General features: G+C 39.1%; 2 protein-coding genes and 1 non-coding gene across 3 annotated transcripts in view; 1 reads left to right on the top strand and 2 right to left on the bottom strand.

Moving 5' to 3' along the window:
- The window catches only part of LOC133791237 (cell division control protein 6 homolog B-like), a 5,460-nt gene extending 3,935 nt beyond the window's left edge, over nt 1–1,525 (bottom strand). Inside the window, exons 1-6 of the mRNA XM_062229166.1 lie at nt 1,189–1,525; nt 1,005–1,107; nt 690–910; nt 504–578; nt 317–429; nt 73–179 (exon numbers count right to left, since the gene is read on the bottom strand). Of these exons, the coding sequence (XP_062085150.1) occupies nt 73–179; nt 317–429; nt 504–578; nt 690–910; nt 1,005–1,107; nt 1,189–1,401 (832 nt within the window). The 5' untranslated portion in view covers nt 1,402–1,525. The remainder of the gene's footprint in view (nt 1–72; nt 180–316; nt 430–503; nt 579–689; nt 911–1,004; nt 1,108–1,188) is intronic.
- A 42,057-nt stretch (nt 1,526–43,582) lies between these two features.
- On the bottom strand, nt 43,583–44,935 carry LOC133791631 (uncharacterized). The gene has a single exon (XM_062229550.1). The coding sequence runs from the start codon at nt 44,933–44,935 to the stop codon at nt 43,583–43,585; it is 1,353 nt and encodes a 450-aa protein (XP_062085534.1).
- Nucleotides 44,936–45,245: 310 nt separating this feature from the next.
- On the top strand, nt 45,246–45,352 carry LOC133792948 (small nucleolar RNA R71). The gene has a single exon (XR_009874408.1). It is a non-coding gene; the product is annotated as a small nucleolar RNA R71 (small nucleolar RNA).
- Nucleotides 45,353–72,089: the final 26,737 nt, after the last annotated feature.

Here is a 72,089-nt window from a genome sequence, read left to right as displayed (position 1 = left end):
CAGAGAAGTCTACAACTTTTTATAATAAACATTCATTTAAAGAATTACCACCCGGATTCATATATTTAGTACCTATAAGTACACATCTCGAGAATGGTAACGTGGTAAGCATGAAAAGATCATGAAGTACCACCCTGTCTTTAGTAATTAGATAGTCTAATTCATCAGCAATTATCAACCTGACAAAACAAAAAACAATTTTAATTGAAGCACTCTCATGGCAATTCAAATTATTGAGACAAAAAAAAGGAACAAAACTGAATACGCCATATACATTTTAATCCCAATTTTTAGCAGACTTGGAAGAAAAATTTACATCATTTTCTTGCCAGTTGAATTTGGTTTCTGAGAGTACGAATTTTGGAGAAGTTGCAATGCTGATGTAGAATTGCTACTTCGCTTTCGTGGTTGATGGTCTTTACCGAGTATCTGCCAAGCAAAAGAACAACTAAGTACATGCTTTGGTTGGATAAACAATGAAAATTTTCTTTAACCATTAGTACCTTAGTGAAAACATCGCCAGTATTTGTAAGAGAGGTACAGTTTATGGCTAATACATCCGGTTCTTCTAGTCCTGTCTGTTAGCGAGAAACAATAATTAGGGAGCTATTACTTGAATTGATCAGTAAATAATCAGAATCGCACTATAAAGAAATGATGATTTAACTACAACAGAGCAAAAATCGCACCTCTTGTGCCCATTCAACTAATTGCTTCTTTACTTTCTCCATCGACAACGATTTTCCAGTCCCTGGACATCCACATACATATAAACTACCAGCCCTTTCTTCTTCCACGCATGATTTACAGAACTTCAAAACCCTCTTTTGCTCATCTTCTCGGCACACAACAACAGACGGCGCAGTTGAAACGTGCAATGCCTCCTTTACCGCCCTAGATTGCTCAGGATCTAAAATTTTCCAATCAAAGACATCTGTTAGATCTAACCAAAAAATTGCTGCACAAGACAATACAATTCATACTTAAACACAAGCTCAATTTACCTTTCGGATTCCAATTAGGTTTCACCATAAGACTATTCAACAAATTCTTCACCGGAGGTTTCTCCAACTTCGAACGGCGTTCACTCAATGTGCTCTCAATCTCCTGAAAAATAAAAATAAAGGAATAAGAAAAATAAAACAGTAATCAATCGGTTAATCTGAGGTTAGATGAATCGAAACACACAATCGATGGACTATTGGGACTGGCATTGGCGGATCGGCGAGGCGAGGTCCATTTCATGGGAGTTGAGATCGGAATGGCACGCATCGGCGACGAATCAGATCTGAGCTTCCGCTTCTGTGGAGTGGAGTCGCCGCGGGCCATCTCCGACGGGAAGTTCATGAACTCGGTCTTAGTAGAAGTGGGAGAAGGCTTCCGTTTGGCAATGGCGGGCATGGTTGAGAACGGGTAGGTGAGCTGAGCCAAGGCCTTGGGTTTGGTAGTGTTGTGGGGGTTGTAAGAAAGAAAAAAACTGTAAAAGAGCTTATAGGAGAGTTGGATATCTTATAGCATAGGGTGGGGTGGGGTTTTAGCGGGAAAAGTATTAACGTGAAAATTCATTTGGCGCGATTTAAACTAGTGGAGCTTTATTGTTTGGGCGGGATATGTTAAAAGAGTGTTGTTGACTGGAGCTGGAGCTGGAGCTGAACTCTGGTCTGGACAGAGGGACTGTGGACCCCACTTTGTATTGTTAATTTGGTTTACAACAAGTGTCTGCACGGGCTGGCTCCGACACGTCATCACTAACACTAGCTGACATGGATGGACAATGTGTGAATGTGTTAACATTATAATTTTATTATGCTTGGGAAATTTGACTTGAAATGCATAGAAGGGAAAATATCTTATCATTATACGGTCTCATTTTGGTCTTATTATTTATCTTAATTCCCAAAATATTCATATCATTTGTTCCCACTCTCTGTCGATCTCTCTATACTCCATTTCACTCTCGGTCTCAAACCAAAAAAATTCTCAAATCCCACATTTGAATCTGTCGCAGCCCAACGAAATCAGATAAGAGAAGCATTGTCAGAGAAGGTCTTTAGTCGTTCAGTCAGAACCAGCACTTGACCATCGGACCGGAAGCACCCAAAGGCAACGAAACAACTCTGAAGTAGGCGAAACAACTCCCAAGTACGCGAAGGTGAGGGTTTTCTTTTTAATATGCAATGTCTGGTTTTTTGTTGATGTTTTGTTCATAAGATAGATCGGGGCTGGGTAATTGAGAAATCTGTGTTTTTTTTCAAAAAATTTGACCCACCCCGATAAGCCTCAATAGACATCGATAGAACTCAATAGTATATGTTAGGCTCTGTTTTTTAATGTGCCTCGATAGGCCTCGATGCTATTAGATATATTCAGTTTTAGTGTGTCTCGATAGGCCTCGATAGAATAAGACAAATGGTTGATTTAGCACCTGCCTCGATAGACCTCGATAGGTCTCGATGATATTAGATATCTTCAATTTTAGTGTGCCTCGATAGGCCTCGATAGAATAAGACATATGGCTGATTTAGCACCTACCTCGAGGCCTCGATAGAATAAGACTTATGGCTTATGCCTCGATAGAGGTAGATATATTATAATTTTGCATTGCCTCAATAGGTCTCGATAGAACTATGCATTTTCTGATTTTACATGGGCCTCGATAGTTACCAGATTGTTTAAAATTGTATTTTTAACATTTTTTTTTGTTTTTTCAGATGCCTAAATTGATTGTGTCATTGGAGAAACACTTTCCTAGTTGTGTCACCTATAGGGGTAGTGCTTACTTGGAAACCCTTATAGAGCAGTTTAAGAGGCATGGGCTAATTGAACGGGCACAGGCATGCCTGTTGGGACAATTCTTCAAGGCTAAGCCGTTTAGTTTTTCTGGGGTTCGGCTGCTTCACCTTATGTTGCGGAAGGTGGAAAGCAAGAAGGCTGAAGAGGGCCAATTCTACTTTAGCAACATTCTTTGCAAATTTGGGATTGTAGAGTTTGCCCTAGTCACCGGGCTAAATTTTGGGAACACCCCGTCCCCAGACGAGTTGAGAGAGCATCTTTCAAGTGATCGAATCATCTAGGAATACTTTAATGGTGATTCAAAGGTTAGTTTCAACCAGTTGGAAGATGCCTTGAGGGGCTCGAAAAACCCAGAAGATGCATTTAAGTTGGGTTTGTGCTATTTGATAGAGGGGGTACTGAATGCCCCAGAGAAGACAATTATGATATGGGATGATTCCCTGAAGATGGTTGAGGATCTTGACTACTTTTTCAAGTATCCGTGGGGGAAGTTGTCCTTCAATAAGGTTATTAGAGGAGTTCACAAGGACATGCAGAAGCAATTGAAGCATTACGAGGAGAAGAAGAAAGAGGGTTCGAACAAAAAATAGAAGGAGTCGAAGTATAGTTTCTATGATATGCCCCCGCACTTATGTACTGGGCTTTTGAGGCCATGCCAGCTATTGAGAGTAAGTTTGGTGAGAATAGTGGGAACCAGATTCCCAGGATGCTTAGTTGGGCTACGAAGACCGATATCACTATTTCGACAACTGAGTTGGTTCCTATATTCGCCAAGCGTCGAGTAAGTTCCACTTTATCTTGTTAAATGTAACAAATTAATTGATTAACGATTTATTTTATTAAGTTTTCTGACACATGTTATTCAACCATGCAGTTAGTGGTATTTTCCATGCTGAAGCCACGTTCCGGTGAGGTAGTCTACTACAATAGCCTTCCAGACGTTGATTCCAGGTTATTCCCTGAGTTGGAATCAACTGTAGTGGAGGCTGGGACTGCAGCAGAGGAAGTAGTGCCTGAGAGAAGTTGGCAGAGGTTGCAAAGGAAGCTTCCATTTTTTATGAGGATGTCCAGAGGGTTGAGGAGGGCACTTCACAGGCATGTGCACCTTCCTCTAGTCAGGTTGCCCAGCCTGATTATGAGCAGTTGATGCAGAGGCTCAAGAGGGTTGAGGAGGGCCAGACAACCTTACTTCAGAATCAAACTACGATCATGGCTCAGTTTGCACAACTGCTTTCAGTGGTCTTAGGTCGATCCACCAACTTAAAATCAGATACAGAGTCTGATATCTTGCATGAGGACTACGAGCCCGGTGATCCACCCTCCACTCCATAGGCCCAGACATCTGTAGTTGTCAGTGATGCCGATAGTCCCAGCCTAAGGATGCAACTGGCCTTAAAGTTGTCAGGAAGAAACGCAGGCCCAAGCATTTTGATGACTTCACCGACCCAACGAAGAGGATGAGAGTAGATAAACATGGGCTAGTTACTGAACCTTTGAGGAAGTGTGATCCGCAGCAGGAGAAGAGCTTCCATAAGTGGATCATCGGGAGGATTGACAACAACAGAGATCGGAACGTCCATACTGGGACGCACGGTGTGGCATGGTTCTTGCAGTTGCACACAATTCAGACTTGGCTTTGGGATTCGGTATGTAAATTGCATTTATGTTTTCAATTCAATCTTAAAATATATTGATGGTGCTAATGAATTTTCATGTTTTTTCAGCATATTGATGCCGCTCTGCACATGCTACGCCGTCGACGCCACTTTTATCATGCTGCATTTTGGTAGGATGCTGCGATCATGAACACCACCTTCCCCCAAGTGTTCCTAGGTCGTTGGAATCATTTCAGAGAGACCGACACTATGTATACATGGGATGACGATGTGCTGAAAATGCTGAAGGACGATGATAATAAATTCCTCGTATCCTGGCAAAATGTGAGTGAAGTATATTTTTCCTTGCACATCGAGAAAGTCGCACATTGGATCGCCATTGAAGTCTCCATTCAAACATGGTGCATCTACATTTATGATTCCAACCATAGCATGCTTAGTCTGACTCTGTTGGAGGAAGTGATCAAGCCTTGGTGCTTATTGTTGCCTTCGTTGTTCTGATGTTCTGGCATGTTTAACGACCATGACGACCTTCAGACATATCCTGAGCAGAACGCAAAGCCTTTTTCGTATTGTCGTATTTCTCCTGAGGAGTGTCCTCAGACTAAGACAAGGTATTCCCCTATTTAATTAGTGTATTTTGAAATCTGAATATTAAATTTATTTTTATCTTGTATTGACACAAATCAATTATATGCAGTGGGGATTGTGGTCTATTTGCCATCAAACATATCGAGCATTTGGTTTCTAGGCTACCACTCGATACCGTTATCGATGAGAACATCCAGCATTTCAGGACCAAGTGGTGTGTGAACCTATTCTATAAGAATTTGTCACCGTGATGCTCTGTACATTTTCTTGATACACCTCTTGTATAGTATAGTATATAGTTAGTTTTGTATATTGTTTTTTATCAAACATTATTTTTTGAAAAAGTTATTAAATAAAAAACTACTAAATTCACATAATGTGTATACCTCGACAAAACTCTATGGGTCAAATGAAATGCCTCGATAAGCCTCAATAGGTAACACTACAACAATTATGCCCATATATTACATTAAAATATAGCATATTTTTAAAAGTGTTATTGTCCCGTGCTAATAGACTTAGGCACTAAAAAGACAGCTAAAATGAAATATATTAGGCGGCAAATATAATAGACTTAGGCGCCAAATGAAAGAAAAAACCCTTACCCTAATCTCTAAGGTTGAATCCCTAATAACCCTTTACGCCTCCTCTCTCACACTCAGTAACTCTCTCTCGTTCTATCTTTCTCTCTTAGCTACTCTCCCATTCAATCCTTCTTTCATTCTCTTTGTTTGTTGCAGGTGTGTAACAAGGTGATGGGGGCCCGCGGCTTGGGTCGTATGACAGGGAGGCTCGACTCGTGGGTCTATGGCGTGGCTCGCTCGTGGGTGCGACGGTGCTTGTGGCGGTGGGTCTACGACATGGCTCGACTGGTCTATCTTCCATCAGGTCTCAATCTTCCATCTCTGTATTTCCCTTTGTTTCTCAAGAAAATTCTTGGGGAAGTTGGTTGTTTTGCAAGTTTGTACATTATTTTTTAATTATTTACAGGGTGTTACAATACTTTAGTAGTCTAATCCAAATTCTACATCCCAAAATCAAATACGATTTGGGGTTTGTAGATTCAAGTTGTTTCCGTGTCTATGTGAAAGTCAGATGTGAAGGTATATATCTGCTTTCTGAGTTTTCTGAGCTTATTATTTTTATGTCTGCTTTGTATATGTCTGATTTCTAAGCTTAATACTACTTGTTATATTCTGTAAATTGTAGAGATGGTGGAGACAACTGACTTAACATTAATGTAGTTGCAGGTACTTATTTCTAAAGCTTAAGATCTTTGACTAGTATTTCTGGATTCAATGCTAGATTTGCATAAACTGTGTTATTTCCATTTTTTTCTTCATTTTTCTTGTTTATATTTTTATCTTGTAAGAAGATGAAATATCTTAGGGCTAGAATCATTTATGTGAAATTGGTGAAAGTTCTGGTCTGTTTTATATTGATTATCTTAAGATCATGCCTTTTTAGCGAATTTGACTGCTTATATTGTTGATTATATGGGTTCTATATCCATGGTTTGAATGTTGAAATATTAAAGTTGAGAAATGTTGATCTTAGGGTTATTATTGGAAATTTTTATTCTTTTATTTATTTTACTATTGTTACGAGGTTTTTGATTTTGAGATTGGGAGTTGTAGGATTTTGTATCTATAATTTTTCATTGATTCGATGTTTGAGAGGATCTAGGGATATAGGGCTAGTCGATGAAAATAAGATAAAAAAGATTTGAACTCCTCTCATTAAGTAGTTACGGTATAATAGTTCTCCATTTGAAAATAGATTGAGTTCATTTAAATAATTTTTTCCATTTATTGTTCTGTGCCACAACTTAATGTGTTCTTTATAGTAATATTTGTGTACCTTTTTATTTGTTTGCCATTGATTCATTTAAATATTAACAGAGCTTTTACTACTTTACTTTTGTAGGACTAATGAGAATAATTGCTAGGATACATATGCTTGGGGCTCTAAACGTTGTGAAGATGGACTTGGCAAATGTTGTTTCCCCTTTGCTTATTGGTATAAGCAATTTTTTACATTCTTGTATATATTATGGAGCTCTATTATTTGATCTTGATTTAAGTTATGTCCAATTTGGTTTTTTTATGTGCTTAAGGTTTTATGTGAGATTGTATATATTTGAAGCTATTGTGATAATACATCCTTCTCTTGTAGCTTTTGTACTTTTGATAGTATATTTGTAGTTTTATATTTTATTGCCTAAGTTTATTATTGTAAATTTATTATACATTTGGAAGTTGTATTGTATTAATTGCACAAATGTATTTGGTCAGGAAATATTCAAGGTGATTCTCAATGCATGACCTAGATGATGTGCTTCTTAATATTGATTCTGGTTTTGATATGTATTTACTTGTATGAACAATGATCATTAATTTTTGTTGGATAGTGACAATATAGATAGTAGTATACATTGGCTTAAGAAACACTAGACATGTTTCAATATAGATAGTAGTATACATTGGCATCTGCTGATTTTTATATTTCTTGCTTACTCTTTAGGTTTGACTAATCTGGAGAATATGAATCTGTCATTCACATTAGTAACTAATGGTGGTTTGAAAAAGTTGTCTAAATTAACATCACTTAAATCACTTAACTTGGATGCATGCCAAATTACTGACGAAGGACTTGAAAATCTTACGAGTAAGTATTTTAATGCAAGTTTAGTGTCTCTACACTCAATTTCTGACTAGTGTTTCTCTGTACTTAAAATTAGGCCAAACTTTGAATCTCCTAATTTACTATTTTCTTCATTATTATCCTTTAATTTCAAATATTGAGTTTATTCCCTGTGCTCATGTAAGCAGGGCCTCTGATGTTAATAATAATGTCAGTCAATTGTGAATTCAGATCTTACTGAATTGACACACCTGGATCTTTTTGGAGCTCATATCACAGATTCTGGAATGAATTATTTATGATGTATGTTAATGAATTGCAGTCATGACCCCTTTATATTTAATCAGTGCATTATAATCACGGCTATGGTTTTGTGTCAATTACTATCGATTGCAATAACATGCATGAGAAATTAAGTACTTTACATTCATTTTTACATATTATATGTTCGTGCTTGAATTTTTTATGCACGTTAGTTACTCCCCGCATATTTGAAGCTTTTCAATTCATGTTCCTTGCAGATTGTGAATTTCAAACTTGACTGTAATCCAACTGCAAGGAGTACAGTGTTCATTTCTTAATTTAAAAGTCCTATGCTAGGATCTCACTATGTTTCTAGCAACAACAGTCTATTGGTTTAAGGTCTATAGGGAGCAGCTAGCGAAGAATAACTCCAGCTTAGCTTATCATATTGTTTTTCATAGGTCTAATGAGTAGATAGGAAAAACACTCATAGTTATGCTATAATTTCTTACTGTATTGTATATGCTCTGTTTTCACTTTATTGTTTTTCCTGATTATATTGTATCATATATGCTTGATTGATCTATACTTCTGCTTTTTCATTTTGATGGTTTCTAGAGCTTATTGACTAATAACTCATAGCTTCAATTGTTTCAATTTTGTTTTTCTTTTCTATAATAAATTGTTGCTTAGATTTTGTGAGTCAGTTAGAGAGTGAGATGGCTGATGTGTTGTAAATCATTAAGTACTATCTTTGCTTAGACTTGTCCCTCCTTAGTGACTATCATTGGTCTATTTTGCCATTTCTGTCCTGTCTTCTCTGTGGAGCCTATTTTTAAGTTTTCTTAGTTCTGTTTCTGCTCTGATGTTGTTCTATTTGTTGTCAGCTTTATTATCTCTTATGTTTTATAGGGGTGTTGTTATGGGAAGTTTATGGTCTGTTACTTGTCATTTTTTTGTAGTTTTCACCATGTTTCCTTGTTTTATGTTTCCCCTGGTTTTGTTTGTCTTGAAGTTGTTCCTCTGTCTCTATAGTTTCTAGTTTTTCCTAGTGATTTTGTTGTCTCTGTAGCTTTATAATGGGTTGTATAAATTATATATATAAAGGACTTCTTTTTAGGAATTTTGTTGCAGCAAGTAAAATTTAATCAAAAGAAAAAGAAGGGAAGATTTCAAGTGCTAATAGAATAATTAGTTTCTCTTTGAAGCTTGTGTTGTTGTTCAGTAATTTTCCCTCTTTATTTGTTTATTTATTATTTAGAATTTTGCTATTATTTGTTCTAAAGTGCATTTTAGTTTTTATGTGTTATTATAAAAGAAGAAGAGAAAACTTACTGTACCACTAATTTGAATCTACATCTTTGTTTCTTTTTACCCTATGCTTGCTTTTTTCTCTATGCCCTTAAATCATGAAGCTTTCTTGCCATGGAAACATCCACCCTCGCTGCCTTAGTGGATATTGTTTGCACATGTTTAGAAACTCTATTATGTGGTCAGGGAATTTTTGAGCCTTTTTCTCCTTATTTAATGTTGAAGTCAAACTAATTGCTCATTGTTTTATGGTACTTTTAAGTTCCCCTTTTTATCTATTTCTCCTTTTCTATTTTTCTGCTGAAAGTGTGATATGTTGGATAACATAAAAAAATCAGATTTCTTCAGGTATTTTTGTGCTGAAACAATCATTTGTTGTTGTTGCTATAACTCTAGTGAAACATTATACTATATTTATATATATACACACAATTCATACTTTCATGTATATTAATCTCTCTCGAAATGGTTTGAGTTTGAAATTCAAAGGTGTAGCTATGTGTGTTTTATTATGCATTCAAATTTGGAGCATTTGAGTATGAGCTATCTAATAAAGAGGCATTTAAGTCAAAGTAACTTCCCCACCGCTGCTGGATTAGCTTGTTTTGGTAATATAAAAATTTTAAGTCTTTCTTCTTTTCATACAGATGTAGTGTTGTTTTAACCGTTTTTCTTCTAAAGTATAGTTAAAAGAACCATAGTTTTGATTGTGTTTTCTAAAGTGCTAAAGTTCCATTAACTTGATTTAAAATGTATGTTAAAGTGATCTTTGATTTATTTTACTGAAAGTCCATTTTTCCATATCTCTTTTGTTTTTGTATTTCTCTCTTCCCTTCTCTATGTTGGTCTTTTTCCCATTTTTTCTTTCTTTTTAATAAAATGGCCAAATAAGTTATATGTATTTCTGATGGTTTGTTTTGGATTTAGACAGAGTTAGAAGTTTTACAATAAGTTTTCTTCCATTTGTAAATCCGGTGTTCTTGATTTTCTTAGTTGTTCGAAGCTTTCTTTTCTGGTTTTGTTGCTTGTTAATTAGGAATATATATTTTGATTTGTTTTTTGAAATTGATTTGATAATCTGATATGGGAAATTTTGGGGAATTTTAGTTGGCACTTCAGATTTGATTGGCTTACAATATTCTTGTACAGTTAAAGAGTACACAAAATTTGAACTCAAGGGCTTAACTTTCTCTTGGTACTTTAGCTTTAATATGCAAAATTTGAAACCATAGACTTCAATTTGAGTCCAATATGGGCTCCTTTTTGACCACAGGGATCTCAGCCAGCATATTTTTGGTTCATTTTATAGTAGTTAGAATCTACCTCACACAAAAATATGTTGAATAACTTGCAGCATAGCTAGAGAGCTTGATTTGGAGGAATGGACTTCCAGGACTGAAACTGCTAATGTACTGCATGAGCCAGTATGTCTCTTTTCATCTCATCTCATCTCATCTTGCAAGTCATTTATAATTTAAGTAGTTTCTTTTTCTCTAGAGTTAATTATGAGAAATTCATAAACATTGTTTGGTAAATGAAAATTGTATTGTTCTGCTTTACTAACTCTGTTAGATCATTCCTTTTATTCTGTTAACTTTCAATTTTATACATATTTGTAAAATTTGGGCTCCTTAATCTATTTCTAAAATTTAAAATGTATTTGAATGAATTAGTTTAGTGATCTAAAATTTAAAATGTATTTGAATGAATTAGTTTAGTGATAGTGCTAGTTCTCTCAATATCCTATCTTTCCATATCAAGTTTGAAATTCATGTCTAGATCATTTCATTGGTAGTCTTGTGCATATTTTGTAGATGCATTCATACTGATATTGATTGGCATTGTGGCTGTTAAGTTGTCATTTGCAATTTGGTACAAAAGAATAATGCAATTTGGTACTCGTTGGTAAATTTACTCGTTGCAATTTGGTAGAAAAGAATAATGCAATTTGGTAAAGAATAATGCTATAGTAGTATAAACCATGCACGAATATAATATTTATGTCCTTTAATATTAATAGTGCTTTAATATTGTTGTTGTTTAATTTGGTGATGTCATATTGCTAATATATGTATCTATCTCTATATTTTTTTCTCTCTTTGTAATTTAGTTAAAGCTTTTTTGGTTGGCTGCCTCCGAGAGAAAAGACAAGATACTTAGTGTATCTGATGGGTCAATCAAATGTTTAATGCCTTTTTGCCATTAACAAAAAAGAATCCACACATGAAGCTATTTGAGTCACTACTCTATACAATCACTTTTCAATCTAAATGATTGAAGACAACATTTCTTTATTTCACTTTCCAATAAAAGCTTCAGAGAGTTTTATTGAGTTAACTCTAATCTAAGTATAAAATTAGTTTTATACTTCTTGAAGGGTCCTTAGCTAAGTCCTACAATGTTGGCCACTGTAACATATTCAAAAAATTTCATACAAGCTAACCATGGACCTGACCACTGGACTTACTTCTCATTAGTTGAAATGATGGGAGAAAACTTATTTTAGTATCATGTAAAGAATTTCAACTTCAAAGGTCTAGTCTTAGATGATTTTCTTACAATCTATCAGCTTTTGATTCTACTTAACTTCAAAATGATGATACAACTTTCATTTTGAACTCACAGGACAAGAAGTCATCAACAGGATGATGTCGAAAACTACAAGGCTAAAGTACCTGAAGAGAATGTAGACATACATTATATAAATTATGATCTTGTCCTTGGAGACTTGAAAGATGCTAGCACTGATTTTGATTTTTCATTTCTGGCTAAAATAGCCATTGCACTGGGCATAGCTGCAATCGTCACAATCGTCTCTATTGGGGTGGAGCGGCCCGCTATTGGTTCATCTCTTGGATTTCAGTTTCTTTTAGATAGTTCATCTCCTTCAGTAATGGCCATAGCACCTGTTGGCTTCACCTTTAAAGCTTTTGGTTACAGAATAGCTCTGCCAGAATATGCTCCAGGGTATGTATCCCCAAAGGAAATATTGGGTCAAGTCTTGTGCTTTTGAAATATGGGGTTAATCTCACTTTAATCTCATTGTAGGTGGATTTACTTTTGGCTGCTTATGGCTGTTGCTTGTGGTCTTTTCATCAGTGAAGAAGCTTTAAATATATGGGTTTGTCTTCTGTTCTAGTACTTCTGTTTCACAAGCTCAAGAAATTTTCTTGCTCCTTTTAGTAAAATTTGTGTGTTTCATGGTTCCATTGTATGCCTGAATTCTTATTTATAGTAAATGATTTAGGTTGGGGTGCCATGGGTTCCATTTTGTTGTTGTTTTTTTATTTTATTTTTCTGTTGTTTAGTTGTTTAATGGTGGCTTCACCAAACCCTGGTTATGCTATCTATCAAACTAGAATAATTAATTCACAGTTTGATGTTGGGACAGCCTAACACTCTGTTTTTTAATTTTATTTTTAATCTTTATTGCAGGTATATATCATAGACTATGGTCTTGCAAAAAAGTATAGCGATCTTCAGACGCACAAGCACATTACACGTTGGGTATGTATGTTCCCTTTGATTACTATTATCTACATTACTGATTTATCATGTAAAATATAGATCTTAAATGGACCAATGTGCTTATGCTCCCAATTAGTAAATCAGAAAAATTTGTTGTAAGTTTCATTTCAAATTAGTAAACGGTATTGCTGTCAATTATTATAAATTAGAAAAATCTGTTGTTGCATTGAATATTGTCCGAGCCAATCAATTTTTGTCAAGACACATTACAAATTTCAATTGAGTGTGTGTTTGAACTTGATTTATTAATAGAAATGGACACACTTATAAAATCTAGAGCTCACCATGATGAAGTGAATCTTCTCTGTACATATAACCTTGATCTAAAATCCTTTTGATATCTAATGCAAACATTATTTGATTTTTGCAAATGATCTAGCAGTAAGAGTTTATTTGTTTTGTCTTCTTGTTTAGTTAAAATAACTTACACAATGATCTAGCAGTCTAAGTTTATCTGATTTATTGGTTTTTACATGCACATACACAACTTTCCTAGGCTCAATTATTTTCTTTCATGTATTTTTTTAAGTTTTGCTTGTTAATTCTGAATTGATGATTCTTATTTTTTGTGAAATTGATTGTTGTTTGTTTGCCATGAAATTAAGATTTCAAAATTCCTAATTTTATTTTTTCATTTCTCATATTGATGTTGTGCTGTGATGAATTCCTTAATTATGTCTAGGCAACTCAATTATGAATCAAAAAGTAATATTTTTTGGTTGTCTTTCCAAATATAAATCATTTTCACTTGCTTATACTCTTTATGTCTGGCATAATTTTTCTTTTATCATTTCATCTCTTTAGGTACAATGTAGCAATTAAGTGTGCAACTATTACTCTTGATGGGCACTCCTAACCAAAGTAGAATTATGAATATGGACTACTTGGTTTAAAAAATGTTTGGAATCCTTGTCTAGTGGTACTTAGGCATTGTGATATGACTGAGAAAGGACATGTGAAGGAGTTTAACTTGAAACAAATAACTAGAAAAAATTGCATAGAACAATATATATTCATATATAGAAATTTGCATATATATTTTAGAATGGATATGATCTTATTCTTAATAGTGCCTACCCCTAAAGTGAGAAGCTTTTTCACTAACCTCTATTAAATACTTGACCTGCCTTTGCTCATTGCCTTTTTTTTGTAATGTTATAACTCCTTTTTTTTTTCTTTCTTTCTTTCTCCTTTTTTTTGGCTAAGCTTACTTTTCTGTTGTATTAATACCAAAAAATTAAAATTTGAGTTAGCACCTATAATCAATTGCTATCTTCACTGTAGGGATCTGATTTCCTCTTCTTTCATGTAGTTAGAAAATATTTCTAGCTTTTTTTTTTTTTAACTTTCTTTGGTTTTGATGAGTCTTTGAACCGAGTGGTGTGTACATATTAAAGATCATAATAAGGATGCTGAAATGTAAAACATTTTCAACCATATCATCAAACTAAAGGCTTATGTCTGCTTTAGATTTTGAAATATCTGAAAGGGTATGTACCAACTATGTCCTGAACCTTTATATTGGTGTTCATTTATTTTTCAGAGAGTTTGAACAAGTTCCCTCGAAGGACTAGTATGCCATCTGGGGTTCATAGTCAAGCACAACAATCTGAAGAACAGCTACAACAACAGCAACAACAGCATCAGCAGCAGCAACAACATCATCCAAACTATAGTTTGAAGTAAAAAATGTTCAAGATTATAAAGCTTTATTATGTTATGCTTTCAAACTTAAGTTAGAACTAATATCTCGTGAATTAGACACATTCATGGTTTGAATTAGTTATTGTTTAATGTAATACTTATGGTTTATCAATCTATTGAGAATTACATTTTATGATTAATTTTGTTTTTTTTTTATCAAAATACAATAATGAAAATCTTTTAATTAAAAAAAACCATATAAGTATACTTATCAAAATAAAATTTAAAATATATTATCCACACTAAAATAACAAAATTTTATTACTATATGTTACAATTTAAAAACATATTATAAGCGTAACAAATTGTTATGATTTATATAATATAACAAACTAAAAATGCTATCAAAATAATCAAATGTAACAGTTGAAAAGTGTTATGCAAAAAGTATAAGATTAAACTTCAAATTTATAACTAAATACTCTAATTAAATGTTATTATTTGAATATTATAGCAACTAAAAATGTGTTATTGAATAGTTTAAGATAACATCGAACATAACATTCGAATACTGTTATAGAAAAGACAGGACTTTTAATAACAGGGGCTATGTTAGCATTTTCTGAAGTGTTATCAATACTCCCGGTTAGCAGTTTTTAAGTGTTATGAATACTGTTTTTTCTTGTAGTATAAAAAACAATACTAACCAAATCTGCCTCGATAGACATCGATAAGACTCGATTGGCCTCGATAGGTAAAATAACGCTTAAATAAATCTGCCTCGATAAGACTTGATATGCCTCGATAGGGTCATAAAAATACATAACGATATCTGCCTTGATAGGCCTCGATAGAGCTCGATGGATCCGGATGAAAAACATATCGAGGCAGATAGGAAATTTTTTGTGAAGAGCTATTTATTTAGATCAAAACCATCAAAGTATTAGAAGAGGTACTGAATATAATAAATGCAGCAAAATCAATTGAATGATTACAGAACACAAATTTTTAAAGCCTAGCCTTACATGACTTCCTATTGTGCCCACTACCACCACATCTGCTATACTTGCGTGGCTTGACGATCTTTTCCCCGTGTGAAGCATAGCAGTTTGTCTTTCACCTACCCATTTTCTGCTTCCTAGGTCTTCCTACAGGGGTTTTCTCAACAAGGACGCCGACAACCATAACTCTGATGTGATCCACCATTACCCATTCATCCTCGTTCCCAACAGGGTAAATAGTTTCTTTATAAGTGTCCCTCAATGCCTCGATTCTATAGTAAGGAGAACACAATGAGTAAATGTTTATGCTTCTTTTTCTGGCTGCAGCAAAAGCATGTACACAGGGTATCCCAATGGTTTGGAACATGCAACAAGAGCATGATTTTGTGGCCAAGTTCACCTCACCATCACCATTACCATCGACCATAAGAAATTCATGATGACCAAGGACTTGGACGGGAAAATTGATTTCTCACCTATTTGCTTCAAATCCTTTTCCATCTCAGGTGATAACACAGTTGTTGCATTTGCAGCTCTTTCACGTCTATCTGCAAACCAAGATTGAAGAGTGAATCTTATGAATTCAAGAAAAGTGGCGACTGGAAAGCTCCTTGCCTCCTTGGTTTTATTGTTAAAGCTTTATGCGTAGTTACTCGTCATGATATTGTATCGGTTACCAGGAAAATAAGCGCTATTCCACCTTTCAAAACCAATTCCCTCAAGATATTGAGCAATGGGCGGATCAATTACCTTAATCTTGTCAAAGAACTTGTGAAATTTCGTTCTTTGAAGCGCGTATGCTGCACACCCCATGATGTCTTGACAACGGTCAATTTTGAATTTTGCCACCACATTCATACAGATGTGATGGTAACATGCACCGTGATAGGCATCTGGGACACACAAGCTCCAAAGCATGATTAATGCTTTTATGCCTGTCCGATACAAAAGCTAGGTTCTCAACGTCCCCTATGGCTTCCTTCAATTTTCTCATGAAATAAGTCCAAGAGTTATGGTTCTCACTGTTCACCAATGCAAACGCAATTGGAAACAACTGGTTGTTTGCATCCAACGCAATAGCACAGAGCATGTGGCCACCATACTTATTATTCAAGAATGTGCCGTCCACACAAATTACAGGACGACAGCACTGAAAACCACGCCTAGAAACACCGAGGGAAAAGAAGCAATACAAGAAACGACCATCTTCTGCTACAAAATCAATAATTGTACCTGGGTTCTTATGCTCCAACTAACACAGGTATCCAGGTAATTTGGAGTATGATTCCTCAGGTGTCCCTCTGACATACATAAGAGCCTTTTCTCTACATCTCCACGCCTTCTCATAGCTCATTTTGACCCCAAAATGGTGCTTCATGTCCTCCCTTATGTTGTTTGCCAAGTACCAAGCACCATCAGTAGCAAATTTCCTCTTGATTAGGTGCCTAACAACCCATGGTGATGCTTGATGGTGGTCCTTATCTCGAATTTCTTGTGAGCAAGTGTGTACTTCGTTGTATACAATAATCTCAAACAATTCAGATCACATTTTTTTCTTACCCTTCAATCTCCAACAACAATCAGGATCCTTGTAGGTAATGTACCACACATTAGTCCCAGATTTCTCCACCATAAACTCAAAATTATTCTTCATCGCAAATATGGATGCTTTGGTTTACAATTCAAGCTTGTTCTGAAAGAACTTGCCAAGGTGCAATTCTCCTGAAGCTTTGCTGGTTGAGGAATGATGTTGATGTGAGGCCTCTATATCCTCTTTGGTGAACATTGGAGCACTCCATATTCTATGATCTTCACCTAAGTCCAACGGAGAATTCCATCTAAAACTATCATCGGTTATACTTGGACCTGAACGAATACTGTTGGTCCCAGGTGTTTGCCGATCTTCTATTATGAGCTTCTTAGTTACCATAACATCTGAACTCTATGTTGGCAAATCTGCCCTAATATCTGGCCCACCAAGATCTGTTGCATCAGCAACAGGATCGTCGTTGACATAAGGATCGTACTCCGCTGTGTCATGCAAATATGGCAGATCTCTAACAGGGATATCATCATGGACTATAATGTCTGGATTTGTCTCGGGAACAAATGTCCTAACCTCACTTTGAGTTCCTTTGAAACCATGACATGGGGGAGAAATGTTCTCTTCAAATCGAACTTCTTTATTAACGCTGGGAGAGGCCGATGCATTTCTTATATCTCTCTTCTTAACCAATGTCACTCATAGAGGAATCAACTATTCTACAGATTTCGATGCTAACCCAATGAATTCATGCTTTTTACCCAAAAAATGGTTGTTGATGACATGGCGATACTTTCTCACATGTGGTTGACACGTGGCGAAAGTACTGCTCGACTATCGACCAAAAGTGCACCGCATCGTCGGGGTTAATTTTTGATACGACCAGGCTAGTCGTATAACCTAAGTTATTTCCTTTTTAAGCTGTAATCTGTATAATAACTGCGTTGAATATTTCTTCATTATTATCTTGATACGCGATTATTAAGGAAAGATAGGACACGTTAGCATGTGTAACCCTCCTTGAGCCTATAAATATGCATGAAATAGCTCAAGGGAGGGACTTTTGAACTTTTCATTTCCTGAATCTTGTTGCAAAATATTGAGAGAAAAAAGAGCTAAAGTGAGTTGTTCATCGTCTTATTGTAATACATCTAAGGTTTGCAAAACTCAAGAACCCTAGTTCTTTGATCACAACTTTAAGATTCAATAATAACGATATCACTAAGTGGACGTAGGCCATTACCATTCTTTGGGGCCGAACCACTATAATTCCTTAGTGTTTTCTTCCTTTCCGTTAGATCATTTTTCTCATTCTTGCTTTATACTTTGTCGTACATTTGACTCTGTGTCGTTGGCCAAATCGAGGGTTAACGTTCTGGTGCTTTCATTGAGAGATTGGGAAAGAACTATGAATGAATCTAATGGCAAAAATATCCAAGAAGACTGGACAGGCTGCTGGCGCTGCACCATCCCAACCTCCTCCCCCAAATATGGCCGAGAATGAACCACATTTGGAGTTTGATGAGGAGGAACTAGATTCCAAAACGCTGAGGGCAACGCTAGGAGTGTTGCAAGATGAGTTGGCCAATATGAGGGCCAATCAGGAGAATTCTACAGAGACGATGGCGCTGCAGCAAAGAGAAATAGAACGCCAGCGTCAGGAGCTAAGTGAGCGGCAGGCTGAGATGGATCGTCGGCAGAGGGATGCCATGGTCGCCCTTGAAGCAGCCATTCAACTGGCTAGGGGTCAAGTTGTACCAGCCTCCCAGCCAGAGTAGCCACCAAGCGCACCACCTCAAATAGGTCCTAATCCAAGCCCTCAAAGGTCGGAGCAGCCGCCTATGGCCCAGGACGATGTCCCACCTAGGGATCCTGAGCAGCAGCCTCTTTCCCAGGCTGGTCGAGGCAATCCCCAGCGGCCGAGGCAGAATAGGGCCAGGCAACTGCCCCATAGCCCTAGACGCCCAGGGGATGAAGAGCCGAATCTACCGAGCAGGGGACAGCGTCCTTTTGCCAACAGAAGGAACACAGAGTCAGGCTCTGCGGTTAAGGGCCCCCCACGGCATAACAATGCACGGGGACCCAACGACCAGCGCAGGCCTCCTCCTGATGCTCGGGAGATGCCACCCCGAGGAGGAAATTGCGCGAACAGCCGACCGCGCCATAGTCAGCCACAATTCAGGGATGGCCATGGCTATAATGAAGCTGACTCCAGCAGAGGGAATGTTGGGCGGAGAAATGAAGAAAGAGGTGGAGGTAGGAGCCCCCCACCTAGAGAAAATAGGCCAGCTAGCCACAACACTGGGGGGTAGCCCAGGCAGCCGAACATCTTTAGCCGGCTAGGAGCTAGTGAGCAGAGATGAAGAGACGACGATCTTAGGGACGTACTTAACGACTGCCGTGAGAGGCACGATGAGTACGCTCCCCCGGCACCTGCGGCTCTAGCAGTCTCGGAGGCAGTTCAGGCTCAAATTGATGCTCTAAACCAGGCAGTACAGCAACTGGTCGGGGGACGAACATCCCATATTGAGTACGATAGGAGGAGGGGCACCCCCTTCATATAAAGGATTGCTGCGGTCGAAACCCTCAGTAAGTTTAAGATGCCTACATTACCAAATTTCGACGGGTACGGAGACCCCGTATCTCACCTTAATAAGTTCGAGATACAAATGGACATACAAAAAGTGTCGGAAGATGTCCGCTATCGGATCTTCCCTGCGACACTATCTGATACCACTCAGGAGTGGTTCTTCAAGTTCCCTCCTGCTAATATAGTATCTTGGGAAATGTTCGTGAATGAATTCTACGGACAGTTCTACGCGGGTCTGTACACCCCACAGAGGCCAACCAGCTAGTCGAGATACGACAGAAGGAGGGAGAGCCCTTGAAAGAGTATGTCCAACGCTTCATGCGAGCTGCAGCTGGAGCCAAGACAGTGGGCAATGAAGGTAAGATGATGGCTCTAACTGCTGGAGTTAGGCGCCATTCACCCCTCTGGAGTAGCCTAAGAAAGCATGGGGTTAGAAGTACCCAAGAGTTCTTGGATCGGGCTGATCGGTATATCAAGCTCGAAGATGTGATTGCCAACGAAGGGAAATCGCCAAATAAATACAAGGAAACCAAAGAACCCGCCAAAGCTGCCAATGGGTCGGAAAAACCCAATGGCAACGGCAAAGGCAACGGGAATGGCAATGGTAGAAATGGTGGAAAGTGGGTGAACAATGAACCCTCGACCTCCGAGAGTAAGCGCCCCAAAGGCAATCGGTATGAACCGAGATTCACCAACTACACTGCCCTTGTCGAAAGCCAAGCTGAGGTCTACCAGACGACCAGCTCAAGCGTGCCTTACAAACGACCCGCACCTATAAGGAAAGATATCTCCAAGAGAGATACAACGAAGTTCTGTCGTTTTCACAACGACTACGGGCACAACACCAATGAATGTAACTAGTTGAAGGACAAGATTGAGTTCCTAATAAGGCAGGGACATTTAAGAAGATATGTGCGAGTCGTAGGAGGTTCTCAGCGAGAGGCTCAAGGTGGCAACAAGCAGGCGCCTGCACACCAATGCTCACCACCTTTACAGCCAGCTCCTGTGGTAGGCACTTTACTCACCATCTACGGAGGCCCACATCTTGTAGGAGACAGTGGGAAGGCAAGGGAACGATATGCTCGAACCCTACGCCACGAACAGGACATCGAGATGATGAGTATGGAAGATCGAGCACCAAAAAAGGCTCGTACAGAGGTTGAATTAATAACCTTCTCTGATGACGATGCCCAGCACATATGATTCCCACACTCCGACCCGCTGGTCGTGGACGTACAAATTGCCAATATGATGGTGAAAAGGGTGTTGGTCGACACAGGAAGTTCGGCTAACATCCTATACAAGTCCTCGTTGAAAAGAATGAAGCTGTCCGTCAAAGACCTGGAGCCATGCAACCAAACCATTTATGGTTTTTCTGGTGAAGGGCTCGCCCCAACAGGGTCGATTAGGCTTCCAGTTATGGCAGGTACTGCGCCTGCTAATAGGACATTACTCACTACTTTTATAGTAGTTAATTGTCCTTCGGCATACAATATTGTAATTGGGAGACCAATTTTGGTCGACCTACGAGCCGTCACCTTGATATGGCACCTCGCCATGAAATTCCCAACAGATGCAGGGATAGGTTGCGTACTGGGAAACCAGAGGGAAGCGAGGGAGTGCTACAACGCCTCGATCACCAAGGTGAAGAAGGGTGTATCTAGAGATGTTCACGGGAAAGAGTTGCAAATGGTGACTGTGATGTTCAGGCCCACTCGGGTGATAATGTCACCAAATTGGGTGTTGCCCAAAGTGAAGATAGGGACTTAGATCCTCGCTTTGGGGATTTTGAAGAAGAAATGGGACCCGTCGAGGACCTTGTAGAGGTCCAACTTGATGAAGAAAATCCGACCAGAGTTGTGAAAGTTGGTAAAAACTTAGAGACAACGACAAAACAAGCACTGGTGGAGATTTTAAGGAGGAACCAGGAGGTCTTTGCCTGGTCGCACAAAGACATGGTCGGGATAGATCCTGCAGTCATCAGCCATGTCCTAAACATCGACAAGAGTTTTCCACCAGTGCAACAAAAAAGAAGGCTGCTCGAGAAAGATAGATCAAGGGCCTTAAAAGAGGAAGTCGAGAAGCTAAAGGAGAATGGGTTCATCAGGGTGGATTTTTATCCATCGTGGGTCTCTAATCCCGTACTAGTTCCCAAGTCAAATGGCAAGTGGCGTATGTGTGTGGATTTTACAGACCTAAATAAAGCTTGCCCCAAAGATTATTTCCCACTCCCAAGGATCGACTAGCTGGTTGATGCCACTGCAGGACATGAGATCCTCTCATTCATGGATGCGTACTCCGGGTATAATCAAATTAGTATGCATCCCCCTGATGAGGATCACACTCTCTTTCGGACTGATACAGGGCTCTACTGTTAAAAAGTGATGCCCTTCAGTTTGAAAAACGTTGGTGCGACTTATCAACGACTCGTCAACCACATGTTTAAGGAGCTGATCGGCACAAACATGGAGGTCTACATCGACGACATGCTGGTCAAGTCGAAGAAAGCAGAAGGGCATGTAAGGGATTTGCAGGAGTGCTTCAACGTCTTGAACAAATATCAGATGAAGCTAAATCCCCTTAAATGCTCTTTCGGAGTAGGATCAGGGAAGTTCTTGGGATTCATAGTTAACTCGAGAGGAATTGAAGCCAATCTCGGGAAAATTAAAGCCCTGATCGACATGAAATCGCCAGCAAAGATTAAGGATGTTCAAAGCTTAACCAGAAGAATTGTCGCTCTTAGTAGATTCATTTCAAAGTCAACAGATAAGTGCGTCCCATTCTTTAATCTACTTAGGGGCAAGAAAAAGTTTGAATGGAAGGAGGAGTGCGAACAGGCTTTTCAAGCACTAAAAACACATATAGCGCAACCACCCATCCTGTCAAAGCCGGTTGATAAAGAAACTTTGTTCATCTACCTGGCAATCACAGAATACGCTACTAGTGCCGTTTTAGTAAGGGAAGAAGAAGGCGTGCAGAAGGTTGTTTACTATGTAAGCAAAAGGCTGATTGGAGCAGAGCAGCGGTACCCGCCCATCGAGAATCTAGCCTATTGCCTAGTTTTGGCCTCCAGGAAGCTCATCCAATTACGGTCTTGACCGACCAGCCTCTTCGACAAGTCCTGCAAAAGCCAGAGGCTGCAACTAGATTGTTAAAATGGGCAGTCGAACTTGGGCAGTTCGACACATCTTACTTGCCGCGAGTAGCGATAAAAGGACAAGCCCTGGCTGACTTCATTACAGAATTCATTGAACTTATGAATGGCGAGCAGATTGAAGAGCCTAATGAGCCTGAATGTAAAAACCAAGCTCCCGCGTGGAAGTTATTTACAGATGGTTCTTCTAACGAGTACCACGCTGGGGCAGGAGTGATATTGATAACGTTGGAGGGGCATTGATTTCACTGCGCAATTAGGTTTGACTTCACTGCTTCTAACAATGAGGCTGAGTATGAAGCACTACTCGCTGGATTGAGGTTAGCCAGAGACATGAATATAAAAGTGATTGACATCTACAGTGATTCTCAGCTGGTGGTGAATCAAGTAATGGGAGAATACCAGGTGCGAGGTTTAAAGATGGTCGCCTATCTGAACAAAACAAAAGTTCTATTGACTCAGTTCGACAAATACAGTCTCTAGCAAGTACCTCGCGAGCAGAATTCCAATGCGGACGCTTTGGCCAAATTAGCAAGTGCGAAGGATGCTGATACTCTGAATATAGTGCCGGTTGAGCAGCTAACAATGCCAAGCATCCAAGCAGAGGAGACCGCTATGGTGATCTAGATGACGGATGCATGGATGACACCATATATAGAGTATCTAACGCAAGGCATATTACCAACAGACAGAAACAAATCCAGGACCCTTCAACGACGGGCTGCTAGGTACATCCTGGTCGATGGAATCTTGTACCGCAGGGGATATTCAATGCCACTCCTCAGGTGTATTTCGAAAGAGAAGGCCAAAGAGTTGATGAAAGAGGTACACGAAGGCTTTTGTGGAGACCACGCTGGGGGGCAAAGCTTGTCAAAAAAGATACTGAGGCAAGGATACTTTTGGCTCACAATGAATGAAGATTCGATGGAGTTTGTACGGAGGTGCGACAAGTGCCAGATGTTCTCCAAAATCCCACGAGCACCCCTTAATGAGCTTAAACAGATGCAAAGTCCGTGGCCATTTGCAGTTTGGGGCATAGATTTGATCGGATCTTTGTCCACGGGGAAGGGTGGCGTCAAGTATGCCGTGGTTGCCATTGACTATTTCACTAAATGGGCCGAAGCCGAGCCATTCGCAACCATAACGACCAAAAAGGTCCTAGATTTTGTGATCAAGAACATCATTTGTCACTATGGATTGCCAAGGAAGATCATCTCGGATAACGACACCCATTTTGATAGTGATTTATTCACGAATTTTTTGCGAACGACATGACATTATCAAGAGCTTTTCTTCAGTTGCTCATCCCCAATCAAATGGACAAGTTGAAGTAGTCAATAAAACACTGAAGGATACACTAAAAAAAGACTAGAAGAAGCTAAGGGGGCGTGGCCAGAATAATTGCATGAAGTGCTTTGGTCGTACAGAACTTCCCACCAAACAGCAACGGGTCATACTCCATTCTCTTTGGATTATGGATATGAAGCTATGTTGCCTGTTGAGTTAGATCCACCTTCGCATTGCAGAATAACGTACGACCAAGGCTCAAATAGCCAGCTATTGATGGAATCCCTCGATTTGATCGATGAGAAATGCGAGCAAGCCCAACTCTGAGTAGCTACGTACCAGCAAAAGGTCGCACAATATTTCAACTCTAAAGTGCGAGAAAGAAAGTTCAACGTTGGAGATCTTGTACTCCGAAGAGTTTTTCTAAACACTTGCGACCAAGATGCTGGAGTACTCGAACCTAATTGGGAAGGGCCATACCAGATTGAAGAAGTCCTTCACCCAGGCACCTATAAACTTGCTCGCTTAAATGGAGATCTCATTCCTCGCTATTGGAATGGAGAACACCTGCGCAAGTACTATCAATAAACAATTCTTCTTAAAGAACTGGCTTGTATTAATTTTACTTTTTACAAGTTTTGAAAAAGGGTTGGTCATTTTATGTGACCGATCGCTTATAAGTGTAAGATCTTATTGATCACTCGTACAGACATGTTTCGTCCATTTATTACAAGAAATATAAGGGTCTGTGCGCAGCCAGTCATTTCTTGCTAATTATTGTATTTATTACAAGTATTTGCTCATTACGTGTGTTGTCTTGCTGTATTACAATTTCAATTATTTTGCTCCAAGCAACATTGTTCAAATAGGTTTTGGTCAAGGCAAGTGACCAAGGACCTAAAGCTCCTCGATCACTTGGGGGGGCATATAAGGTACAAGTAAGCAAAGCATATCTTTAAAAGGTATGTAAACACATGAGCAAAATAAGTGAAAGCGTGCTAGGGTACTTAGAGTATTTTTTCAAAATTTTGTATTTTGTTAAATCAAACCAAAGTGCTATGCTAAGTTCAGTCAAGCGAACAGATATTATAATAAAATAAAAATGTGTTATAATATCAAAAACGAATTACTTTACATGTAATGACCCAACTACTCTAGACTTTGGACCATGAATGACTATTATACATAGACACTAATCTTTAATAAAACTCACAAGTGAAATAATCATAACTTCATTAAAACTTGTAAAACAAATGTTAAACTACATAAAATTTAAAGTAGGATATGGGATCCCATTGTTTTTAAAATAAAAACATAACATAACTTTAAATAAATGGGTTACAAAATAAAGTGCGGAAAATACATATAAAGCATAATTTTTAAAAGACTAGGAAGCAACTTCATCCTCGAATCGAACGCTCAATCCACCGACTCCATCCTGCCTCAATACACAACCCCCAAGCTGCCAAGAACCTTTCCGCCACCATAGCTATTTTCCTGCACATATAAACATAAAGGAATGAGCCTAATGCCCAGCAAGGAAAATCTAACAACATAAATCATATTCATAAAATTCATATTATATGCTAAAAATATACCATAAACATATACCATAAGTGTATCATAATCATATGTTATATATACTTATAATGGCCATTACTACTTGGGGCTTGTAAACTAAACAAGTCATATGCCCATTAGATTTGTGGGGCTTGCTAGCTAAGCAAGTCATATGCCCATAAATTTATTGGGGCTTGTTAGCTATACAATTCATATGCCCAAGCCTACAAACATACATAATATAACATTTCATAACACATAAATCATAAGATAACATATAACATATAACATATAGAATCCTATCCTATTTTCCTTACCAATATACCGGGATATGAGAACAGTATCGGGACTTTGGAACACTCCTAAAAACCATCATAGAAAGGTGAGTATACTAAAGAAAAAGGGATGAAAAGAATGAAAGAACTATACCATCGAAAAGATACTTACCAAGAATTTTACGTTCAAGATCTTAGATTTCCTAACCAAGAATAAAGAATAGCGTTAGGATTTTGAGTAGAAAACTATAAGAACTTAAGGAAACAATACAGAAATGAACTAGAATTTGGAATACCTTTAATGCTTCTATAACCGAACTACACCTCGAACCGAAATATACTATGAACTTTACTTCCCGAGTGTTTATTAAGCATATAAGGATAAAGCTTATAACCCCAAGCCAAGTGTTTATCACTCTTAAAATAACCTAGCAGCTTGCAGACTTTGAACTTAGCTTGATGAATGAATAAATGGCTGGGTACTAGGTCCTATTTATAGAGTTCAAGAATGAAAAGATCTTCATTTAACTTGAATAAAATAATGGCTTTTTAATTGAAAAATATTTTAATTATCGTTCAGCAAAGGTTGAAGACTCGATCAGAAAGATGGTAGACTTATCAAGAGGTTAAAGATTAAAATGAGCTCGGTTTTAAAAACATTAAAAAATCTGGTACATGAGCCGATATATCGCCCCTAGTAGGTGATATATCGCTTGGGCTAATATGCCCGAGGCTCGTCGAGGTGGTCGTGCGAAGTTACGTGTTTTTCGTATCCTTGTATGGCGATATATCGCCCCCTATAGCTGCGATATATCGGCATACGCTGAAATATTAAATTCGTAATTACACTTTTTCAGCCTAATTTGAATTGAGTAAACAGCCTTGACTAAGTCCTCTAACGATTTCAAAGCTGCTGGCAGACCCTAGGATATTCAAATATTGATCTTAATAAACTTATTCCTAAAAAATACTTAATTATCATTAAACATACACAAGACAACTGTTACTATCTTATTGGGTCTATCTAAACCTTATAATATAATAAATATCACCATCAATATCAGTCATATTAATCAAACCTTAGGTTAAAATTAATATTCTTAAACTATAGGTTAAACTTAGAAAATCTACAAGTGTTACTACGAGTGTCCAACTAAATCCCGGTCTGAATCAAAATCCACAGTCATAAAAATACTACAACTATTACTATTGTTACTACTATCTAACTAGCTAAGTAAATTTATTGGACTCTACATTACACCGCGAGTAGTACTGTTTGGATTTAATTGTCTGATTAAAAGGAAAATAGCTGCCCATGCAGCAATAAAAAATTAGTCTTTACATCACGACCAGTAAGTCGTGTAATTAAAAGATTCAAAGATAAACAAGGGAAAAGACTAAGAGGCTGGAGGATCTTGAGGGGTGTCTTGGTTGACGACATCTGTAGCGTCATTGTCCGCCCTATCCAAGCCAGTCGCCAAGGAGATTTCGGGCGAGGCAGGTACCCTTGCCCTCTCCTCTTCTGCCAGTCGAGCAACGTAGCGGGCTATCTCGGCATGCCTTGCGCGATTGGGAAGGTAGCTGAAGTCAGCCCATTGGTTGTGTTTCAAGAAGTCATAAAAACACTTACTCGTGGCATTCTTGTATCTTTCCAAATTGCTGGCGTTGGCTTGTTCAAGCTTCTCGATCCGGTCCTCCAAGGTTGTAGTCTCTTGTCTACTCGCAGTCAAGTCCTCCTCGAGCTTTTTAGTCGCGTGGTAATTGATGCGGTTAGACTCCTTGAAGTTGTCTCTCTACTCGACGGCCTTATCCAGAGCACTTTGCTTCTCCTTCAATTTCTCAGCCAGTTTGTTCTTCTACTCGAGCACCGCCTCAAGCTGTTCAGTGTATTTCGCTTCGACAACTTTGAGTTTGTCAGCGTGTCATTGCTCCAAAGACTTAGACTGCTCGGTGATGGCACCCGAGCGGAGCCGACCAGTAGTAAAGGTTAGAATTGCCTGCGATCAGAGCAAAGATTAGACTGACTGTGGAGTATAAAGGAAGTTGTCTCCACAGAAAAAGATAACTTACACTGGAAAACTCGTTCAAGGCGTGAGTTAGGATCTGATCGACGTCCATTGACTCAGTCGAAGCCATCGCCTCTCGGCAACGATCGTGCTTCACAATTTTTGCGACCCTGTCTTTGACCGATCTTAAGACACGACTTGTTATGTCGCCCCCAGTGGAAGCAGGACCAGCCTGCTGAGTCTGATCAATTGGGGCCGGTAGAGACGGTGTCGGCCCGACAGGAGCAGGGGAAGTTTGCTGCTCGAGAGGAGAAGAGGGTGGTGTTGCATTGGCTAAGGGTCCGTCCTCCAGGAGGCTTGCAGTGCAAGATTTCTTAGCCTGAGGCATTTTACTACTTTCCCTGGGATGTCTCTTGCTCATTTTCTTTTTGCTCGAGGGAGCTTTGGGAGCCTTAGGGGCGCTGTATATGTCGAACACGTACTTAGAGTCCATATCTGGAAAAGGAGAAAATATACGAACAGTGAGATAGTATAAACAATTAAGTATGTTATGTCAGGAAAAGAAACAAAGAAAATTGTAAGTGAAATACCTGAGCTATCATTACTGGTCGCTACATTATATACTCTACTAGTCTTACACTCACTCTCTGGCATGAAGAAGGCTGAATCTAAATTTGGAGCGTACTTAAAATTGTCATCCCCATCAAATAAGGGATAGGGAATTGGCAAGCTATCTAAGAGCGAGAGATTAGTACCGTTCTCATCCGAAGATTCGTTGAGGGGCTCGAGAGGTTTGGTGGCTTTCTTTTTCCATTTTCCCTTTGGGGTGGGGGGAGCAGCAGCCCGCGAGGTGGTGGAAGGTTCCCTAATTGTTACTCCAGTGGCCTTCCTCAGAGGGGTTTGTTCCACGTCCGGGTGCTGCTTGGGAACCTCTTCGCTAGTAGCACTCCCCGCTGTTGACTCCCTCATGTCCTGATGAGGGGCCAAAAGGTCAACCAACCTAAGGTTAGCCTCTGTGACCAGATGCTTGACGCTTTTCTCCACATCAGTCATACTGGCCAAGAGGGCTAATCTTAACTCCATGTCAGGAGTGGGGTCTGGTTGCATCCATGGGCCTGAAAGGCATTAAAAGTCTAAGAAAGTGTAGAGGAAAAATTAAAGAAATATTAGCAACCAGTGGTACAAAGCTGTTACCTCCTTGAGTAAAGGCCAGATTGTTCGCGACCATGTCAGTCGTAAGGAAATACTCCTGGTAGTACCTCCCCACGTTCGATATGTGAGTGGTGTCAGTCAGGAAGATGCGCCCTGTTTCCTGATGACAAAAGTGAAAAAACCCCATACTTTCTTGGTTGGGGTTAGACTTGAGGTCGAAATGATAATTAACCTCATGGGGTGATGGCACAGGCCATTTTTTGTGACTATAAAGGATATAGAGTGCTGCAAGCATTCTATACCCATTGGGAGTTATTTGGAAAGGGGAGACCCCGAAGTAGTTAGCCACCCCTTGGAAAAAAGGATGAAGAGGCACGGTAGCCCCTGCCTCAATATGGTATCTCGACCAGGCGCTGAAAGCGCCTCCAGGAAAATTCGCCCGTTGGTCTTGATTGGGTGGAACTAATGTCACCCCTGGAAGTCCATATTTTCTAATATAGTTGGCAATCATCCTAATCGTCACCCGGATTTCAGGTACAACATACCATTCAACATCTGGTTTAATGGCATTTCGGGGCTGAGCATGAGGTTGGATATTTGGGTCAGGAATGTTTTCTGCTCGACCACTAGTCGAGGGAATTTCAGCCCGAGGAGCAGGCTGATTTGAAGGATTGGGAGTTTTCTTTTTCTGGGCTTTATTTTTTGCTCGACCCATTTTTTGAACGAGGGTCGATGGAGTGTTTGAAGTGGCACGAGAAAAGGGAATTTCAGGTATTAGCAATGGCGGTTGCTCCTCGTCCTCAAGTAGTTGATCTAGTAAGTCGCCGTCGATGGGTCTTTCTCCTCCCCACGGATCTTGCATGAAAAGCTGCGAGCAGAGAAAGGGGGAGGTAAGACATAAAGCTTAAAAGCTTGTGTTGAGAGTTGGAATAACGTTGCTCGCATATAAAAATTAAGTTTTTATATGGAAAGCAGCATTCTAACAAAAACACTAAGTTCTATATGAGCAGTCTGAAAAACAGATTGAAAAGCAGAAGTAAAATTTTTTCAGGAAAAAACTTTTTCAACTCCGAAGGGGCGGGTAAAACCCAGTTTTTCAACTAGCTTAAAAATATTCGATTTTACGCCCTAAATCTACAATCTCGACTACCAAACTGGCTCCTAACTCCTACGGAACAATATTTCACTACCCTATCAATCATCTGTCAACATGCAAACAATCCCCATACATTTTCAGCCAAGAACACGAAAGGGTTCAGAAATGAAAGCAAGCATAAGGCAGTTTTGTGTGGTAACTCAAAAGACAAGAAAGTTCGTGAAGCTTACTCAAATAAAGATTGAAGTCCGAAGGTGAAAGCTTTTAAATGTCTGAGCATAGAAGCTTGAAAATTTCTGGGCTGGAGCATGAGTTCTTCAATGTTCTTCAAGAAGGCAAAAGTAGGTAAAAGGTATAAATGATAACTTGGGGGTTATTTATAAAGACCAAGGCACGTTAAAAGAGGTAATCATGAGCTACTTTTTCTAAGTATGGGGAAGTGAAATGGCCGTCGGGCACATTCTTGGGAAACCAAAAAGACTTGATTAGACATGATTGGTCACCTTTTTCGAGAAAGCATGGGCGGTTCTGACAGATTTCGTGGGGTATTCGAAGAGCCGGTTTCCTAAGTTTACTTATTGTTGGTCGTAATAAATAAACTTGGGGGGAAAATGTTTACCCAAAAAATGGTTGCTGATGACGTGGCGATACTTTCTCACACGTGGTTGACACATGGCGAAAATACTGCTCGACTATCGACCAGAAGTGCACCGCATCGTCAGGGTTAATTTTTGATACGACCAGGCTGGTCGTATAACCTAAGTTATTTCCTTTTTAAGCTGTAATCTTATAATAACTGCGTTGAATACTTCTTCATTATTATCTTGATACATGATTATTAAGAAAAGATAGGACACATTAGCATGTGTAACCCTCCTTGAGCCTATAAATATGCATGAAATAGCTCAAGGAAGGGACTTTTGAACTTTTCATTTCCTGAATCTTGTTGCAAAATATTGAGAGAAAAAAGAGCTAAAGTGAGTTGTTTATCGTCTTATTGTAATACATCTAAGGTTTGTGAAACTCAAGAACCCTAGTTCTTTGATCACGACTTTAAGATTCAATAATAACAATATCACTAAGTGGACGTAGGTCATTACCATTCTTTGGGGCCGAACCACTATAATTCCTTGGTGTTTTCTTCCTTTCCGTTAGATCATTTTTCTCATTCTTGCTTTATACTTTGTCGTACATTTGACTTTGTGTCATTGACCAAATCGAGGGTCAACACATGCACATACCTATCATTTTTTATAACTGTAGGTTTGACAGATTGTGATAGGCATGTGTACGGGACCTCAATTTTCAAGTCATGCACACATTTATCCACTTCAAGCTCATCGTACAGAATGTCAAGCAGTTGCTCATACGTCACACCCTTCTCCAAAGGCAGAACACGATTTTCAGCATCCCTGGAAATCCAATTCTTATTTTCCAGTTCCCAAACACCATTGAATGCAACAAATATGGAAATAGGCGAATCTGTATAAAAAAAAGGTCAAAAATTAAAACTATAACATAAAACAGCAAAAAATTGATTTATATCGAGGTCAAACTATCGAGGTCTAACAAGTACAATCGAGGTAAATCGAGGCAGACTGCCCAACAAATTTCTTATGAACTCATCGAGGCCCATCGAGTCCCATCGAGGCATATACTACATACATTAAGTTCTATGCCTCTATCAAGGTCCATCGAGGACCAACGAGTCTCATCGAGGTACCCATTTTCCCTAAAAGTGTGAGGCTTTTATCGAGGTCCATCGAGGACCATCGAGTCTCATCGAGGTATCCATTTTTCCTAAATGTGTGAGGGTTTTATCGAGGTCTATCGAGGACCATCGAGTCTTATCGAGGTAGTCATTTTCCCTAAATGTGTGAGGGTTTTATCGAGGACCATCGAGTCTCATCGAGGCATATCGAGGTAGACAAATAATATAAACATATGAGGGTTTTATCGAGGTCCATTGAGTCTCATCGAGGCAGACAAAAAACCCAGAAAAAAAACCAAGAAAGGAACGAAAATCCATTCTGACAGTGAAAAATTACAATAAAACATGAAGGCATACACAGATATGCTCGAAATAGCAAAAACAATGTTGATAAACAAGTTTCCTCACTACATATAACAAATATGTACTTACCCATACAATTTTTATCCGAAATCCAAAATGAAGTTCTTGCCTTGAAAGGATTCATCACTTGCCCCTGAAATCCAAGTTCGAAAATTAGTATAGATTAAGATAATGGTGGATTCCTTGTTTTTTTTTTTTGGTGTGTATGAGAGCTTGAGAGATAGAGAGGGACAACGTGAGAAGACAATTGGAGAAAAAGAGAGGCAAATTTATGATAGGGGCATTTTTAAGAATCCAAGGAATACTAGAATAAAAATGTGATGTTTTTTTAGCTTGGTATCATTTTGTTATACAATCCCACTTAATGCATTAAAAGTCAAATTTCCCTTATGCTTTTCGATTTATTCATCATGAAAAGGGTTATTTTCAGTTGTGGTTCTCATTCATTATACTTTGTAATACTTAGGTCTCAAAAGTTTATTTTGTAATAGTTAGGTCCCCAACCTTTTCAAATTGTATAATTTAGGTCCCTAAATGCTATTTTTGTTTATTTTTTCTTTGAAAATACATAAAAAATAAAAAATAAATGGTGAATCATTCTTAAAATGTATGGACATTTAATTTATGACAATAACAAACATGACATGAGAAAAAAATATTTCCATGACATTTTTAAAAATATTTAATATTTTTATAAATTAAATTAATTTTTTATTAAAAAAATTATTCTTGTCTACATTGTTGTGTTATAATTAATATTAATAATTATGTTATCTCGATTATCTTGATGTTATCAATTTTATTATGTTTATGATTTTTTAGTTCATACATTCTTTTTAAAACTTAATAATAGTGTATATAAAGTTATTTATGTGCATATATATATATATATGATTAGTTATAAGATGCATTATAGAAAAAATTTGCAAAATAAAATATAAATATGTACATTATAAATATTGATGATCTCGTGATAGTTTAGTTATTAATATTAGAAATTTATAGGTAATAATTTTTTTTAATGAAAAAATAATTTAATTTATAAAACCATTAAATATTTTTAAAATGTCATGAAAATATATGAGTCTGTTTGGCATTGTTTTCTGTTTTTAGTTTTCGAAATTGTGTTCTCAGAAATGAGAACAGAAAACTGTTTTTGTAGTTTTCAAAAAACAAGAGGTGTTTGGTTAATGTTTTCTAAAAGCAATTTTTTAGTTTTATTTTTTTAATTCTTAAATAAAAAATTAACAAATATATTTAGAAAGAAAAAATATTTTAAAAGTTTGTAATAAATAATGAGATAAAATAATTTGAAAGAAAAAATGATGAAAAATAAGAAGTGAGAAAATAATGAAAGAAAATTTGAGAACAACAGAAAACAATTTTTTGTTGTTCTCAAAATTTATATTTTTTGTAACTTTGTTTTTAAAAATTGTTTTCTGAAAACAATGTCAAACACCCCAAATTGTTTTCAAAAAACAGTTTTTAGCTTTTAAAAACAAAAAACAGTTTTTTAGTTAAGGTGCCAAACACCCTCTATATTTTTTCAATGTCATTTTGATATTGTTATAAATTAAGTGGTCCAATTTTTTTTAAGATTGATTCACCATTTTTTATATTTTATTTTTGTATTTTGAAAGAAAAAAGAAATAAAAATATCATTTAGGTCCTAAATAATATGATTTGAAAAGATTGGGGACCTAATTGATACAAAACCAACTTTCGGGACCTAAGTGTTACAAAGTGTAAAGAATGGGGACTGCAGCTGAAAAAAACCCTAATGAAAAATATTGTAATAACTCTAATGAGAATTTTTTTATGGAAAATTACATTTTTGGATAACAAATTATGATAAGATATACAATTGTTACACCCAAATTCGAAATCGACATAAATGAGTCTCGAAATGTAAGCTCGTAAAGTGTAAGCTCGAAAATGTTAAGTAAGGGCTCAACACTTATATAAATTAACATGTTTTCTAATTTGTTCCTATTGGCCACCGAGCACCAGCTAAGATGGTTCGAGCTTAAGCATCAAGCTCGAAAGGATGGATCTTCTCCGAAGTATATGAGAGCAATTCGAACCTTCATTGCAAGCTCGAAAAGGTTGATCTCCGAGGGTTAAGCTCGATGAAATTGCTGGCTAAGGATGAGGCTAACCAAGATGGAGAGCTCGTGATGCTGGTTGATCTCGAAAGTATGTTCGAAGTCGATAGTCCAGTTTGAACGTGGTTGTTGTTAGGAAATCCCTATTTGTTGTAATCTGATAATAAATCCTGATTATCAGGGGAATTATGCGATTAATGCATTTATTTGTATTATTTCAAATTTGAATTGTAAATTCCCAAAATAAAAGGGAAGATATTTTGTTAACCATTCTATAAATAGACTGTAGAATTTCATAAGTGGATGCGCACAATTTGGTACTAAGAACACTCTGCTAAATTGCTTTGTAAAAGCTTTAAGAGAAGATCACCAGTCAATAATACTGACTCGTGGACTAGGCGGATTTTAACTGTTGAAGCACGTAAAATTCCGATTGTTCTTCTTTATTTTCTTAATTATGTGTTTAGTGCTCTTCATATTCAAGTTGATGAAAAACGCGTCAACAATTTGGTGCTTTCATTGAGAGCATTAAGCAAGTTATTAGATTGTTTAATCAGAATCCTCCTGAATTACCAATGGCCACCACGAACAACCCCAGCACTGGTGGGCGACCATTGCCCTAAATACCAGAGGAACAGACTCCTCGCACTGAAGATTACCTGCGTTGACCTGGGAAGCAGCCCATGGCTGACCAGGGCCCAAAGGAAGGGAGTGCTTTCTCTGATTCTCAGGGACCGCCTACTCCTAGGCCCGACGAGGATCTTTACTATAATTCAGAGAGATACATTCCTATTGTTGAACTGGAGAATCACCAATACGCCAAAAACTGGCGGAAGACACAAGGCGCAACGAAGAGTTGGCCAGACAGGCTGCTGAGGTCCAGGCACCACCCCGAAGCCCAAGAGGACGTCCTTGAGGGAGCACGACTGCCAGGAGAGCTGAACAAGGGGCCCAACAGGCTCAGCCGAGGCCCAGAACAAATCCTGGTGATGAACGCCCTAGGAGAAATACTTGAGCTGAGGCTACTGATAATCCGACTACGGAGGTGTCTACAGGAACGGGGAATAACCGAGCTCCTCTAGCAACTCGGAACCCTAACCCTGAAGTTGTTAGGAGCAACCCGAAACCTGTCCGGGCCAATCCTAGACCATCTAGACCCAATAATGGGAGGCCACCACCATCACCTATAAGGCATCCACCCTCTCCAATAAGACACCCCTCACCAGTCTGAGACGCACCACGACCTGCACCACAGAGGTCCTCTCGCAGTGGCAGTCGAGATGGGAACCGTCAGGCCAGACCCGAACATAGGAGCGAAAGAGAGGCTACTTGAGAACACAGGGCTCCCCAACCGTCAGGACGCCATGTGTCGAGGTCACAAACGGCTGGGGCGAGGAGGCCAGTGGATGATTCACCTTGTAATCACCAAGCCCCTCAACCAGAGAGAAATGTTAGCTTTGTAAGTGGGAGCTCGGACTATACTCGGTCTGTAAGCATATATAATACCGAGCCCAGGAATACTGGAAATTAGGGCAATCATCCTGACCTTCGGGATCACCTGAACCATAACCGGGGGTAGGCCAATCCCACAAACCCTGATTTATGTGACCATTTGAATAGTCGAAAGCAGCCCACATATGGAAACCATAATAATCCTATACTGGGACAAGGGGCTGGAGTTTTTATAAATAATAACTAGCTCCGCCAAGTTCAACCTCGACCTCCAATAAATATTGTAGATTCCACAGGGACGTTGGACATACCACTGATGAGTGCCGACAACTGAAGGACGAGATCGAAGGCTTGATCTCGAGGGGATATTTTGGACATTATGTGAGAAACTGGAATCCCAATCAAGCCTCAATAGGACAAAGGGCAGCAACTGCGCAGCCTGCCCAACAGAACAACTCCCGAGCACAGGAGGATGATCGACCTCCCCTATAGATGAGGAGGATGTGGTAACCATTTTTGGGGGACCACATCTTGTAGGATTGGGTAGAAATGCCCAAAAGAGATACGTAAATGATAACTCTAAAATATAGAGTTATCACACCCCCAAACTTAATTCATTGCTCGCCCCGAGTGATGACTTTAAAAATAAAAGACAAGAAAAGAAACAAAGAAATCTAACTTAACACAAGACATACACGCAAAATAACAACTTAAGACAACAATACACACCACACAACTATAACAGACACAACCCACAACACAAAGACTCAAAATAAAACAAAACTAGGAATCAATTTGGACATGGTCATATCAAGTGGGAATAGAACTCTCAAATCAGTGATTAAAAAGATGACTCAAGTGTATATGCAAGCCAAGTTCCTCAAGTATTAAGATGCTATCAAACCAAAAATCAAGTGCTTACCCTTAAAGTGTATACATAGCTCTTCCCAAACATTCTCAATTCTCCCTAAAGTAAAGTAGATCTTGATCCTAAAGCCTAATTATTGTCTCCATAAGTTGACTTAATAATTCCCTCTCCACTAATGTAGACAAACACTAACCAAGGATCAAAAGGTCTTTATCAAGCTTGTAGTGTAAGGCTTAGGTGCGGGTGGTTAAGATAAGTCATTTTAGGCTCAATTTCACTTTAAAAACACCTTAATTTTCCTAAGACCAAGTAAGAGCTCACAATCACTTCCCCAAAAGATTACCCCCCAAAAATCAAAGTCACTCTTGCCATTATTCTTTATTGCTAACATGGACAGAAACAAAGAAAGAAAGAAAGGAAATGAGACAATACTTTTATTTTTTATTTATTTTATTATTTTTTAACAAGATGCTACACCCCCAAACTTACTTTCGACCTTATGGATAAGGGATGCACTCTTTCTTTACAAATACACTTATTTTTTTAATTTTTAATTTTATATATATATAAATATCTAAATTTAAATAAAACAATGGCAGTGACACAACATGAGATCCACTCCCCCCAAACTTAAAATGAAATCCACACTAAAATACCACTCATAAAGGCACAGTCCTCTCACCCTCTCTCATGATGCAACACTCAACATATATTCAAGAAAAATCAAGGTGCTCAAAAGGTATGGTGACTGGATATGTATATAGTTGGGCTAGCATGTGGTGAAGAAAGAAAGGGAGTCTAATAAGCTCAATGGGGTGACTAAGGATAAAATAGTATATAATGGTTGGCTAGAAAGGCTCAAACGGTCCAAAGATGGCCTAAATCATGTCCTTGGTTTGGTGTTGTCTAGGATTTTGCCTAAAGGGAACCACTAAGCAATTCTAGAAACTTAAGCTCTCCCAAAAATCTAGCTACTTTAAGGGTTTAAGAAATTATTGGTCGAGCTATGCATTCAAAATTGGGACACATTCTCATTATGGTTGAATTAGCATAAAAAACTTTAAGTATTAAAGGCTCGCTCATACACAAGGGTTGCAATTTTTGTTTTCTGACATGTTATCATCGAGCTATTCCACATTTAAACACAACCAAATTGATTCCATTATAACTAGACTCAAGACTTCAAACAAAACACGCCTAACAATGCCTAAAACATAATAAACATAAAGGAGATTAAAACATGACAGCAGTTATCAACAACACCCCCCCCCCCCCCAAACTTAAGGGAGAGCGCTGTTCTCAGTGCACAAAATCAACAGAGCAAAAAGAATAGGAAAAAAAAACAAATAACATAAACAGAGCAAAAAAAGAAAAGATAGTGGAAAATAAGGAAACTCCCTCTACTCGCTATCCTCCTGCTCGTCGGAAGAGGCAGGCACAGCGGATGGTTCAGGTGCATGCCACCGCTCCATGATGGCCTCAGGAAACGGTGGAAAAATCTCGGGGGGCCGGAAAGATTGATGCAAAACATCGTCAAGCTGGCGGACATAGTCCCAATAGGTGTGCTGCTGGGCCTCCATATGATGCATCATGCTCATCATACTCTGCTGAGTGGCGTAAAGATCCGCGATAGTGGGGTTTGAAGGCTCAGCAGAGCTATGGCTAGATGAGGGCGGTGGGGCAGAGGGTGGCGCTTGCTCTCTCGGATGGGAAACAACTTTGGTCACCTTCCGAATGGTATGGGCATCGATGTAATCGGGAGAGTGATGGTGCTCATCATCCAGAGCGAGGGGTACACCCGCGCGGCGACATAGAGCAGTGATCAACGTGGGAAAAAAAAACGGGCCCTTCGTCTTGATAACACCCAATGCAACAAGCTCCTCGGAAATGAGCTCCCACACATCAATCGAGAGGCCAGTCAAGATGCTATAAAGGAGGACGACATGATCCTTGCTCACCAAGGTATCATGAGTGGTGGGTAACATATTGGTCTTGATAAGATGATTCCACACACGAGCAGGAGTTGTCAAGGAGGTGCGGGGTATAGTGTGAGCCCCAAACTTTGGCGAAACATTCCATTGGGTGCCCGGCAAAGCAACTTCGGCTAACATCTTGGCAAGGTCTGCCTCACTTTGTTGAGGGGCAACGTCCCCATACTCAGCCGCCTCGATATTGGGCAGCCCAAAAACAACATTTATGGCCTTAGGGGCGTAACTAACCTGCTTGCCCCGGACTGTGACTTCTCGCAATTTTTGTGAGACAAAGTTGGCGTAGAATTCTTTGATCCAAGGGACAACCGCCTCGCGAGGGGCTGTGCGAAAATTAAGCCATCCTCGATTACTAAGCACATTGGTCACATAATCAGGATTTCCATCAGTGGGGAAAGCTCTTTCAAACCAAATGTCGCGCACAATAAGTTTCTTGAATTTGTCGGCAGCCCTCGGGGATATAAACTTGGCAACAACAGGTGGTTCGTCGGCCACAGTTTTTTTCTTTCTATTGGCGACTTGTTTGCTGCGAGGCATAATTTGCAAGAACCAAAAGTACAACAACCACAGATAGGTGGGATGCCCAAAGTGCCGAGACAAGGGTAATAGAGTACTTTATAGGAGCAGGACACCCTTGTGAATGCACTGGGTGGTGGAAAAATTGTCGGGAGACCCCAAGGGAAGACAAGGAGCTGCCCAAATCGCGATGTTGTGAATACTTGGGTCTCGATGGTGTGCGAGAGGGGGCCGTGGGTCGGTTGGTGGGTTCGGGTCGGGTTGGTGGGTTCGGGTCGGGGTTGGTGGGTATGGGTTTGCTGGGTTCGTTGGGGCTGTGGGGTCTCGGGTGCGTGAGGTGGGGTCGTGGGTTGTGGGGGTTAGGGGCGGGTTATGGGTGGTGAGGGCCGTGAGGTGGGGTCGACTGGGTTCGTGGGTGGGTCGGTTGGGGTGGTGGGCTGGTGGGTTCAGGGGGTGGGGATCGTGGGTTGGCGGGGCCGATTGGGTTGGGTTGTCGCTGGGTCCGTGAGGTGGGGTGTGAGGTCGTGGGCTGGGTTGTCGCTGGGTGGTGATGGCCGTGGGGTCGGGGCGTGGGTTCGTGGCTGGGGTTCGTGAGTGGCGTGAGGCCGTGGGGTCGGGGCTGGGTTTGTAGGAGGCGGGGCCGGTGGGGTCGTGAGGTGGGGTCGGGGATCGTGGGCTGGTGGGTGTGGGTGGCGGCTGGGTGTGTTTAAGAGAAATGGGGATGATGAAGATGATGGGTTTAGGGTTTCAAAAATGGAATGGGTCAAATTTTTACTCTATGTGTCTTTTAACAACTTTGTTGCAACATCATAGAACTTTGCTGCAGCAAAGTTAAGTCAGAGAGCAAGACCAAAAATGTGTTTTGTTTTAATGCTGATGTTGCAACATCATGGAACTTTGCTGTAGCAACAGTCAAGTCAGAGAGCATGCTAAATTTTGATGTTGCAACATCATGGAACTTTGCTGAAGCAACAGCAAGTCAGAGAGCATGCTGAATTTTGATGTTGCAACATCATGGAACTTTGCTGCAACAACGGCAAGTCAGAGAGCAACCTGAATTTTGATGTTGCAACATCATGGAACTTTGCTGCAGCAATGGCAAGTCAGAGAGCAACCTGAATTTTGATGTTGCAACATCATGGAACTTTGCTGCAGCAAAAGCCAAGTCAGAGAGCAAGCCCAATATGATGCTACATCACTCCAACTTTTCAACCCCTTTTTAATTCCATTTTTCTACAACCATAAGCACATTAAACCATCAAAATCCGATGTTCCAAAGAAATATATTATATACATACATATATATATTATTCATATATTTCTTGGCTTCTCTTTTTATTTTTATATATATATAATATACATCTACATAAAACTTGGGTTGCTCTACAATTAAATCTCAAAGTTTCATAGCAACCCGAGTTTTTACATATTCTTCAAGGATCCTCCAAGGAGATTGAGCACTTGTTTCGCTCAACCTCACCTCCCCAATAATGCTTGATCCTTTGGCCATTAACCTTGAATTCCCTTCCGGAGCCTTCTTCATGCAATTCCACTGCTCCATAAGGATGCACCTTAACCACCAAGAATGGGCCCGACCATCTTGACTTGAGCTTGCCTTGGAATAGTTTCAAACGCGAGTTAAACAACAAAATTCGCTGGCCTTCTTCGAACACCCTTGGCTGAATATGCTTGTCATGCCACCTTTTTGTTTTCTCTTTGTAAAGTTTGGCATTTTCATAAGAGAATAATCGCATCTCTTCCAATTCATTTAATTGCAACATTCTCTTTTCTCCTGCAAGTTGCAAGTCCATGTTGAGTGTTTGAATAGCCCAATAAGCACGATGCTCAAGTTCCACTGGCAGGTGACATGCTTTTCCAAATACCAACCGATATGGTGACATCCCCAATGGTGTCTTGAAAGCTGTTCTATAAGCCCACAATGTGTCATCTAATCTCTTGGACCAATCCTTGCGGTTGGGACTCACCACTTTCTCAAGGACACCTTTTATCTCTCTACTAGACAACTCAGCTTGCCCATTAGTTTGGGGATGGTAAGCAGTAGCTATCTTGTGCCTCACATCATATTTAGCCAATAAGCTAGCCAACACTTTGTTCACAAAATGGGTCCCCTCATCGCTAATGATTGCCCTTGGAGTGCCAAAACGAGTGAAAACATTCTTCTGTAAGAACCTCATGACAACTTTAGCATCATTAGTGGGAGAGGCAATTGCTTCCACCCATTTTGAAACGTAATCCACAGCTACCAAAATGTACAAGTCGCCATAAGATGGAGGGAAAGGGCCCATAAAATCGATACCCCACACATCGAACAATTCAACTTCAAGAACATTAGTTAAGGGCATCTCATTCCTTCTGGAAATATTACCAACCCTTTGGCATCGATCACACCTCAACACAAAAGCATGAGCATCTTTGAATAAGGAAGGCCAAAAGAACCCACTTTGAAGTACCTTAGATGCGGTGCACGATCCCCCAAAATGACCACCACAAGGTGAAGAGTGACAATGATGCAGGATATCCTCCATCTCTTGCTCGGAAACACACCTCCTAATCATGTGGTCGGCACATTGTTTGAACAAGAATGGCTCCTCCCAAAAATAATGCCTCACGTCATGCAAAAACTTCTTCTTTTGTTGGCTTGTCAAATCCGGAGGCAACAATCCACTAACCAAGTAATTAGCAAAATCCGCAAACCAAGGAACAACATGAGAGTGGTTGACCTCAAACAATTGCTCATCTGGAAATGTCTCTTTGATGGGCACTAGAACACTGGATCCTTTTTCACCTTCCACTCTTGACAAATGATCCGCCACTTGATTCTCGACTCCCTTCCTATCTTGAATTTCCACATCAAACTCTTGAAGTAAAAGCACCCATCTAATTAAACGAGGCTTGGCATCCTTTTTCTCAATCAAGTACTTTATAGCGGAGTGATCTGTGTAGACTATTACTTTGGTGCCCACCAAATAAGCCCAAAACTTGTCAAAGGCAAGGACAATAGCCAAGAGTTCCTTTTCCATCACTGTATAATTAAGTTGAGCACCTGTCAAAGTGCGGCTAGCATAATAAATGGAGTGAAATATCTTGCTTCTTCGCTGCCCCATAACAACTCCCACTGCATAGTCGCTAGCGTCACACATTAATTCAAAAGGCAAGTCCCAATCTGGAGCTACAATTATTGGTGCGGAAATCAATCTCTCTTTCAACTCTTCAAAGGCTTTCAAACATGCTTCATCAAAGTGGAATGGCGCCTCTTTCTCCAATAGGTTGCAGAGAGGCTTAGAGACCTTGGAGAAATCTTTTATGAATCGCCTATAGAATCCGGCATGCCCAAGAAAGCTTCTAATATGCTTCACCGAAGTAAGAGGAGGGAGCTTCTCAATAACTTCAATCTTAGCTCGGTCAACTTCAATTCCTTGCCTTGATATCTTGTGGCCCAAAACAATACCTTCCATAACCATAAAATGGCATTTTTCCCAATTAAGAACAAGGTTTGTTTCTTCACATCTTTGTAAAACCTTGGCCAAGTTGCTCAAGCAATCGTCATATGAATCACCGAAAATAGAGAAATCATCCATGAATACCTCTAGGAATTGCTCCACCATGTCAGTGAAAATAGCCATCATACATCTCTGAAATGTGGCAGGTGCGTTACATAGACCAAAAGGCATCCTTCGAAATGCGAAAGTACCGTAGGGACAAGTGAAAGTTGTCTTGTGCTGATCCTCTGGAGCGATTGCAATCTGATTGTAACCAGAGTATCCATCTAGAAAACAATAGTACTTTCTCCCTGCAAGTCTGTCTAACATCTGATCAATGAAGGGAATAGGGAAGTGATCTTTTCGAGTAGCCTTGTTCAGTTTTCTATAGTCCATGCAAATTCGCCACCCTGTCACGGTTCTAGTAGGAATCAGCTCATTGTCTTCATTTTCCACTACTGTAATCCCACCTTTCTTTGGTACACACTGGACAGGACTGACCCATGAGCTGTCAGAGATGGGATAAATAATACCTGCATTGAGCCACTTGATAATCTCCTTTTTCACCACTTCTTTCATGATAGGATTTAGTCTTCTTTGCCCTTCAATAGACCCTTTTTCATTGTTTTCTAACAGAATCTTATGCATGCATAAAGAAGGACTAATGCCCTTTATGTCTGCAATGTTCCACCCAATGGCCTTCTTGAACTTCCTCAATACATCCAGCAACTTTTCTTCTTGCTCCATACTTAACTCAGCTGAAACAATCACAGGTAAGGTGGAAGACTTACCCAAATAAGCATATAAGTGTGAGGGTAAAGCTTTTAATTCCAACTCCGGAGGCTCTTCCACTGATGGTTTAGGGACTGCGAAAGACCTTGAGGAGAGCTCCAAAGATTCAAAATGCTTTCTTGTATGCAATCCTTATGAGCTAGCTTCTAGCCAAGCCAAGTATTCATCCTCATCCTCTGCATGTGAATCAAACATCAAGAGTCTCTTTAGAGGATCATCAAAATTGTTTTCTAATTCCTTTGAAGCCAAAGAATCTACCACTGAAACCACAGAACACTTTCGACCTCATCTGGAAATCTCATAGCCTTGAAAACATTGAAAGTCACCTGCTCATTTTGAACCCTCATAGTAAGTTCACCCTTCTGCACATCAATTAAAGTTCTACCAGTAGCTAGAAAAGGCCTCCCTAGAATGATTAGTACCTTCCTGTCTGCCTCATAATCTAACACAATGAAATCAATTGGGAAAATGAACTTATCAACTTTTACCAAGACATCCTCAATCTTCCCATCTGGATAAGCAAGAGATCCATCTGCAAGTTGTAGAGTCACTGTGGTAGGTCGGACCTCACCAATCCCCAATTGTCTATACACAGACATAGGCATCAGATTTATACTAGCACCCAAGTCACACAATGCCATGCCACAATAAGAATTACCAATGGTACATGGAATGGTGAAACTCCCAGGATCTTTCATCTTCGGTGGCAGCTTGTTTTGCAAGAATGAGCTACATTCCTTGGTAAGGGCCACTGTCTCAAATTCTCCTAACCTTCTCTTCCTTGTAAGAATATCTTTCATGAATTTTACATAGTTAGGCATTTTCTCAAGTGCCTCTACCAGTGGGATGTTGATATGCAACTGCTTCAACATATCTAGAAACTTCTTGAATTGAGAATCCAACTTTTGCTTATGAAAACGTTGAGGAAATGGAGGTGGCTTCTTTGAAATTGAGCTTGATGGTTGACAATGCTGCGGTATCCCTGCAGTATCCTGGGCAGAGGCAGATTTTTGTGCACTAGGAAGTTCACCATCTTTTTGAAACTCCTCATTTATTTGGATTGAAGAGGGCTCACCCTCATGCCCAGACTCGGTCTTGTCCTTCTCCAACTCCTTTCCACTCCTCAAAGTGACAGCTTTACAATGTTCCTTCCCCATACTCCTTGGATTCTCGGTATCACTTGGCAGTGTACCGTGGGGTCTATTTCTAAGCTCATTAGCTAGTTGCCCAACTTGATTTTCTAAGTTCCTCAATGAAGCCACTTGGCTCTGAATCATGGCTTCATTCTTCACTATATATTCCTTCAACATGCTCTCAAGAGAGCTAGATTGCATTGTTTGTTGTTGTGGTCTTTGTTGTGGAGCTTGAGGGGGGTAACTCGATGGAAAATTTGGTCTTGGAGGCATTGAAGGATCACTAGGGCCAGCTCCTTGATTACTCCATGAAAAATTAGGGTGTTGCCTCCATGATGGGTTGTAGGAATAAGAATAAGGGCCATTCCTATTTTGGTTCCCCATATAACATACAGCTGCTGGATTAGAAGGACAGTTATCAAAAGTATGACCCTCACCACAATACACACAAGAAATGCTCTCCGTTTGCCCCATTTGTGTCCCCATATGTTGTCCCATTGATTAATTCATCCCCACATTCATTGTCTTGAGCATATTAGAAATATAAGACACTTGGGCCGCCAAAGAAGTGATGGCATCTACATCATCAATACCAGCCACCTTTCTACCTGTAGACAATCTAAAAGTGGGCCACTGATAGTTGTTGTTGGATATCCTCTCAAGTATTTCATATGCCTCATTATAGGACTTAGCAAGAAGAGCCCCGTTCGCTGAAACATCGACCACCATCCTAGTATGAGCATTAAGACCGTTATAGAAGGTCTCCATCTGGATGCAATGAGGAATGCCATGGTGAGGGCATTTGCGCAGCAACTCCTTAAACCACTCCCATGCCTCATATAAGGATTCTTCATCAAGTTGTTGAAATGAAGTAATCTCATTGCAGAGCTTGGCATTTTTAGTGGGAGGAAAATACTTCATCAAAAACCGCTCAGCCAACTCTTGCCAAGTACTCACAGAATCAGATGGCAAAGAGTTCAACCAAGCTCTGGCTCTGTTTCTCAAGGAATATGGGAACAACTTTAGCCTTAATGCATCCTCTGTCACTCCGGGCAGCTTGAAAGAGTCACTTACTTCAATGAACAAGTGAAGGTGAAGGTGAGGATCCTCGGTTGGCATCCCACTAAATTGGCCCACAGTTTGAAGCATCTGGAACATGTCTGGCTTCAATTCAAATTGTGCTGCCTAAATTTCTGGTCTGACGATGCCTGGATTGAGCTCATTGAAGAGGGGGAGAGCATATTTCCTGATAGCACGGTCTCTGTCATCAGCCACAATAACTGCATTTTGCCCATTGTTGGCAGCTACTCCCCCTTGAGCAACTCCTGCTGTATTTACTGGTGGATCATGAGCGACTCCTGGTAGAGGAGCTGCCGTCTGGGCGGCTCCCTGTTGAGCCCCTTGCTCAGCATCCATCACTACTACTTCCCTTTTTGACTTTTGTATTCTTCGCCTTCTTCTAAAAGTGCGCTCGATTTCTAGATCAATGGGAAGTAGTTCAGGGTCTTGATTCTCGTTCATACACTGTATAAACCTGAAATTGCACGAGAATCACCCAAGTTAGCACAAAAGAAAGAAAAATTAAACCAAATTGCAAGATAATAAACTTTACAATAATTGACTTTAAGCAATCCCCAGCAACGGCGCCAAAAACTTGTTGCGGATTTTCCTAAGTGTGTGCAAGTGTACACAATCGTTGAACAAGTAATATAATGAAATTAATTTTTATCGTCTCCTCAAGGATTTCCAAACAAATATTGTAAAAATCATCATCAAACAATTTGGGGTACAATTCACTATCCCTTTTTTTTTATGACTTAATCAATTACACTAAAGAACAAAAAGAACTAAACAAGATAATTAATTTAGGCGTTCAACAATAAAGTTGGAAAATGACAATTTGTGATTACTATGATGATAAAAGTTAGGCATATCAAATCCCCCTAATTTGTAGTTTTGCCCCTGATGTTGCAACAAAGTTCATAGCAAAGTTCTCTTGTAACTAGGATTTCCAATTTAATGCACATGCCATTTTTCCAAATGCTCATGTTAAAATTCCATCAATTAGATTCACATAAACCTATGCTAAATTTAATTTCAAGAACATAATTCCCAGCATCAATCCTTCAAGTTTGCAAGGTGAATAAAATATTCCTAAGTTATTCAGTAATCAATACAAAAGTATCAACATGCACCAATCAAGCATTTCCACTAATTTTTACCCTTCCGAAATTAAAACTAGCTTGTCTCTCACATAAGTTGATCACTCTCAAGCAAGAGATTTGCACAATAAAAGAGCTCAATTGAACAAGAGAAAAAATTCAAAAAACAGTCAACAATTTGGGGGCAATTGCAAATTAGGGTTCATCAATATCCCTAACACAAATAATTTAAGTCATAGTAAAAATACCCAAGTCACCACAATAAATATTCAGCATTATCTCAAGAGTTCAAGGAAGAAAGAAAAAGAAAATAAAATTATATGAAAGTTGAGTTTAGAAAAACAAGCCAAATTGATAGAGATATTCTCTTCTTGTCTTCTAACTCTTAATCCTCTTCTTCTTCTAGCTTCCTTCTCCTTCCTCTTCTCTTCTTGATGATTCAACTCAAAGAAATTCAGAGAAGACCCCTTCAATGGAGCTTGGGCGGCTGGTTCTCTTCCTTTTTCTCTATTTTCTTGGGTGAAGAAGATAATATATTTTTGGGCTCACAAAGGGTATATACCCTCTCCTTCTCTCTCTACACGTGGGGGACAACATTCTGTTCCTTTTCAGAATTTTGCAACTCCTTTCCACCTCATCTAAGTACATGCCAAGTGTGCAGACTTTATGTTGCTGACTGTCCACACTTTGCTGCAGCAAAGTTTACTGATGTTGCAACAATTGCCAAAATTTCAGCTCTAATATGATTTCCTTACACATGCTTCACTAAGCTTTCCAAGCACCCTCTTGCTATGCCTTCAAAATAGATACCACCTTTTTAGAACATAATTCCATTATTTTCCACAAGAGTTATCATTAATTAAAACAAATTACACAAACAAAGTTAAGAGACAAAGTGACCAAAACCACACAATATCAGCACAAACACTCTATTTCACCTAACTTTTTAAGTCCAAAAACTCAATTAATATTAATCCCCACAACCATCGATCCCCACGCCCCGACCCCACCAGCCCCGCCAACCCACGATCCCCACCCCCAACCGACCCACCCACGAATATTTTTTTTTTATTACTTTTAATTTTTTTTCATTTTTATCTTATTTTTTTACATTTTTATTTTTTTTTCTAATTTTTTTAAAAATTATTATTATTTTTTATTTATTTTTATTTTTATTTCCTTTTCTTTTATACATTTTTTTATATTATTTTTTATTATAATTTTCATTTCTTTTTCTACTTTTTTCTTAATATTAATCTTCATTTATTTTTTTATTCTTTACTCTGTTTTTATTATTTTTTTTATATTTTATTTATTTTATTATTATCTAATTTTTATTCTTTTTTTATATTTTATTTTTTTTTATTTTAAACTATTTAAAAATTTTTAATTTTTTTTTATAAATTTTCTATTTTTCTTTTCTTTTAATTTTATCTTTTAATATTTTTCTATTCATTTTTTTTATTAGAAGGAGAAGGAAGCTAGAAGAAGACGAGGATTAAGAGTTAGAAGACAAGAAGAGAATATCTCTATCAATTTGGCTTGTTTTTCTAAACTCAACTTTCATATAGTTTTATTTTCTTTTTCTTTCTTCCTTGAACTCTTGAGATAATGCTGAATATTTATTGTGGTGACTTGGGTGTTTTTACTATGACTTAAATTATTTGTTTTAGGGATATTGATGAACCCTAATTTGCAATTGCCCCCAAATTGTTGACTGTTTTATGAAAATTTTCTCTTGTTCAATTGAGCTATTTTTATTGTGCAAATCTCTTGCTTGAGAATGATCAACTTATGTGAGAGACAAGCTAGTTTTAATTCCGGAAGGGTAAAAATTAGTGGAAATGCTTGATTGGTGCATGTTGATACTTTTGTATTGATTAGTGAATAACTTAGGAATATTTTATTCACCTTGCAAACTTGAAGGATTGATGCTGGGAATTATGTTCTTGAAATTAAATTTAGCATAGGAATATGTGAATCTAATTGATGGAATTTTAGCACGAGCATTCGGAAAAATGGCATGTGCATTAAATTGGAAATCCTAGTTACAAGAGAACTTTGCTATGAACTTTGTTGCAACATCAGGGGCAAAACTACAAATTAGGGGGATTTGATATGCCTAACTTTTATCATCATAGTAATCACAAATTGTCATTTTCCAACTTTATTGTTGAACGCCTAAATTAATTATCTTGTTTAGTTCTTTTTGTTCTTTAATGTAATTGATTAAGTCATAAAAAAAAGGGATAGTGAATTGTACCCCAAATTGTTTGATGATGATTTTTACAATATTTGTTTGGCAATCCTTGAGGAGACGATAAAAATTACTTTCATTATATTACTTGTTCAACGATTGTGTACACTTGCACACACTTAGGAAAATCCGCAACAGTAAACGAGCTCAAAACTGGGAACGATTCTCCCTACGAGCCTGAGCCATGAGCTCTGAAGCAGCAGAGGGTTGAAACTCAACCCATCACTTTTACGGAAGAGGATGCGTCACACGTCCAGTTTCCTCACAATGACCCCCTGGTCATCACGCTTCAGCTCGCGAACATGAGGGTACGCAGGGTCCTGATTGATAACAATAGCTCTGTGAACATCCTTTACAAGACCACTCTAGGAAAGATGGGACTCACGCTTCGAGATTTGAAAGCCTGTGCAACCACGTTGTATGGATTTTTAGGAGAAGAGATTGTTTGTACGAGATCCATTGAACTCCCCGTGACCTTGGGAGACTATCCAGTCTCGATAACCAAGATGATGGAGTTCATGGTGGTGGATGCACCGTTGGCCTACAACGTACTGCTCGGGAGACCAGCCCTGATTGGGCTAGGGGAAATATCGATTGTTAGGCACTTGGCCACCAAGTTCCCGATGTCTAGTGGCATCGAAACACTGAAGGGAGACCAACTCGTAGGAAAGGAATGCTACATCATTTTTGTGAGAAGGAAAAACCAAACAAGTGCTCAGACACTTGTGATCGTTTAGGAGATGGACAAAGCCTTCTTTGAGATAGAAGAAGAGATCGACCTTATAGTCGAGGAAAGGGCTGATCTCGAACCGCTGGAGAAGCTCGAAGAGGTAGAGCTCGATGAGAAAGATACCACAGGGGTGGTAAAAATAGGAAAAAAATATTTATGAAAATGCAAGATAGCAATTAACTTGCTTTTTGAAAGAAAACCAGGACGTATTTGCATGGTCGCACTCGGATATGGTAGGGATTGGTACAAATGTCATAAGCCATGCACTCAACATTAATAAGAGCTTCCCCCCGAAGCAGCAAAAACAGAGGCTCCTAGACGACGACAGAAAGAAAACCCTAAAAGAGGAGGTCGAGAGGTTAAAAGCAAATCGATTTATTCGAGATGCTTTTTATCCCGATTGGATCCCCAATTCGGTGCTGGTCCCAAAACCCAATGGCGAATGGCAAACCTTCATCGACTATTCGGGCCTTAACAAGGCTTGCCTTAAAGACTGTTTTCCCTTGTCTCGAATAGACCAGCTCGTAGATGCCACTGCAGGCCACAACATCATGTCATTCATGGATGCTTATTCTAGATATAACCAGATTTCCATGCATGCACCAGACCAAGAACATACGAGCTTTGTAACCGACAAGGGATTGTATTGCTACAACGACATGCCTTTCAGGCTCAAAAATGCTAGAGCCACATACCAAAGGCTGGTAAATAGGATGTTTGCTGAGCAGATATGGAATAACATGGAAGTTTATGTGGACGATATGTTGGTTAAATCTAAACATAACAATAACCATGTAGATGATCTCGCTGAATGTTTTTCTGTACTTCGAAAATACAACATGAAACTTAACCTACAAAAATGCTCATTCATTGTAAATGCTAGGGGAATAGAGGTTAATCCCGACAAGATCAAGGCTTTAATAAACATGCCCTCACCTCGAAAACATAAAGATGTCCAGAGCTTAACTGGACGAATGGCAGACTTAAGTAGGTTTATCTCGAAATCTATAGACCGGTACCTTCCATTCTTTAATCTTTTGAGAAGGGGCAAAAAGTTTGAGTGGTCGAATGAATGTGAACTCGCGTTTCAGAATCTTAAGAAACACATTGACAAACCACTGATCTTGTCTAAACCTATCGCAGGAGAAATTTTGTACTTATACCTCGCCACGACCAAGCACGCCATTAGTGCAGTACTGGTACGGGAGGATAAGAAAATAAAAAAACTTGTATACTACACCAGCAAAAGATTACTGGGGGCAGAATCAAGATACCCATTAATGGGGAAACTGGCTTTGAGCCTGATGCACGCATCTCAAAAGCTCTGACCCTATTTCCAAGCACATCATATTCATGTGTTAACTGATCAGCCACTGAGGCAGGTTTTATCTAAGCTTGAAGCATCCGGAAGACTGTTGAAATGGGCTATCGAGCTTGGACAATTCGAGATTACTTATCACCCAAGAACGAAAATCAAAGGGTAGGCTTTGGCAGATTTCATTGTCGAATGTACTGGGATTTCCAACGATGAAGTCGTAACCCCAGTCCGCGAGATGTGGAGACTTGATGTCGATGGATCCTCCAATGAAAATGGATCGGGGGCAAGGATGCTTCTAATCACCCCAATAGGACACCGCTTCCACTCGGAACTAAGGTTTGGCTTCGAGGCATCAAACAACGAGGCTGAATATGAGGCGTTATTAGCAGGACTTCGAATAGCCACCGAGCTCAAAGCAAAAACCATACATTGCTATAGCAACTCACAATTGGTTGTTAATCAAGTCCTAGGGGAATATCAGGCTCATGGAATAAAAATGGCCGCTTACCTAGAAAAGGTAAAAGCAGCACTCGGAGGGTTTGAGTTCTACGCTATAAAACAAGTCCCCCAAGAGCAAAATTCAAATGCAAACGCATTGCCCAGGCTCGCCACAACTAACGAAGCTGATACACTTAACGTGGTTCCAGTAGAATTCCTACTGCCCCGAGTATTAACGAACATGATGAAGAAGATGTAAGTATGATTGACTCATAACCCACCTAGATGACCCCAATAGTTGACTACCTCGAAACTGGAAGTCTCCCAGCAGATCGGAACGAGGCTAGAAAGCTAATGTACCAAATTCCAAGATATACTATTTTAGAAGGAAAATTGTATAAAAGGGGGTACTCTATGCCATTACTTCGGTGTGTAACTCCTCCCAAGGCAAAAAATATTTTGGAAGAAATCCATGAAGGATTTTGTGGAGACCACACTGGGGGGCATAGCTTGTCAAAAAAGGTGATTAGGCAGGGGTACTTCTGGCCCACAGTCAAGGCAGACTCGTTCGAGTACGTAAAATGTTGTGATAAATGCCAACGGTTTGCCTTAATACCACGAGCTCCACCCACCGAGCTCACCATGATGAGCTCCCCATGGCCATTTGCAATATGGGGAATTGACCTCATAGGCTCCTTGCCAACTGGAAAAAGTGGAGTAAGGTACGTTGTGGTCGCAATAGATTATTTCACAAAATGGACTGAAGCTGAACCCTTGGCCACTATTACCTTGAAGAAAGTTCTAGATTTCGTAGTAAAAAATATCATATGCAGATATGGGATGCCCGGGAAGATAGTATCAGATAATGGGACCTAGTTCGACAGTGATTTATTTACACATTTTTGTGAAAAAAATGGAATAATAAAAAGATTTTCCTCTGTGGCCCATCCCCAGTCAAACGGCTAGGTCGAAGCAGTCAATGAACATTAAAGAGCTCCATGAATAAAATGTTAGAAGAAGAAAATGGGAGATGGCCAAAGGATCTACCTCGAGTCTTGTGGGCTTATAGAACTACAACACGAACTTCAATGGGGCATACCCCCTTCTCTCTGGCTTATGGATGTGAGGCCATGTTGCCTATCGAGGTTGAAATCCAAATAATAAAGCGCGATGCATACGATCATGCCTAGAACCGATCCCAGCTCGAAGAAAGTCTGGACTTCATTGAAGAAAGACAAGACGAAGCCCAATTAAAAAATATTGTATACTAGCAATGGGCTACTAGATTTTTAACAAAAAGGTCCGAGATAGAAAATTCAGATTGGGAGACCTGGTGCTAAGGTGCGTGTTTTTGCCACGCGAGACCCATTTGCTGGGGGTACTTGGACCTAATTGGGAGGGACCCTATCAGATCGAGTCCATTATTTGACCTGGAGTGTATAAGCTGGCTAGGTTAAATGGAGAATTGGTTCTGCAAACTTGGAATGGTGAACATCTACAACCTTATTTTCAGTAACATAGGAATGATGCTTTCAATTTAACCAAACATGTACTTGATTTTTTGTTTTTAAATTAATAAAGTACTGAATTTCGTTCAAAAGTTGTATTTTTTATTGTTATACTTTTTCGCAAACCCTCATAATTCAATAACCTAGGATCGCAATCATAGGATATTAAGGGGGCATATGTGGTATACAATCATACCATAGGTTCGAAAAAATGAATAAGTGTATGGATCATTAACCAAACACGCAAACTAAAAATGCATGGATTATTAACCTAACATGAAAAAAATGAATAAGTGTTTGGATCATGAACCAAACACGCAAGCTAGACAAGTTTGAAACAAACCAACAAAAAAACCTAACCGATGGTTAAAAAGTTGGAATTCTAGATAAACCAACTGTAAACTAAGTCGACACTAGGGCTGGAAACTTTTGCAAACAAGTTTCGACCTCGTAACCTCGAGGACATACTTGAGGATGAGGAAAAGTAACTGGAAAAGCAAAATATAACTAAACTACTAAGGTTACATGCCAATTAAGTACTTTTCAAGTACATGGTAAAGGTAAAGTTCAACCTTGACAATAACGAAGTTGAACATGGATATTTTGAATAAACTGTGCATGAATGCATTGAAATTCAAACTTAAATCCATTATATATTTGTACGAATAAACAAGTATAAAAGCAGGTCCTTAATAATGGCATGCACGGAATATTTCGATCCATAAATGTAGGGCATAATATTAAGGCAAAAAGCTAAAGGTTAAACCAAATGCATAAAGATTTCGAGCTAGAAAATTGTGAGCATAAAAGTTACTATTTGTATAAATTCATAAGATAATTGAGTAGCTTAAAATTGAGCTGTAAATTGTCTTTGCCCCGAGGGCATACAAATCATAATAGTATAATTACAAAAATTATTACAATGGGTCTCAACCCATAATCTTGGCCTCAAGACTTAGATGTCTCTCCAGCTGTAGCCCCTGAAGCCTCTGCTGCCTTCTCAACCTCGAGCTTGGACTCCTCCTCCTCAAGTTGAGCCTGCCATTTGGCGATGAATTCAGTCTCTAGGTTGGCTAGGAAGCTGGTGTCGAGGTTGGGGTTGTTCCCCTTATCCGATACATCGCCATGTCTACGGTACGATCTTTTTTGGTTTTGAACTCCTCCAGAAGATGAGCCTTCTCACCTTCGAAAACTTTGAAGGTCATCTTCTTTTCCACTTCCAGCTTGGCATTGAGTTCCTGGATCTCCTTGATCTCGAAATTCCTGGCCTCGACCTCCTTCAAGGTCACCTCCAGTGTCAACTCAAGGTCAGGGACCTTTTGGACCCCTTTCAAAGCGACCTCCAGCCTTGACTCGAGCTTAGAAACCTTCTGAATGGCTGCGTCCCTTGCTGCCACCTCCAACTTTGCTGCTTTTTGTTCATCCTCGAGCCTCAGCTGGGCATCTCTAGCCTCCTGCGCAAGCGCCCTACTCGTGGTCACCTCATTATTCAGCATGAAGTTGTGTTGAACGAAGGATGCGAGTGATACACACAAAAATAAACACAAGTTAGCAATGCACAACCTAAGGTAGTACAGAATAAGAAGGTCAAAGCAAAAATAACTAACCAAGGAGAGAAGCTTGCCACCCTTGTCAAAAATCGTGTTGGCATCTCGGCAGGAGGTTAGAAACTCCCATTGACGGGCCTCGAGGTGGCTGAGACTTTGACCCACGCGAGTCAAGGTGTCATAACCCAAGTTGACTCTGTGAGTTCTGGCTGTACTATCGACTACAAACTCAGGAACATGAGTTGAGATCGACAGGAAGTGTTCCTGCAGAGGAGCCTGTCTCGCTTGGGCTGCAGGAACCTTTTGGATTGGTTAGGCAGCAGGAGGAGGCAGGATAGTGAGAGATGTCGCAGGCTCATTAGCTGTCCTCGGTCTGACCTCAGATTTGGGTTCGACAGCTTGACTCGAATCCGGGGGAACAGAGGCTGGAGGGGCTACCTTGGTATTTTTGGGAATTTTGGAGGGGCGACCTCCTTTCTGTGAGGCTCTTTGGCGCTTACTCGCCTTCGAGGCCATAGGCCTGTTGAGCGTGTTGTCCAAATTTGAGTCCATTTCACTTGAAAAGTATAAAGGTTGTACTTTAGTAATCGGATAGAGTAATTAAAAGAAACAAGACTCAAGGATAATAGAAACCTAACTGGTACTCTCGACCAAGCTTGAGCTCGGAGACCAAGAAATTCCCCTATCTTTGGACGACTCTAAGGGAGTCCCCTATCTATAGGTGGAGGACAGTCTCGAAAGATCCCTATAATCATTGGTCCCATATTGAACGACTAACCTATCCCATACTTCATTTAAGCTATATATGGTTTAGTACTGCCCTAACCAGCTATCGAACCTACGGACTCTAAGGTCCACCCTTGACCACACTAAGAAATTATTTCTATGGTCTTCGCACATGACGATCACGTCAAGCTTGTGCTTAAGCATTGACGAAGACCACATGGATTGGTCTAACACAACTTTACCTCCATTGACCGAGCTCGTTGAGGCCTCATCATGGGCTTCATTGCCTAAAACTGGTCGCTCATGTAGGCGGGAGGCAGTGGCATGGAATCGCAAGCCTGAAGATCTCCTCCTGGGGGGAAGTTTGGCTGTGGGGAGCGGCACATCTTCCCACCACTGGTATTTTCGAATCCCTGAGTCATCGGTGGATTCACCTTTGCCTAAAAGGCCACAAGCTTGGAGCTTGTCTTCATGGAGAACGTAGGTCAGGGACCTTCGACCATAAGGAAGCCAGGGAATGGCTGCCATGTGTTCCATCATCGCTTCTGATGGAGTGGGGCGGTGGTAGTTGGCTGTAGGCAAGAACAAGTGTGAATATTTTGAGCCTAACTATTCAATGAAAAATGGATAAGTGCGTTGAAATACTTATGGATATGTTGGAAGGAATAAAAACGGGAAGGAGCGAGCCCATCCGTCAAGAAGAATGCGGTCTTGAAGTTTGGAGGATGATTTGACATATCTTTGAATAGTCATTTCTCCTTCAGATAGCTCGATAAGTAGTAGAATCTGTCTCCTCCACGAGCTTAAGAAGGGTTTCTCTTAAGGCATAAGGGATATAATATCTCTTGTGCCGAAGGCCCTTCCCATTTCGTCTCATGGTACAATGACCTGAGAGCTGACAAGACCCTGAAGAAGTTGGTCTGGAGCTGGAAGGGGGCGAGCCCGACAAAGTCTATGAAATCCTTGAAGTATGTCTTCAGGGGTAGCAGAGCCCCAATCCTCACATGCTTGCGACTCCATGTAGCGAGCTTGATTTTACAGTCGGGACGGACATCTCCTGGGGTGTAGCAGCTCCTTTCATTCGAGGTTGCCAATCAGCACATCAGTGTACCAGAAAGCTTAAGGCCATGATAAGCCAGCAACTTGGATTTATGGCCGGTGGACGTAACTGAGCTCCAATAGTGCTCAGCCTCGAAAAACTCCTCCTTCGAGGTGGGAACTGAAAGGATTTGGGAGGTGGATGGAAAAGCTAAAGAGTCCTCCATTATGGTGAAAGACAGGGCATCAGGTGGAAAGGCGACTATGACTTTAAGTTTGGGGTCTAAGGGGATAGGCCTGTTCTTGGGTTCTAGCTCAGGGTAAGCTGCAACTCGGAGTCTCTTCCTCTTCTTCTCTTCGTCCTTGTCTATTTGATGTCGAAAGCGGTCTCATATATCTTCTTGCTCACACCTTTTTTTGTACTCGCGGATCAGTCGCTGATTTCTGGTAAAAGGTGACTCAGGACTGGGTGTTGATGGGTGATAAGAGATAGCGAACTCGGGCCCCCAACAATTCTCAGAGTACTGTGACATCTAACAAGGAAGAAAAAGGTGAGGGCCCATCATATAGGAAATCATAAGGAAATTATAATTTTGATAACTATAAGTTATAATTTTGATAACTCGAGCTCGAAAGCTCGAGATAACAAGATTGCCTCAATCAAGATTGAAGAGTCGAAAGGGCAAGATTAACTCAGATGTCATTCTCGAACTATTGTAAAGTTCAGGCATCGAGGGTGCACCCACGCGAGAGTGGGGAGGTTAATACCAATTTAAAAGAATCCTGGATTTTCAGGGAAAAAGTTAGCTTACCCAAAAGGGTGATATATTTGGGATTTGTGCGTTTAAAACCCTAAACCAAAAATCCTATTTCTTAAGCTACACGAAACCCCCTATAACCAGAAAAAACCCCATTTTTTCATGTTTATGTCATAAATTATTTGGTCTAAAATCGTGATTCTAACTACACCAAAATTACTCGGACCAAAAGCTTGCCTAGTGTCAAAGTGAAACCTTAAAAACTGGTAAAAACCAGTGAAGGTATTCTCACAAACAGAAGGAACGTGTAAAAAATATATGCCAAAGAAAAAGAATCAAGAACGTGAACTTACACAAAGTTTTTCGTGGGTATGATGAATTCATTGACTGAAGGAGCGGTTGCTGGAAAGATTTCACGGAGTCGAAAGTACTGAAGTTACTTTGTTTCTTTGGTTTAGAGAACATGCAAAGAAAAAAAATAAGGCTCTGGTTCGTTTTTCTTTTCTTTGAAAGTTGGAATGAGAGTGATGAAGAAGAAGAGAGGGCATATATATACGTCCCAGTGGGATGTCAAAGGTTGAATGGATCTAGGCCTTTGCTTTGAGTTGAGAAATGATCTGGCGGATGGGGTTTAGTTATAACATTGGCGGCAAAAAGGGGATATATGAAAAGACATAGGCAGAGATAAGGAGTACTTGAGTACTCTGGGTGTGCAATCCCCGAGTGACGCGTGTCCATACTCGAGTATGGTAGGTAGCACGTTTTTCGAAAGGAGAAGTTCAAAAGCTTCCTTCTCATAGGATTCGAACCAACACTTTTGAGGGGGCAAAATGTTACACCTAAATTTTGAAATCGACATAAATGAGTCTCGAAATGTAGGCTCGTAGAGTGTAAGCTTAAAAATGTTAAGTAAGGGCTCAACACTTATATAAATTAACATGTGTTGACGCTGTTTTTCGTCAACTTAAATCGTAGAGCAATTAAACAATATAAACTATGAAGCGAATGAATATGAAGAGAAACAAGAAGGTTTTTACGTGGTTCAGCAGTTAACTCTGCCTAGTCCATGAGTCTATGTTATTAAGACTTAGAGTTTTCTGGAAAATCTTCAGAGATGAATTACCCAGAGCTTTCTCTCAAGAAATCAGAAATCGATCCTTTACAAGTGGTCATTTGATATCGCCCAATAATTCCTAAGCGGTCGCAGTAGTAATCGGGCTACGTCGTATCCACCGAGAGGCAAACATAACTAAATATTAGATTAGTAAATAAAAGATAAAAATAAAGTAGAATTGAAAAGATGGATTTTGTGAAATTAAAATGATAGATTAGAGAAAGCGATCAGATAAAGAGCATGGCAAGGTAGAGATGCAGTGCTGTAAAACATATTCTAATATTGATATTAATTCAAAACACAGTTGCAATTCTACACCATTAATTGCAACTGGAAGATGTATATGTTAAAAACACAAATTAAATAATCTAGATTAAATTGAATCTAACTCCTAATTTCATAGCATATCATATTATATATCCAAGAGCGACAAAATACCACTGGCAGAATGCAGTAAAAGACATACAATATAACAAATATACTAAAATAAATTAACAATCTAAGTTACATAAGAAAAACATGACTGAACTTATGTAAAAGATGCTAAATAATTTTAGAAAAGAAATTAGAAGATGAGAAACAAAATAATTAATGAGATATGGAAATGAAGCATAAGAAGAATCAATATCAATATTGAGAATGAAAAGTACAACAACTACACTCTAACCTCACCAATATTTCTAAAATAATTCACTCATTTTTGTCACCTAAAACAAGCAAAATTAAACTAGAAATAAAATAACAAAGTGTACTTTTCCCACTCTACAATCTGATATTTTTCTCCCTACATTTGGTCCTTTATTTATAGTGAAAATAGGACCCAAAATGTGTAAAATCGTGTACAATATAGTGGGAAAATGGCTCAAAAAGCTGATGAAAATGGGAAGTGGCTGCTGGTAAAGTGGGGGACAAGGACTGACGACAGGGACAGGTGGCGACTTCTGGTTGGCTCGTCAGGCGCATGTGTCAGGCGCGTCAGTCGTGGTTGGGCACGTGGGGTACAGGTGCGTCAGACGCGTTAGTCGTGCAAGCAGCTCGTTAGGTGTGTCAGCGGCTTGGCTTCGGCGCGACTCGACTGGGCGAATGGCAAGCTGCCACGTGGCAGCGTGGGGGGGGGGGGGGGGGGAGGAGCTGAAACTTGGGTTTGGGCTCCATTTTGGGCCATTTCATCTTCAAAAATGCTATTTTCTTCATGATTTCTTCAATTTTAATTCTTTCTTTCTCCTTTCTTTTTCTTTGTGTCAAAAATATATTTTATTTCCTGAAAATTAAACACAAATTAAATTAAAATTAATATTTTCAAATATAAAATATATGACAATAAATCCATGAAAATATTAATTAAAACTTAATTAATTTTACACTTTAAGATTAATAAAATGATATTTTTGAGCACTAATCATCATTCCTCCTCTATTTATAGGGAAGGTTACAGAGTTCATTCCCACATATTTCGGAAAGATATTATGTATATCAATTCAAATAATGACATTAAATGCAATATCTCCTATATACATGGAAACATCCCATAAGAATCGGGAACAGATAATAGACTAAATGGTATCCCATAAATATTGGGATTACACAACAATAAATATGTTCACATGTAACGGGCTATCCCAGGTGACTCATCAGGTCTTTGAGATCAGCAATCGGCATTGTGACTGTCAAGACTTATGGAATTGTTACGAACTTGCCACCCCACTTCAGGATATGCTCGGAGTAGATAGATACTGTCGAAGCTATCACACTCGAGCTTGAACTTCCCAAGCTTGGACTGTTTTATCTGAAGACAATTGGTAACGGATGTATCCCAATGTCGTGCCATTTCGAACTCAGTAAGTATCCTGAGGTTACACATCTTCGAGGTCATTGTTTTACTTCAGAGATTTTACAGCTGGACCATACAATGTTTTCATACATTTCGAGTTCACACTTGACGAGCCCAGCTTTCGGGGTCATAACCTCTTATCTCGAAATCTTGGTGTAACAACATGTTTTCTGATTTGTTCCTATTGGCCACTGAGCACCAGCTAAGATGGTTCGAGCTTAAGCATCAAGCTTGAAAGGATGGATCTTCTCCGAAGTATATGAGAGCAATTCGAACCTTCATTGCAAGCTCATAAAGGTTGATCTCCGAGGGTTAAGCTCGATGAAATTGCTGGCTAAGGATGAGGCTAACTAGGATGGCAAACTCGTGATGCTGGTTGATCTCGGAAGTATGTTTGAAGTCGATAGTCCAGATTGAACGTGGTTGTTGTAGGAAATCCCTATTTCTTGGGGATTTGTGTAATATGATAATAAATCCTGATTATCATGGGAAATTATGTAATTAATGCATTTATTTGTATTATTTAAAATTTGAATTGTAACTTCCTGAAATAAAAGGGAAGATATTTTGTTAACCAGTCTATAAATAGACTGGAGAATTTAATCTATGGATGTGCACAATTTGGTACTAAGAACACTTTGCTAAATTGCTTTGTAAAAGCTCTAAGAGAAGATCACCAGTCAATAATACTGACTCGTGGACTAGGCAGATTTTAACTACTGAACCACGTAAATTTCTGATTGTTCTTCTTTATTTTCTTAATTTTGTGTCTTCATATTCAAGTTGAAGAAAAACGACGTCAACAACAATAATAATACTATTATTTTTAATTACACTTTTAAATTTATATTATACCGCAATGACATAAATATTAGAGTATTAGATGTACAATGCACATTTGCTTAGATTTATTTATAAAATTTATTAATTATTTTTATTAAATTTGTATATTTGTCATATAAATTTCAAATAAATGAATAATATTATATATAAAATAATTACATAATTAACATATTAAAAGAAAAATTAAAACAAAACATTATTTATGATTTTTTAAATATATATATAATATGATAATATTTTAGATCACAAACTATCCTATTTAAGGTACAAAACATTATGATATTATTCAAATTACACCTTAATGATTGAAGAATAATCTTGTTTATTCTTGATAAAAGATAAATATTATTCTAATTTCTTATGTAGCTACACAATCATACTATTCATATACACACAACATTTATATATAATATATTTATAATATTTATTGTTATTTAATATGAATATATATATTGGGAACAACTACAGCACATCTTTTTTTTTGCAACACTGGTGCATCCTTTTTCTATTTCGGCACCTGGATAGATATAATTCAAAAAAAATTTATATGATGGTGTACATTGTAGGTATTTAGAATATCCTGCAAATTTTCAAGAAATTCTAAATAGTTTATGGTACCGAAACAAGGTCTAAACTGCCTGTAGCACGCGTGCCTATTTTTTTGTGTATGCGCATAAAATTTGACAGTTTGAACTATATTTTCGGCTTCATAAACTATTCAGAATTTCTTGAAAATTTGCAGGATATTCTAAATACCTACAATGTACACCGTCATATAAATTTTTTTGGGATTATATCTATCCAGGTGCCGAAATAGAAAAAGAATGCATCGGTGTTGCAAAAAAAGGGATGCGTTGTAGTCGCTCCCTATATATATTTATATAAGTTAGATCAAATAAAAATAACATATTTTTTTAAATATAAATGATAATTTTTTTAATAAAAATTAAGATTATGTATATATATTATTGTTATAAGGGATATTTGCGACGAAAGTACTCAAATTATTACGTTTGTAGCACTTAAGTACTTAAGTTATTTTTTTGTCGGCGAAAGTATCTTCCGTCCATAATTTGTTGTAGTTGTTTATTTTGTCGCTAAGTCCACCACGTGATGCCAAATTTGCTTATAACCTGGGTACTTTTGCTGCAAATATCTCATAACTTTTGCTGCTTCTCATATCTATTAAATTATGTACTTTCACCACAAATATTCATTTAATTTGGCACTTTCACCAACATGTCACAAATACACTTAACAGTTGGAATTGACGGCTGCAACAAAACATGAGTGGAATGTACTTTCGCTGGCAAAAAAATAACTTGTGTACGTAAGTGCTACAAACGTAATCATTTAGGTACTTTTGCTGCAAATATCTCTTGTTATAATGATATTTTATAATATTTAAATTTATATTAATATAATTATTAAATATCTATTCTTGTATTGAATATTATTATCATAATAATATTTTATAATATTTGAATTTATATTAATATAATTATTAAATATCTAGTTTTGTATTATATATTATTATAATAATATAATATTTGAATTTATATTAATATAATTAATAAATATCTATTTTTAATTAGTTTTAAAAGTATATTATGTTAAATATTTAGAATATTCTGTTAAAGTTAACAAAAAAAACATTAAAAACAACAATTTCCATTATCAACACATTTTTTATATAAAGAGATATAATTTTATATTGTATTGTGTTTAATTATGGTAAGTTAATGATAATTTTTATTTTTTCCAAAATTAAAATATATTTTTTAAGTTATTGAAAAGGTAAGTTGACAAGACTCACCTTGATATTTGGTATACACATTAAACAACTCATTTACTCATATTTTCAAAAAACTTTCAGCCTTCTCTGTTCCATTTTAACCAAATGCAATAAAACTAATTAGCTTATTTTAGTGATCATTTAATACCAATGATTTAAACTATGTAGAATAAGTTTATTTCTTATGCACAATTTAATAAAATAAACCAAATCATTTACTGTTGACCCTCAATTTGGTCAACTGACACGGAGTCAAATGCTTGATGTGAATGAAGGTGTTGAAATAGATTTAATGGAAAAAATAGTAAAAGACACAACAAATTATAGTGGTTCGGCCCCACGAAATGGTAATGACCTACGTCCACTTAAGCTATTATTGATATTAGTTCTCAAAGGAGTGATCAAAGAACTAGGGTTCTCTAAGTTTCACAGACTTGAGAGAGATGAATAATACAATCGTAAGATAATAGCTCTAATTATCTTGTAAGGTATAAACTTAAATCAGCCAAAAGTCCCTTCCTTGAGCTATTTCTCTCTATTTATAGGCTCAAGGAGGATTACACGAATCCGTTACAGATATTCTTTCCTAAATAATCGGATCATCATGGATCATGGGAGACAATCTCGGATATGATTACAATTGTACAAGATTATCTCAAAATATACGGAGTATACGACCAGGCTGGTCGTATATAAACTTTAAATGGTACGTCAGGGGAATCTCACTGGTCGATGTTCGAACAGAATTTCTACCAGGTGTCAGCCACGTGTTAAAAAAGTCTGCCACGTCACCCATGCTTGCTTTCTGGATAATATTTGCCCCCCAAGTTTATTTATTATGACCAGCAATAAATAAACTTTAAGGAAAATGACTCTTCGATTACCCCACCAAATCTGTTAGAGTAGTTCGTGCCTTCTTGGAAGAAGTGACCTACCCCTGTCTAATCATGGCTTTTCGGTTTAGAGGCAATCCATTGACGGCTATCACTCTTCCCCATGCTTCGAAAAGAGGAAACAGATGATTACCTCTTTTTTCATGCCACAGACAAAATATATATAGCCTCCCCAGAGCTTCCTTTTTCTTTTTACGCAAGCTATTTCTCTATCAAGAAACCCTAAGTCAGAACCTCTACTTTCTCTGAAGATCATCTTTCGACGTTCCAAGAACCAGCCGTTCGTTCGTCTACGCTCGGAATTTCTTCAAAGCTTCATAATCTTCGCTTCGGTAAGTTTCATAACTTTTCTACTCTTTATTTTTGTTGTGCATGCCGATGTAAGTTAGCTTTTAGGTTCTGATATTGTCTGCGTTCTTGGGTTGAGATGCATGAAAATAGGGGATTTATTGAGTGATGCTAGATAGGATGGTGTATCTTTGCCATTTAGGAGTTGTGAATCAGTTTGATAGTCGAGATCATAAATTTAGGACGAAAAATCGAAGTAAAAAATCGATTTTTATGCTAGTTGAAAAACTGAGTTTTTCCCGCCCTTACTGGAGTTGAAAAAGCTATTTTAGAAAAAACTTTTTACTTTCACTTTTTGATCTGTTTTTCAAACTGTTCGCATGAGAAAATTAGTTTTTTTTAGAATGCTGTTGTATAAAAGTTTGACTTTTATACATGACCTGCGTTATTCTAACCAATTTTCTAGACTCTCCATCCTCACCTCCCCATTTTTCTGTCCGCAGATTTTAATGCCAGATTTGTGGGGAGGTGAGAGGCCGATCGAAGACGATCTTCTTGCGCAACTGCTTGAAGGCAAAGAACAGCCTGCTCAACGTGTTCACGAGATTCCTTTTTCTAGACTCTCTTCTTCCAGACCTCAACCATCTCCAGCCAGAATGGCTCGTTCCAAATCCACTGGCCAAAAGAAACAAAAGCCTGACCACACTTCAAATTCTCCAGCTCAGCCTGATTCGCAGGCTGTGGTTCCCTCGACCAGTGGTCCATAAAACATTGTCCCAGACCCTCACATCCAGGTTAGGGCTCGCCCTCGGCATTCAACTCTTCCTGATGTCGAGGTATCACATAGAGGCGGGGGCTACCCTTCCTCTTCATCCATTCTATCAGGGGGTGGCGAACTACTTTGGTGTCGCCCCCTTCCAAATTACTCCCAACGGATATAGAATGCTTGCTGCACTCTATATCCTTTATAAACTTAAAAAATGGCTGGAGCCTACTCCTCATGAGGTCAATTACCTTTTTGACCTTAAGTCCAACCCCCAACAGTCCGGGACGGGGTTTTTTCATTTTTGTCACCAGGAGACGAACCGAACATTCCTGAGTGACACCACCCACATCTCCAATGTGGGGAAATACAATCAGGAGTATTTCCTCACGCCTGACATGGCTGCAAATAACCTGGCCTTCGCTCGAGGAGGTAAATGCCCTATTCCACTGGTCGCTGTTTTTACTTAGCAATTTTCCTTATACTTTTCTGAAACATATTGTGACTTTCAGGCCCATGGTTGCGACCAGACCCGACACCTGACATGGTGTTGAGGTCCAACACGCTGGCCAGAATGACAGATGCTAAGAAGACTGTCAAGTCTCTGGTCACCGAGGATAACTTGAGGTTGTCTGGCCTCTTGACCCCTCATCAGGATATGAGGGAACCCGCGGTGGTTAGTGCCACTGCCGAGGGGAATCCCGAGCAGCAACCTCCAGCGTCTCCTCCTCGACGGAGACCGACTAGGGTTACAATCAGGGAACCCACTGGCACTCCCTCAGCAGAAAGGCCTTCTGCCCCTCGAGGGAAGGGAAAACAAAAGGCAGTCGAGACTGTCGTAGACTTAGACGAGTCTTCAGACGAAAACGGTATTGTTATTTCACTCTTAGATAACTTGCCAATTCCGTGTCATTTATTTGACGGGGACGGAAATTTTACATATACTCCAAATCTAGGGCCAGACTTCTTCATGCCAGAGAGTGAGTGTATGACTAGTAGAGTCAATAGTGTAGCGACAAGTAGTAATATCTCGGGTATTGGACTTTGTGATTTTCTTTATCTCTTTTCTGATGTGCCATAACTTGTCATTTATTTTTGGCTTACTGTCTGCATATTTGTTTCTTTTGTAGATATGGCCTCAGCAAACGTTTTCGACTTATACAACACTCAGGAGGAAGAAGAGGTTCCTTTGGTCCGAAGGAGGAAATCGGCCAGGAAACACGACGGTGAGTCCAGCCAAGTACCTCCAGCCAAGAAGAATCGAGCAGTCGATCCTCCAAAGAATGGGCCCTCTGGCCAACCATCTGCCCAACCTTCTGCTCCTGCTGAGAAGGAAATCCTTCACCTACAGCTCCAACCGAACAGGCCCAGCAAGCCGATCTCCCTGGGGCCAAACTATCGAGTCGCTCCCTACGGTCAGCTAAGGATCGCCTCGCCCATATCCTTAAGCATGACCGCTATAGAGAGGCCATGGCTGAAGCTGAAACCATGGGGGTCGACCAGATCCTCAACATGGCCCTCAATGAAGTGGCCAGTGTAAGCACTCTTTCTCTTTTTGTGATCATGGTCTTGATTTTTCCTTCTTTGAAGTTGGCATAACTCTTATTCTTTGATTGCAGGCCATGCTGACAATGACTGCTGCTCGTGCCCGCGCGGGTGCAAGCATCGAGCAGACCCGAGTGAAGCTTACTGAGGAGCTTCAAGCCGCGGAGGCAAGGCACGCTGGGGAGTTGGAGGTGGTCACCCAGCAGAAGGATTCCTTGGCCGCGGAGTTGGCAGAAAAGCAAGCCTCTCTGGAAAATGCCAGAAAGCAAAAGATGACTACCAAGATGCTAGCCGGACCCACTGGCGTGAAGTTAAAAGACTTCAGGAGGATAATCTTGCTAAGGACAGGAGCATTGCTGTCCTTAAGAGCAAGGTGGAGCAGCTCAAGCTTACAAATGCCAAGGACCTGGAAAGGTACAAGAACGTGACACTTCGATGTTTCTATGAATTCTGGAAACAAAATCAAAGTGCCAACTCCGGCTACCTTCCAGAGGACGCCAGGAAGGCTGAACTAGCTCGCTGCACTGCTCGGTTGGCTGCTGAAGAAAGGGCTAGGGTTCCTGCCTCCCCAGACATTCCGCTGGCCGTCGGAGTGGAGGGTGCTAACAATGAAGCCGTCGACCAGGACCCTCCTCAGGATCTTCCGCCTCCTCAAGCTTCATAATTTTTTTTTCTTTTATATTTCTTTAATCATACGACCTACGGGTCATGATGTAAAGACTGATTTTTCTTTGGTTTTGCTGCATGGTCAGCTTATTTTACTTTTACTTTTAAACAATTACATCCAAGCAGTATTGCTTGCGGTGTAAAAGAATTCCCTTTGACATTATAATATTTCTTCTTTATTATAACATCTGTTCGCATGACCGAACTTAGCATAATACTTTTGCTTGATTTAACAAAATATAAAATTTGAAAAATACTCTAAGTACCGTAGTATGCTTTCACTTATTTTGTTCATGTGTTTACATACCTCTTGGTATGCTTTGCTATCGATGTACCTTATATGCCCCCCAAGTGACTGAGGAGCTTTAGGTCCTTGGTCACTTGCCTTGACCACGACCTGTACGAACATTACTGCTCGGTATAAAATGCAAAATTTATAATACAGCAAAACAACACACGTAATGAACAAATACTTGTAAAAAATTACAAAGTTTGGCAAGAATGACTGGCTGCGCATAGTCCCTTATAATTCTCATATATAAATGGACTAAACATGTCTTTACGAGTGATCTTTAAAAGATCTTACACTTATAAGCGATTAGCCATATAACATGACTAACCCTTTTTCAAAACTTTTAAAAAGTAAAAATTAATACAAGCCAGTCCTTTAAGAAGGACTGTTTACTGATAATACTTGCGCAGGTGTTCTCCGTTCCAATAGCGCGGAATGAGATCTCCATTTAAGCGTGCAAGTTTGTAGGTGCCTGGGTGAAGGACTTCTTCAATCTGGTAAGGTCCTTCCCAGTTTGGTCCGAGTACTCCAGCAGCTGGGTCGCGGGTGTTTAAGAAAACTCTTCGAAGTACTAAGTCTCCGATGCTGAACTTTCTTTCTTTTACTTTAGAGTTAAAATACCGAGCGACTTTTTGCTGGTACGCATCTACTCGGAGTTGGGATTTCTCTCGTTTCTCCTCAACCAAGTCTAGGGACTCCATCAACAGCTGGCTATTTTGGTCTTGGTCGTATGTGATTCTTCGATGTGAGAGCAGATCTAACTCGACTGGCAACATAGCTTCATACCCGTATGCTAAGGAAAACGGGGTATGACCTGTTGCTGTTCGATGAGAAGTTCTATACGACCAGAGTACTTCAGGCAGCTGTTCTGGCTATGCTCCTTTAGCTTCCTCGAGCCTTTTCTTCAGGGTATCCTTTAGTATCTTATTTACCGCTTCGACTTGTCCATTTGCTTGTGGATGCGCAACTGAAGAAAAGCTCTTGATGATTCCATGCCTCTAGCGAAGTCTGTGAATAGGTCGCTATCGAACTGGGTGCCATTGTCTGAGACAATCTTCCGAGGCAATCCATATCGGCAAACAATGTTCTTGATGACAAAGTCAAGCACTTTCTTTGTCATTATGGTAGCGAGTGGCTCAGCTTCGGCCCATTTGGTGAAGTAGTCGACTGCTACAACTGCGTATTTTACTCCACCTGTTCTTGTTGGCAAGGACCCGATTAAATCTATACCCCATACTGCGAAGGGCCATGGACTCTGCATCTGCTTTAACTCATTAGGAGTTGTGCGTGGGATCTTCGAAAACCTCTGACATTTATCACATTGTCGCACAAACTCCATCGAGTCTTCGTTCATAGTTGGCCAGAAATAACCCTGCCTCAGAATCTTCTTCGATAAGCTCTGCCCCCTAGCATGATCTCCACAGAAGCCTTCATGTACCTCCTTCATCAGTTCTTTAGCCTTTTCTGGTGTAATACATCTGAGCAGTGTCAAGAAGTATCCTCTTTGGTATAGAACACCATCGACCAGTATGTACCTAGCAGCCTGTCTCTGAAGAGTCCCGGCTTTGTTTCTATCTGCTGGTAGTACACCACTTGTGAGATACTCCCAGTATGGTGCCATCCATGTATCTTCTAACCGGACCTCCATATTGGTTTCATCTGCTCGTATGCTCGGCTCGCGTAGCCGTTCAACTGGCACTATATGTGTCAGCATCCTTTGCACTTGCGAGTTTGGCTAAGGCATCTGCGTTTGAATTATGATCTCGAGGTATTTGCTGGAGGGTATATTTCTCAAATTGTGCCAATAGATCCTTGGTTTTGTTCAGATAGGCCACCATTTTCAGACCTTGTGCTTGATACTCCCCCAAGACCTGATTCACTACCAGCTGTGAATCACTATAAATATCCAGCACCTTTATGCTCATGTCTTTGGCCAACCTTAACCCATCGAGTAGGGCTTCATACTCGGCTTCATTGTTTGAAGCAGCGAAATCAAAGCTAATTGCGCAGTGAAATCGATGCCCTTCTAGCGTTATCAATATCACTCCTGCTCCTGCGTGAGATTCGTTGGATGATCCGTCCGTGAATAACTTCCACGAAGGAGCTTTAACTTGAGGCTCAAGTGCACTAGGATTTTCGCTCTGTTCGCTGTCTGGGAGTTCAGTAAATTCGGCAATGAAATCAGCCAAGACTTGTCATTTTACTGCTGCTCGCGGTGAATACGTTATATCAAACTTCTCGAGTTTGACTGCCCATTTCAATAAACGTCCAACAGCCTCTGGTTTTTGTAGAACTTGCTGAAGGGGCTGATCAGTTAAGACTGTGATGGGATGGGCTTGGAAGTAAGGACGTAACTTCCTTGAGGCCAAAATTAAGCAATAGGCTAATCTTTCGATGGGAGGATACCTCAATTCGGCCCCGATTAACCTCTTGCTTACATAATACACTGCCTTTTGTACGCCTTCTTCTTCTCTTACTAGCACCGCACTAGCAGCTGATAACTCTACAAAATAGAGTTATTTTACCATATTTTATATGCTAATTATTGCTTAGTTCTTGAGTTTTTAATTAACTTATTAAGTTTTTATGTAATTTTTAATTTATTAGTCTTTTTGTATTTTTCTAGATTTTTATATGTTTTTATAGATATTTTATTGTGTTATGTTGTAATTGAATTAGTCAAAATTAGTATTGTTAGTTTGAATGTTAAAAATTTGATTTTATTGAAAAGTGAATGTTATGTAAATTAAATTTTAATTAATGTTTTCATTGGAGTTATATGGTATATTTTATTAATGAAAATATTTAATTTTAATTTAGTTTATAATTTATTTTGTAGGAGAATTATTTCATTTGTGGTATTTTTGTGGAAAAAACAAAGAGATTCTGGCATTTTTGAAAAGCCATCAGCCTGCCAGGCCCAAGCCCACGTGCCTCCAAGAGCTTCCCTTCTCTCCAGCATTCACAAAATCCTCACCATTCAGCCTCCCTCTGCCTTCAACGTTCCAGCCAATGAAGCCAAGTCAATGAAGCATCAATGAAACCAAGCATCAATGTAGCCAACCATTCAACGTGGGCCTTTCTCCTTCAGCAAGCCCAACGTGGGCCTTTCTCCTTCAGCAGCCTAACCGGCCCAGGTCCCCAACTTGCCCAGCAGGCCCCAAACCTCCCAGCCGCCTGTCACTGCCGTACAAACACCTCTTGAGCCCATAAATTTGCTTATTGTCCCCTTGTCTAAAATGCCACCTTTTTACCCATTTTCTACACACTTTTTACCCCAAAATCATCATCACTCCTACAATTTACCCCTATTTACCATATTATTATTAATTTAATCAATTTACTTAATTTAAATTGATTATTTTAATAATCTCATTTTGGCTATAAATAAGGGTTTTGAAGACCATTTTGGGGTGCTTAATGTTTTTGGTTACCATCTTTTTCTCTCATTTTCTCTTTACCATTCTCTCTTCCATTTGGGTTTTTCAAGAGCATTTTGCAAGTATGTATGTCATTTATTTTGTAATTTCTACTCTAGTTATGTGCTTCTAATATTTTTCATAAGATTATTAAGATCATGATGAAGCAACTTGTAACTAGGTAATATTTATGTTGTATGTTGATTTCCCTTGTAATGCAAGAAAGTCTATGGATTTTTCTTCTTCATATATTTCTTTCATCTTAAATATCTTGTATTTTAGATTGTTAGAACATATTTACACTTTGTTCTTCATTAGTGCATAAACATAATATTCTTTGTGTAAGATGTGTCATTAAATTGTACACATCCATGCTTAGAACAAAAATATTATGTTTTGCCTTATAAATAATGTTCACTGATTTATTTGTTATTTCATTAGATTGATTTACACTAAATGATTTGAAATTATAATTTTGAAAAGTGAAGAAAAATCCTATCTTTTTATAAGAAATTTGTGTTTAAAATTATAAATCTTTTTGGAAAAGGATAGTTTAAATTATTTTAACTATCACTAAAACTTGGGAATCAATATACTAATAAATATTATTAAACTTACATTTTGTGGATTCTAGTATCTTAATAATCTTTTCTTTTAACACTTATTGTCAAATCATTATTGGTTCATTTTCATTCTCTTAAATAGCTTTATTTTTCAATCTTTTATTTTATGTTCATAATATTAAAACTCATCAATCTTTGGAACTAGGTTAGAATTTATTACTTTTGATTTAAAATAGTTTTCTTTTTGATTTTAGACAACTCCTTTGGGTTCGACCTCGTGCTTACACGAAAAATATTCTATAAATACGATTCGTGCGCTTGCGAGTATAAATATTTAAACATACCCGTTTTGGGTCCATCAGCAGCATATTCGGTGATCGCCAGGTAAATGAACAAAGTTTCTCCATCTATAGGCTTTGATACGACAGGAGGCTGGGCCATGTGGGCTTTTAAGGCTTGGAAAGCCTGTTCGTAGTCTCCAGTCCACTCGAACTTCTTGTTGCCTCTAAGTAGATTAAAGAATGGGACGCATTTATCCGTCGATTTTGAAATAAATCTACTGAGTGCGGCAATCCTTCCAGTCAAACTTTGCACATCTTTGATTTTTACCGGCGATTTCATATCGATCAGGGCTTTGATCTTTTCGAGGTTGGCTTCGATTCCCCTCGAACTAACAATGAACCCCAAAAATTTCCCTGATCCTACTCCGAAGGAACACTTGAGAGGATTTAGCTTCATTTGATACTTATTCAAAACATTGAAACACTCTTGTAAATCCTTCACATGTCCTTCTGCCTTTTTCGACTTTTCCAGCATGTCATCCACGTATACCTCCATGTTTACTCCGATCAATTCCTTAAACATGTTGTAATGCCCCGAATTCTCCGTTGTGTTTAACGGCGTGAACAGTAGGCCGGGAGGGCCATACTTGCTTAATTATGTTATTAATTGATAAAATGCATGTATATGTTGATTATATTATGATATGATGTGAAATGCATGCATATGAGTCCATATTTGCAATTACAGGGGTGTGATGGTAATTTGGCCCGTTGGGGGTAAATTGATTATTTGTTCGCATGTTGGTGATATAATTTAAGACCACATTATGATGTGGGTTTGTTCGAGCCATTT

The sequence above is a fragment of the Humulus lupulus genome, chromosome 7 (assembly GCF_963169125.1).
Source record: "Humulus lupulus chromosome 7, drHumLupu1.1, whole genome shotgun sequence".
Classification (NCBI taxonomy): Eukaryota; Viridiplantae; Streptophyta; class Magnoliopsida; order Rosales; family Cannabaceae; genus Humulus; species Humulus lupulus.
Note: the sequence above shows the minus strand (reverse complement) of the source record. Positions and strands in the feature narration are given on the sequence as shown.

What these genes read in the sequence shown, in the direction of transcription:
- LOC133791631 (XM_062229550.1), bottom strand. Translation starts at nt 44,935, where the DNA reads ATGGGGCAAACGGAGAGCATTTCTTGTGTGTATTGTGGTGAGGGTCAT.